The sequence below is a fragment of the Caloenas nicobarica genome, chromosome 35 (genome assembly GCF_036013445.1).
Source record: "Caloenas nicobarica isolate bCalNic1 chromosome 35, bCalNic1.hap1, whole genome shotgun sequence".
Taxonomy (NCBI): Eukaryota; Metazoa; Chordata; class Aves; order Columbiformes; family Columbidae; genus Caloenas; species Caloenas nicobarica.
Window position 1 is genome coordinate 539529 of NC_088279.1, and position 67284 is coordinate 606812.

General features: G+C 64.5%; 7 protein-coding genes across 9 annotated transcripts in view; 3 read left to right on the forward strand and 4 right to left on the reverse strand.

The window, feature by feature from the left end:
• LOC136000849 (zinc finger protein 271-like) overlaps positions 1-3672 on the reverse strand; it is a 19814-nt gene extending 16142 nt beyond the window's left edge. Inside the window, exon 1 of the mRNA XM_065654848.1 lies at positions 989-3672. Coding sequence (XP_065510920.1) covers positions 989-2973 — 1985 coding nt within the window. The 5' untranslated portion in view covers positions 2974-3672. The remainder of the gene's footprint in view (positions 1-988) is intronic.
• Positions 3673-5531: 1859 nt separating this feature from the next.
• LOC136000848 (zinc finger protein 271-like) lies at positions 5532-17019 on the forward strand. The gene is made up of 4 exons (XM_065654847.1): positions 5532-5617; positions 6809-6890; positions 7563-8945; positions 15459-17019. The coding sequence occupies exons 2-4, from the start codon at positions 6821-6823 to the stop codon at positions 16922-16924; spliced, it is 2919 nt and encodes a 972-aa protein (XP_065510919.1). The 5' UTR covers positions 5532-5617; positions 6809-6820; the 3' UTR covers positions 16925-17019.
• A 1049-nt stretch (positions 17020-18068) lies between these two features.
• Positions 18069-20062, reverse strand: IER3 (immediate early response 3). Its single transcript, XM_065654827.1, has 2 exons — positions 19865-20062; positions 18069-19375 (listed from the first exon to the last, which is right to left on the reverse strand). Exons 1-2 carry the CDS (start codon positions 20060-20062, stop codon positions 18782-18784), a joined length of 792 nt encoding a protein of 263 aa, XP_065510899.1. The 3' UTR covers positions 18069-18781.
• A 3557-nt stretch (positions 20063-23619) lies between these two features.
• On the reverse strand, positions 23620-38998 carry DDR1 (discoidin domain receptor tyrosine kinase 1). Of its 3 annotated transcripts, none has more exons than XM_065654775.1 (18): positions 38925-38998; positions 38035-38149; positions 37345-37447; positions 36475-36703; positions 35243-35390; positions 34524-34626; positions 32935-33121; positions 31908-32154; positions 30706-30834; positions 30466-30611; positions 29306-29495; positions 28207-28314; positions 27700-27875; positions 27192-27319; positions 26564-26731; positions 25781-26015; positions 25069-25218; positions 23620-23841 (listed from the first exon to the last, which is right to left on the reverse strand). In XM_065654775.1, exons 2-18 carry the CDS (start codon positions 38141-38143, stop codon positions 23710-23712), a joined length of 2688 nt encoding a protein of 895 aa, XP_065510847.1. In that variant the 5' UTR covers positions 38144-38149; positions 38925-38998; the 3' UTR covers positions 23620-23709. The 3 variants fall into 3 exon arrangements, with proteins under 3 accessions (XP_065510847.1, XP_065510846.1, XP_065510848.1); XM_065654774.1 differs by having other exon boundaries at positions 30466-30614; XM_065654776.1 differs by lacking the exons at positions 23620-23841; positions 25069-25218 and having other exon boundaries at positions 25788-25984; positions 30466-30614.
• Positions 38999-46755: 7757 nt separating this feature from the next.
• Positions 46756-52128, forward strand: LOC136000821 (coiled-coil alpha-helical rod protein 1-like). Its single transcript, XM_065654808.1, has 13 exons — positions 46756-46788; positions 47396-47437; positions 47535-47574; positions 47983-48277; positions 48827-48898; positions 48975-49100; positions 49314-49412; positions 49841-49926; positions 50012-50124; positions 50569-50620; positions 50703-50749; positions 51174-51273; positions 51903-52128. Exons 2-13 carry the CDS (start codon positions 47404-47406, stop codon positions 52054-52056), a joined length of 1218 nt encoding a protein of 405 aa, XP_065510880.1. The 5' UTR covers positions 46756-46788; positions 47396-47403; the 3' UTR covers positions 52057-52128.
• On the reverse strand, positions 52031-56493 carry CUTA (cutA divalent cation tolerance homolog). Its single transcript, XM_065654842.1, has 7 exons — positions 56468-56493; positions 55862-55895; positions 55296-55465; positions 54942-55001; positions 54198-54243; positions 53371-53420; positions 52031-52946 (listed from the first exon to the last, which is right to left on the reverse strand). Exons 2-7 carry the CDS (start codon positions 55877-55879, stop codon positions 52847-52849), a joined length of 444 nt encoding a protein of 147 aa, XP_065510914.1. The 5' UTR covers positions 55880-55895; positions 56468-56493; the 3' UTR covers positions 52031-52846.
• Positions 56494-58963: 2470 nt separating this feature from the next.
• SYNGAP1 (synaptic Ras GTPase activating protein 1) overlaps positions 58964-67284 on the forward strand; it is a 27586-nt gene continuing 19265 nt past the window's right edge. The window contains 5 exon segments of the mRNA XM_065654769.1: positions 58964-59066; positions 60206-60333; positions 60410-60515; positions 65018-65115; positions 66050-66171. Coding sequence (XP_065510841.1) covers positions 59045-59066; positions 60206-60333; positions 60410-60515; positions 65018-65115; positions 66050-66171 — 476 coding nt within the window. The 5' untranslated portion in view covers positions 58964-59044.

Here is a 67284-nt window from a genome sequence, read left to right on the forward strand (position 1 = left end):
CCTAATTAGCAAGATCGTTAATTAGCCACCGAGGCAAGAAGCCGCCACCCAATGATGGGTCTTCGAGTTCAACACCAGTTGGGTGCTGGGGGAGGGACTGGGGAGACTGGGAGGGCGGAGCCACGATGGGAACTTCCCCACCCCCTCATTAGTGAGACTGGCCCATCCCCTAATTAGCGAGATCGTTAATTAGCCACCAAGGCAGGAAGGAGCCCCAACGATGGGTCTTTGGGGTCAAGTCCAGTTGGGTCTTTGACACCAACCCCGGTTGGGTGTTGGGGGAGGGACTGGGGGGGTGGGAGGAGGGCGGAGCCCCCGAACGAGGGTGACATCTCCATGCCCTAATTAGCGAGATCGTTAATTACCAAGGCCGGACCAAGCCCCCAGCGATGGGTCTTTGATACCAGCTCCAGTTGGGTCTTTGAGTTCAACACCAGTTGGGTGCTGGGGGAGGGACTGGGGAGACTGGGAGGGCGGAGCCACGACGGGAACTTCCCCACCCCCTCATTAGTGAGACTGGCCCATCCCCTAATTAGCGAGATGGTTAATTAGCCACCAAGGCAGGAAGGAGCCCCAACGATGGGTCTTTGAGTTCAACTCCAGCTGGGTCTTTGAAGCCAAAACCAGTTGGGTCTTCGGGGTCGAGTCCAGTTGGGTCTTTGACGCCAACCCCAGTTGGGTCCTTGGGCTCAACGCCCATTGGCTGAGGGCCCGGGGAGGGCGTGGCCAGCCCCGGCAGGGCCCCCTCCCCCTGCGCAATTAGCGCCCTCGTTAACCTCAGTTGATGAGCGCCGGCGCTGGCGGCCCCGCGTTGGGCGCCAACGGGCCCTGCGGGAAGGGCCGGGCGGGGAAGGGGAGGGGCCAGGGCAGCTCCAGCCCGGGACCCCCCACCAACGACCCCAACGAGGGGCCGGGGGGACCCAGCGGCGCCAAGGGGGCGGCGCCGAATCCCGCGGCGGCCTCGGCGCCGCCCTTGGCCTTGTCCCCTCCGCCGTGGGTCCGGTGGTGCCGGTTGAGGTGGGAGCTGCGGCTGAAGCTCTTCCCGCACTCCCCGCACTTGTAGGGCTTCTCCCCGGTGTGCACGCGGTGGTGGATGGTGAGTTCCGAGCGCTGGATGAAGCTCTTCCCGCACTCCCCGCACCGGTACGGCTTCTCGCCGAGGTGGATGCGCTGGTGCTTGATGAGGTTGGACGAGACGCTGAAGCATTTCCCGCACTCCCCGCAGCGGTACGGCTTCTCCCCGGTGTGCATGCGCCGGTGCTTGGTCAGGTCGGACTTCTGGATGAAGCCTTTGCCGCAGTCGCCGCACTTGTACGGCTTCTCGCCGAGGTGCGTCCGCTGGTGCTTGATGAGGTTGGAGCGCACGCCGAAGCTCTTCCCGCAATCCCCGCACGCGTACGGCTTCTCCCCCGTGTGCATGCGCCGGTGCTTGGCCAGCGCCGAGTTCTGCCCGAAGCTCTTCCCGCAGTCGGGACACGCGTACGGTTTGTCCCCCGTCTGCGTCGCCTGGTGCTTCACGTTCTCCGCCCGGCGCCCGACGCTCTTCCCGCACTCGCCGCATTTGTTCCTCGCCCAAAAGCTCTTCCCGCAGTCGCCGCACTGACCCGGCCGCTCCGCCCGCCGGCGCTTGGCGGGCGCCGCGAAGCTCTTCCCGCAGTCGAAGCTCTTCCCGCAGTCCACGCATTGACCCGGCCGCTCGTCGTGGACGCGCCGGTGCCGCTCCAGGTGCGAACTCTGCGAGAAGCTCTTCCCGCAATCGCCGCAGCCGAACGGCTTCTCCCCGGCGTGGATGCGCCGGTGCCGGTCGAGGTGGGAGCTCCAGGAGAAGCTTTTCCCACACTCGCCGCACTCGTAGGGTTTCCCCGATGGGTCGTTGGGCGCCTTCTTGGCCAACGTGTTCTTGGCGAACATCTCGCCGCACTCGTAGGGTTTCCCGGTCGGGTCGTTGAGCGTCGTTGGGTCATCGGGCGTCTTCTTCTTGGCCAACGTTGTGTTCTTGGCCAAGACCTCGCCGCACTCGTAGGGTTTCCCCGTTGGGTCACTGGGCGTCCTCTTGGCCAACGTCGCGTTCTTGGCGAACATCTCGCCGCACTCGTAGGGTTTCCCCGTTGGCTCGTTGGGCATCTTCTTCTTGCCCAACGCGTTCTTGGCCAAGACCTCGCCGCATTCCGAGGGCTTTTTGGGGCACTCGGCGCATCGACACGAGGCCTCGCTGGCGCCGGCGTGCGTGCGCCGGTGCCGGTCGAGGTGCGAGCTCCAGCTGAAGCTCTTCCCGCACTCGGGGCACACGTACGGCTTCTCGCCGGTGTGGATGCGCCGGTGCCGCTCCAGGTGCGAGTTCCAGTTGAACCCCTTCCCGCAGTCGCCGCACTTGTACGGCTTCTCCTCCAGGTGCGACTTCTGGTGCTTCACCAAACCCGCGCTGGCCGAGAAGCTCTTCCCGCACACGCCGCACTGGCACGGGGCGGCGGCGCCGTGGACGCGCCGGTGCTGGATGAACGCGGAGCCCACGCTGAAGGTTTTGGGGCAATCGGGGCACTTATAGGGATTCTCGCCGGTGACGCGGCGCTGCCGGCGCCGCCGCTTGTTGAAGGCCGAGGCGAAGGCCAGCGCTTTGCCGCAGTCGTGGCAGCGCGGCGCGCGCGCCGGGAACTTCTTGAAGCCGCGGCGGGTCGACTTCCCCGGGCGCTTGGACGCCGGCGGCGCCGGTTTCCGGGGGGGATTCTCCGCTTTCTGGGCGTCGGGTTTCGGGCCTTCGGAGCCGTCGGGTTTCGGCGGCGCCGCGGTGGACGGGGCCGGTTCCCCCGGCGCTGGGTCGTCGTCTTCGGGGTCGCTCGACAAGGCGGCGTCTGCGCCGGGAAAACGAGGTGAGGGGCCCCAAGGGCAACGGGGGGAGTTCGGGGCGACCTCGGGGGGTTTGGGGACAATCCAACGGTTTTGGGGCCACCTCATGAGTTCTGGGGACAACCTCATGGGTTTGGGGACAACCTCACAGGTTTTGGGACAATCTCATGGGTTTTGGGGATAATCTAATGGTTTTAGGGCAACCTCATGACTTTTGGGGCAATCTCATGAGTTTTGGGGACAATCCAATGGTTTTGGGGCCACCTCATGAGTTCTGGGGACAACCTCATGGGTTTGGGGGACAACCTCATGAGTTCTGGGGACAACCTCATGGGTTTGGGGACAACCTCACAGGTTTTGGGACAATCTCATGGGTTTTGGGGATAATCTAATGGTTTTAGGGCAACCTCATGACTTTCGGGGCAATCTCATGAGTTTTGGGGACAATCCAATGGTTTTGGGGCCGCCTCACGAGTTCTGGGGACAATCTCATAGGTTTTGGGACAATCTCATGACTTCTGAGGACAATCCAACGGTTTTGGGGCCACCTCATGAGTTTTGGGGACAATCCAGTGGTTTTGGGGCCACCTCATGAGTTTTGGGGATAATCTAATGGTTTTAGGGCCACCTCATGAGTTCTGGGGACAATCCAACAGTTTTGGGGCCACCTCCTGGTTTTTTTGGGTCCACCTTGTGGGTTTTGGGGTCAATCTCCCGGTTTTCGGGGTGTTCCGGAAGGTTCCGTTGACTCACCGCCCGCCAGCCCCCTCCTCCGGTGCGACTCGGCGAACGCCGTGATCCGCGGCCAACTGATGGCGATCTCCTCGGCTGCCGCCACAAAAACGCCTTTTTTTAGTGCTTTTCGCCCCAAAAATCCCCGACGCCGAAACGCGGGCCGCCCAACGACACCGTAAAACGGACCCAGGAATGCCCAGAGCGACCCAGGAGTGCCCGAAGGACCCAGGAGTGCCCCAGGGACCCAGGAATGCCCCAGGGACCCAGGAGTGCCCGAGGGGACCCAGGAATGCCCCAGGGACCCAGGAGTGCCCAGAGGGGACCCAGGAATACCCCAGGGACCCAGGAGTGCCCGAGGGGACCCAGGAGTGCCCAAAGGACCCAGGAATGCCCAGAGGGACGCAGGAGTGCCCAGAGGGGACCCAGGAGTGCCCGAAGGACCCAGGAGTGCCCAGAGGGGACCCAGGAGTGCCCGAGGGGACCCAGGAATGCCCAGAGGGACCCAGGAGTGCCCGAGGGGACCCAGGAATGCCCCAGGGACCCAGGAGTGCCCGAGGGGACCCAGGAGTGCCCCAGGGACCCAGGAATGCCCAGAGGGACCCAGGAGTGCCCAGAGGGGACCCAGGAGTGCCCGAGGGGACCCAGGAATGCCCCAGGGACCCAGGAGTGCCCGAGGGGACCCAGGAGTGCCCGAAGGACCCAGGAATGCCCAGAGGGACCCAGGAGTGCCCGAGGGGACCCAGGAATGCCCAGAGGGACCCAGGAATGCCCAGAGGGACCCAGGAGTGCCCAGAGAGGACCCAGGAATGCCCCAGGGACCCAGGAATGCCCCAGGGACCCAGGAGTGCCCCCCCCCCGAGGCGTGATCGCCGTTACCGACCCACCCGCCAATTAAAGGTAATTAATTTAATTTTCTTCTCGCGGAGCAGCGCTCCATTAGGGGTTAATTGGGGCAATGAAGGCTCACCGAGGGAGATGACGCTCTCGTAACTCTCCTGCATCTCGACCCGCGGCGGGTTCGGTCCCGTTAGTTTTATTTTCGGGGGGGGACCCGGTTCCTGCAACACAAACGGCTCCGATTGGGGCGCGGGGGAGACCCCCCCACATTGGGGGTCCTGGGGGAGTCACGAGGGGGTGGGAAGGGGCTGCAACCCCCCCCCCAAAAAAAAGGGGGTTTTGGGGTGTTTCAGGAAATTTAAGAAAATCTTTAATTTCTAAAATTATAATATTAAAAATAATATCTAATATTTTGAAGTGTATGATATTAGAAATATTTAAAATAAGGGAAATAGAAGGGGGGGCGTGGAAATAAATGGGGGGGGGACATGGAAATATGGGGGGGCACGGAAATATATGGGGGGGCCACAGAAAATAAGGGAGGGGCGTGGAAAATAATGGGGGGCACAGAAATCCATGGGGGGGCATCGAGATATAAGGAGGGGACACGGAAATATGGGGGGGCAGAGAAATAAGGGGGGGACACGGAAAATAAAGGGGGGACACGGAAAATACGGAGGAAAAATCGCGGCCGGATTGAAAATGGGGGAAAATATTCGATTCGGGGGCGGGGCGGGGGGGCGAAAATGGGATTTTTTATTTAAAACGAGGGGGAAAAAAGCGAAAATGGGAAAATAAATGGGAAAATGAGCAAATGGGACCCGCGGGGGGGGGGGGCCCGGGCGCCGCCCCTCCCCCACCGTTACCTGCAGATGCGAAGGCGCCGGAAAACGGGGGGGGGGGGGGGGTGGGTGGATTTTGGGGGGTTTCGCGGTTTTTTGCGGTGGGGGGGGTGGGATTTGGGGAGGGGGGGGGGCTGGCTGGGGGGGAGGGGCCGTTTGTCCGTCGGCTCCGTGTGTCCGGACACACAGGAAGGGGCGGGGGGCGGGGAGGGGGGGGACAGGAAATTGGGGGGGGGGACACAAAGCGGGGGGAGGGGAAGTGGGGGAGGGGGAGGGGAGGGGGGGACGCGCGATCGTGCACGAGCCGCCGCCGGAGCCGCTTTTGTCGCCGGGTGTCCCCTCCCCCCCAGCCCCCCCAGGTAACGGGGCGACCCCCCCGCGCCCTCACCCCCCGCCCCCCCCCCGCCCCTCCGCCCCCCCCGCCGCCTTTGTCCCCGCGCGGGGGGGGGGGGGGGCGTGTCCCCTATAGAGCCCGTGGGGGGCCGGGGGGTCCCTGTGTCCCCTATAGAGCCCGTGGGGGGGTGGGGGGTCCCTGTGTCCCCTATAGAGCCCGTGGGGGGCTGGGGGGTCCCTGTGTCCCCTATAGAGCCCGTGGGGGGCTGGGGGGTCCCTGTGTCCCCTATAGAGCCCGTGGGGGGCTGGGGGGTCCCTGTGTCCCCTATAGAGCCCGTGGGGGGCCGGGGGTCCCTGTGTCCCCTATAGAGCCCGTGGGGGGCCGGGGGGTCCCTGTGTCCCCTATAGAGCCCGTGGGGGGGTGGGGGGTCCCTCTGTCCCCTATAGAGCCCGTGGGGGGCTGGGGGGTTCCTGTGTCCCCTATAGAGCCCGTGGGGGGGTGGGGGGTCCCTGTGTCCCCTATAGAGCCCGTGGGGGGCTGGGGGGTCCCTGTGTCCCCTATAGAGCCCGTGGGGGGCTGGGGGGTCCCCGTGTCCCCTATAGAGCCCATGGGGGGCTGGGGGGTCCCTGTGTCCCCTATAGAGCCCGTGGGGGGCCGGGGGTCCCTGTGTCCCCTATAGAGCCCGTGGGGGGCCGGGGGGTCCCTGTGTCCCCTATAGAGCCCGTGGGGGGTGGGGGGTCCCTGTGTCCCCTATAGAGCCCGTGGGGGGCTGGGGGGTTCCTGTGTCCCCTATAGAGCCCGTGGGGGGGTCCGGGGGGTCCCTGTGTCCCCTATAGAGCCCGTGGGGGGCCGGGGGGGTCCTAATATCCCGGGGGGTCCCCACTGTCCCCTATGGAGCTCGGGGGGTCCCTCCATCCCCTATAGATCCAATGGGGGGGCCGGGGGGGGTCCCTCTGTGTCCTATAGAGCCCATAAGAGACCAGGGGGGGTGCCTATATCTCAGGGGGTCCCTCCGTCCCCTATAGATCCAATGGGGTGTTTGGGGGTGTCGCTCTGTCCCCTATGGAGCCCATGGGGGTGGGGGAGTCCCCATTGTCCCCTATGGAGCCGGGGGGGGTCGGGGGGTCCCTCTGTCCCCTATAGATCCAATGGGGGGTTTGGGGGTGTCGCTCTGTCCCCTATAGTCCCCATAGGAGGTGATTTGGGGGGGTTGCAGGGGGTGCCCACGATGGAACCGGAGCCCACGGTGAATTTTGGGGGTGACGGGGACGACGCCGGGGACCCCCCCACGGCACAGAGTGAGTGACCGGGGGCGCGGGGGGTTGAACCCCCAGAATGGGATTGACCCCCCAACTGGGATTGACTCCCCAAACTGGGATTGACCCCCCCAAACTGGGATTGACCCCCCCAAAGTGGGATTGACCCCCCAACTGGGATTGACCCCCCCAACTGGGATTGACCCCAAACTGGGATTGACCCCCCCAAAGTGGGATTGACCCCCCAACTGGGATTGACCCCAAACTGGGATTGACCCCCCCAAACTGGGATTGACCCCCCCAACTGGGATTGACCCCAAACTGGGATTGACCCCCCCAAACTGGGATTGACTCCCCAGTACTGGGATTGACCCCCCAAACTGGGATTGACCCCCCAACTGGGATTGACCCCTCCAGTACTGGGATTGACCCCCCCAAACTGGGACTGACCCCCCAAACTGGGATTGACCCCCCAAACTGGGATTGACCCCCCCACCTGGGACTGACCCCCCAAACTGGGATTGACCCCCCAACTGGGATTGACCCCCCAAACTGGGATTGACCCCTCCAGTACTGGGATTGACCCCCCCAAACTGGGATTGACCCCAAACTGGGATTGACCCCCCCAACTGGGATTGACCCCAAACTGGGATTGACCCCCCGATACTGCAACTGACCCCCCAACTCCACCGCCGCCCCCTTCTGGCCCCCCAGGTGCATCGAGTGACCCCGAGACGTCCCCCCAACCACCGGGTGACCCCGAAATCCCGGAGCCGGATCCATCCCCACCACCGGGTGACCCCGAAATCCTGGAGCTGGACCCGTCCCCACCATCGCACACCCCCAGAATCCCGGAGCCGGATCCATCCCCAGCGTCGGGTGACCCCAAAATCCTGGAGCCGGATCCATCCCCACCATCGGGTGGCCCTGAAATCCTGGAGCTGGACCCGTCCCCACCACCACTTGACCCCGAAATCCTGGATCCGGAGCCATCTCCGGTATCGGGTGACCCCGAAATCCTGGAGCTGGACCCCTTGGACCCCCCGAAAACCCCCCCAGGCCGGGGGACCCTGCGCTGGACCGTCGTCCAGCAGCTCGAACCCCCCGCCGGCAAATCCGCCGGTTCCTTCCCCCCGTTCAAGAGCATCATCGTCCTGCAGAAGAGCTACGAGTGCGGCGAGTGCGGCAAGAGCTTCAGCTGCCGCTCGCACTTCGGCAAACACCGGCGCACGCACACGGGCGAGCGGCCGTTCCGCTGCCGCCACTGCGGCAAGAGCTTCAACGTCAGCTCCAACCTCTACCGGCACCAGCGGGCGCACGGCGCCGAGACGGCGGCGCCGGCGGCAAAGACGCTGCCGATGACGCCGCCGTTCCGGTGCGACCACTGCGGGAAGAGCTTCAACCTCAGCTCCAACCTCTACCGGCACCAGCAGGCGCACGGCGCCGAAACGGCGACGCCGACGGCAGCGCCGGTGACGAGCGCGGCGCCGTTCCATTGCGCCCACTGCGGGAAGAGCTTCTCGTGGAGCTCGCACTGGGAGCGGCACCGGCGCGTCCACACGGGCGAGCGGCCCTACCAGTGCCCCGAGTGCGGCAAGAGCTTCAGCCGCAGCTCCCACCTGTACCGGCACCAGCGCACGCACGCCGGCGGCCGCTCCTACATCTGCAGCTACTGCGGGCGCAGCTTCGGCAGCACCGTCCGCTTCGAGCGGCACCAGCGCACGCACACGGGCCGGCGGCCCTACAAGTGCACCCAGTGCCGCAAGAGCTTCGGCGACGGGCCGGCGCTGGTGAAGCACCAGCGGCTGCACCTCGGCGACGCCGCCCGCGGCCGGCGCGGCGCGCACCGCGAGAAGCCGTACCGCTGCGGCGAGTGCGGGAAGAGCTTCTCGTGGTGCTCGCACTGGGAGCGGCACCAGCGCATCCACACCGGCGAGCGGCCCTACCAGTGCGGGGACTGCGGGAAGCGCTTCGGGAGGACGTCGCACCTGTACCGGCACCAGCGCACGCACGCCGGCGGCAAACCCCACGTGTGCGGGGAGTGCGGGAAGAGCTTCAACAGCACCGTCCACTTCCAGAAGCACCAACGGGCCCACGGGGGCGCGCGGGGGGAGGGGGAGGAGGCAGGGGGGACGCGGCGGTTCGGGGGGGGCACCGCCCGGGCCCGGCGGCAACCGCGGGGGCGCGGGAAAGAGGGGGCGGGCGAGGAGGCGGCGCAGCATTGAGCAGGAGGGGTGGCACCGTTGGGTTGACCCATTGGGTCAACCCCAGGATTGACCCCATTGGGTTGGCCCATTGGGTTGAACCCGTTGGGTTGGTCCATTGGGTTGGCCCATTGGCTTGGTCCCATTGGGTTGACTCCATTGGGTTGACCCCCGTTGGGTTGGCCCATTGGCTTGACCCCGTTGGGTTGACCCCGTTGGGTTGGCCCACTGGGTTGGCCCCATTGGCTTGACCCCATTGGGTTGAACCCGTTGGGTTGGCCCATTGGCTTGACCCCATTGGGTTGACCCCGTTGGGTGACCCCGTTGGGTTGACCCGTTGGGTGGCCCCGTTGGGTTGGCCCATTGGCTTGACCCCATTGGGTTGACCCTATTGGGTTGACCCCGTTGGGTTGACCCCATTGGGTTGGCCCTATTGGGTTGACCCCGTTGGGTTGACCCCATTGGGTTGGCCCATTGGCTTGACCCCATTGGGTTGACCCTATTGGGTTGACCCCGTTGGGTTGACCCCATTGGGTTGGCCCCATTGGGTTGACCCCGTTGGGGCGGCACCGTAGTTTCGATAGAGTAGAGTAGGACGGTAGGGTAGGGCTGGGGAGGATGGAGATGGGGCCGGGGGGGGCCAAGCGGGAAGATTTTGGGGTCCCCCCACTAGAAAAATCCAAGCAAGGGACATGGGGACATGGGGACATCCCAACCTTCTCCCATCCCAAGTCTTCTCCAGGAGAAACCACCTCCTGGGGGGAGAAACCACCTCCTGGGGGGACAAAGCACCTCCTGGGGGGCTGGAGGTGCCGCCGGCTCCTCGCCCAACTTGGAGACGCCCCCAAAATACCAGCGGTGGCTTCGTCCAAACCCAACAAGACCTTCAAACTACCCGGGGCGGCTCCGTGCCGCGCGTCCCCACGCCTGGGTCTTGGGCACGAGTGGTTTATTTAACGTATTTATTGTATTTATTGGCCGCGAAGCCGCCGCCGGTTGGTTGGAGGAGCCCGAGCCCCAGGAGGTGCCGGGAGTCCCCGGGCCGGAGCTCAGCGGTGGCCGCGGGACGCAGATCTGGGGCATTTTCTGGTGGTTTTGGGGTCCCGGCCTCTTCCCTGGTTGTTTTTTTGTGAATAAAAACTAGACTAGAGCGAAAGGCGGCGGCGGCTTCTGCGCGGGGACCTGGAGCGTCATTTGGGGGGATTTGGGTCATTCTAGGGGTTTGGGTCATTTGGGGGGATTTGGGTCATTTTAGGGGTTCGGGTCATTTGGGGGGATTTGGGTCATTTTAGGGGTTCGGGTCATTTGGGGGGATTTGGGTCATTTTAGAGTTTTGGGTCATTTGGGGGGATTTGGGTCATTTTAGAGTTTTGGGTCATTTGGGGGGATTTGCGTCATTTGGGGGGGATTTGGGTCATTTTAGGGGTTTGGGTCATTTGGGGGGATTTGGGTCATTTTAGGGGTTTGGGTCATTTGGGGGGGATTTTGGTCATTTTAGGGGTTTGGGTCATTTTAGGGGTTTGGGTCATTTGGGGGGATTTGGGTCATTTTAGGGATTTGGGTCATTTTAGGGGTTTGGGTCATTTGGGGGGATTTGGGTCATTTTAGGGGTTTGGGTCATTTGGGGGGGATTTGGGTCATTTTAGGGGTTTGGGTCATTTTAGGGGTTTGGGTCATTTTAGGGGTTTGGGTCATTTTAGGGATTTGGGTCATTTTAGGGGTTTGGGTCATTTGGGGGGATTTGGATCATTTTGGGGGTCGGTTACTTTAGAGGGATTTGGGTCATTTTTGGGGGGTTCAGACATTTAGGGGGTTCAGATCATTTTGGGGGTCTGGTCATTTGGGGGGGGTTGGGCCATTTTTGGGGTTTTGGGTCATTTTTGGGGTTTTGGGTCATTTTGGGAGTTTTGGGTCATTTGGGGGGGGTCGGTTATTTTAGAGGGATTTGGCTCATTCTGGGGGTGTTTCTGCTCATTTTGGGGTCGGGATTGGGGGGGGGGGGGGGGGTGAAGGGCCCGCGGGGGCCGCCAGGGGGCGCTGGGGGCGGTGCGGGGGGGGGGAGGGGCGGGGCGTCAGCTGCGTCACATCCGGTCCCGGCCGCCCCGCCCCCCGAAGCGCCGCTCGCGCCGGAGGGTCCGGATCGGGGGACCCCCCCGCCCCCCCCCCACCCGGTAACTCGGGGTTCCCCGCCCGCCCCTCCCCCCAGCGGGGGCGCCCGGATGCTGCGGGGGGGGAGGGGACCCCAAAAAACACCCACGTGACCCGGGCACCCCCAAAAAGCGGGGGGAGCACCCCAAAAATTGGGGGGGGGGGGTGGTGAATCCCCTGGGTACCCTCAAAATTGGGAGAGCGCCCCAAGGAATGGGGGGGGGGGCATCCCCCGGGTACCCCAAAAAAAAGGCGGGGAGCACCCCAAAAATGGGGTGAGAAGCCCCTTGGGACCCCAACGATCAGCCCCTCTCCCCCCCTTCCAGGGGAACCCCCAGATTTTGGGGTCACGATGCAGGAGAATTACGAGAACGTCATTTCCCTGGGTAAGAGATTGGGGGGTTTGGGGCATTTGGGGGGTTTGGGGCATTTTGGGGGGTTTGGGGCATTTGGGGGGTTTGGGGCATTTTGGAGGGTTTGGGGCATTTGGGGGGTTTGGGGCATTTTGGGGGGTTTGGGGCATTTTGGGGGGTTTGGGGCATTTGGGGGGTTTGGGGCATTTTGGGGGGTTTGGGGCATTTTGGAGGGTTTGGGGCATTTTGGAGGGTTTGGGGCATTTTGGGGGGTTTGGGGCATTTGGGGGGTTTGGGGCATTTTGGGGGTTGGGGGCATTTGGGGGGAATTTGGGGCATTTTGGGGGGATTTGGGGCATTTTGGGGTGGATTTGGGTCACGTTGGGCATTTTCAGGTAATTTTGGGGTCCCCAGGTTGGGACCATTCGGGGGGACCCGGCGCTGCCTCAGTTTCCCCTTCCCCTTGGGAATTTGAGCCTTTTTTTTGCCGAAATCTGGAGTTTTTCGTCCCGAAATGTCGCGGGTTTTTTTGGGAATTGGGGTTTCTGGCCCCAAATTTGTCCCTTTTAGCCGAGGAAATCGCCATCAGTTGGCCCCGAATCGCCGCATTCGCCGAATCGCATCGTCGGCGCGCGCCGGGAACCGGTGAGCGGGGGACCCCGAATTCGGGGCCAGTTCCTGCGGTTTTGGGCAACGCCAAAAATAGGGTGAATTTCTTTGGTTTGGGGGGTTTTCCAAATTTGGGGGAATTTCTGCGGGTTTTGGGGTTTGGGTGAACACCCTGAAAATCTGGGGAACTCCGCCCCAAATCGGGGCGAATGTGTCAATTTGGGGGGAAACCCCCCAAATTGGGGGAATTTCTTCAGTTTTGGGGACGCGCAAAATGGGGAGAAATCCTTTGGTTTTGGGGATTCCACAAATTTGAGGGAATCTCGTGCATTTTTGGGGGACTCCCTTGAATTTGAGTGAATTGCGGAAGTTTTTGGGGAGCCCTGAAATTTTTGGGAGCCCCCAAGTTTGGGCAAATTTCTTGTTCCCCCCCCCTCCAAATTTGCTCTATTTTTTTCAGATTTTTGAGGAACTCCCCAAATTTGGGCAAATCCATCATTTTTGGGGGGGGATTCCCTCAAATTTGAGCAAATCCTGTAATTTTTCTGAGAACCCCCCCAATTCACTCAAATCCCTTCAGATTTTTGAGACTCCCCCCAAATTCACTCAGATTCTTTCAGATTTTTTAGAAACTCCCAAATTCGCTCAAATTCCTCCCAATTTTCAAGAAACTCCCAAATTCGCTCAAATCCCTTCAGGTCCTTTTTAAGGAACTCCCCAAATTTGGGTGAATCCACTATTTTGGGGGGGACTCCCTCAAATTCGCTCAAATCCCTTCCGATGTTTTATGAACCCCCCAAATCCGCTCCAATTCCCCGATTTTCGCGACCCCCCCAAATCCGCTCCAATTCCCCAATTTTCGCGACCCCCCAAATCCGCTCCAATTCCCCGATTTTCACGACCCCCCCAAATCCGCTCCAATTCCCCGATTTTCACGACCCCCCCAAATCCGCTCCAATTCCCCGATTTTCACGAACCCCCCCAAATCCGCTCCAAATCCCCGATTTTCGCGAACCCCCCAAATCCGCTACAATTCCCCCCGATTTTCACGAACCCCCCAAATCCGCTACAATTCCCCCCGATTTTCGCGACCCCCCCAAATCCGCTCCAATTCCCCGATTTTCGCGACCCCCCCAAATCCGCTCCAATTCCCCGATTTTCACGACCCCCCCAAATCCGCTCCAAATCCCCGATTTTCGCGACCCCCCCAAATCCGCTCCAACTCCCCCCGATTTTCACGACCCCCCCAAATCCGCTCCAATTCCCCGATTTTCGCGACTCCCCCCAAATCCGCTCCAATTCCCCGATTTTCACGACCCCCCCAAATCCGCTCCAATTCCCCCCGATTTTCACGACCCCCCCAAATCCGCTCCAAATCCCCGATTTTCGCGACCCTCCCAAATCCGCTCCAATTCCCCCCGATTTTCATGACCCCCCCAAATCCGCTCCAATTCCCCGATTTTCATGACCCCCCCAAATCCGCTCCAATTCCCCGATTTTCGCGACCCCCCCAAATCCGCTCCAATTCCCCGATTTTCGCGACCCCCCCAAATCCGCTCCAATTCCCCGATTTTCGCGACCCCCCCAAATCCGCTCCAATTCCTTCCGAAACCCGCGACCCCCCAAACGGGGGCGACTCCTTCGTCCCTTTGCCGTTTCCGACGGCGTTTTCCGCAGACGCCGAGATGGACCCGGGTCCCCCCGCCCCTGACCCCGCCCCGGCCCCGGGGGGCGGCGGGGGGGACCCCGATTTGCGGCGCCAGTTGGGGCTGATCCTGCAGACGGCCGGGAGGAGCCAAGTGGAGAAGATGCTGCGGGAGCTGGTGCGGGAGCAGGACCAGGGCGCCAAACGGCGGAGCCGCAAGAAAACGGCCCAAGACGGAGGTGATTTCGGGGGGGCGACCACCCCAAAAACCCCTTCGAGGTCCTTCCCGAGAGGAGACGCCCAACGGGTCGGGGACGTCGCGTGGGAAACGGGGGGGAAGGTTTGGGGACCTTGGAAGGTCATCGGCACCACGAACGTGGTCGTGTCCGACCAGATCTGGTCCCCAAAGTCGTGTCTGAGGTTCCACCAAAGGGTTTTGGGTTGGGAGGGACCTTGGAAGGTCATCTCCAACCACATCACGTCCCTCGAAGTCTTGTCTGTGGCTTCACCGACGGGTTTGGGGTCGGGAAGGACCTTGGAAGGTCGTCGACACCGAGAACACGGTCGTGTCCAACCAGATCTGGTCCCCAAAGTCATGTCTGAGGTTCCACCAAAGGGTTTTGCGTTGGGAGGGACCTTGGAAGGTCATCTCCAACCACATCACGTCCCTCGAAGTCTTGTCTGTGGCTTCACCGACGGGTTTGGGGTTGGGAAGGACCTTGGAAGGTCGTCGACACCGAGAACACGGTCGTGTCCAACCAGACCCGGTCCCTCAGAGTCGTGTCCGAGGTCCCACCCAAGGGTTTGGGGCTGGGGGACCTTGGAAGGTCATCGGCGCCATGACCGTGGCCAACCAGACCAGGCCCCTCAAAGCTCCGCCCAGCCCGCCCCGGCGGATCCGGGGATGGAGGATCCACCAGCGGGGGGGACGGACATGCGGACCAGTGCTGGTCCCAGTACGGACCAGCCGGGGACACCAGTGGCCACTGGTCTCCATCCAGACGTTGAGTCCTCGACAAGAAGCCTTTGAGGGACCCGGTCTGGTTGGACACGACCACGTTTGTGGTGCCGATGACCTTCCAAGGTCCCTCCCAACGCAAAACCCTTTGGTGGAACCTCAGACACGACTTTGCGGACCAGATCTGGTTGGACACGACCGTGTTCTCGGTGTTGACGACCTTCCAAGGTCCTTCCCGACCCCAAACCCGTCGGTGAAGCCACAGACAAGACTTTGAGGGACGTGATGTGGTTGGAGATGACCTTCCAAGGTCCCGCCCAACCCAAAACCCTTTGGTGGAACCTCAGACACGACTTTGGGGACCAGATCTGGTCGGACACGACCACGTTCGTGGTGCCGATGACCTTCCAAGGTCCCTCCCACCCCAAGCCCTTCCCCGCGTTGGCCTCTCGCCGTCTCCCGTTCGTTTTCGGGGCGACTCAGGTGCCGTTTTCTCCCCGTTTCCAGGTGCCGGGACGGAGGAGGCGACGCCGGCGGCCGCCGAACCGGGTGGCGAATCCGCCCCCGGGCCCGACGCGCCGGATCCGGCGTCACCGGCGTCGCGCGGCGGCTGCTCCGAGTGCTCCCGGCGCAACCCGGCGCTTCCCCGGCGCTGCCGCGAGTGCGTCCGGCGCCGCCGCCACCGCGACCCCCCCGGGGACAAACCGCACCGCTGCGGCGACTGCGGCAAAGGCTTCAGCCGCGGCTCCAACCTGGCCCAGCACCGGCGCATCCACACGGGCGAGCGGCCGCACCGCTGCGGCGACTGCGGCAAAGGCTTCATCCAGAAGTCCGACCTCGAGCGGCACCGGCGCGTCCACACGGGCGAGCGGCCGTACCCGTGCGCCGACTGCGGCAAGCGCTTCAGCGTCAGCTCGCACCTCGACCGGCACCGGCGCGTCCACGCCGGGCCCGGCCCGCCCGCCCAACCGCGGCCCCGCGCGGCTCTGCCGGAGGCTGCTCCGGCCCCTCACGGCTGCCCCGACTGCGGCAAGAGCTTCTCGCAGCGCTCGGCGCTGGCCAAGCACCGCAAGACGCACGCGGGCGAGCGGCCGCACCGCTGCGGCGACTGCGGCAAGAGCTTCAGCCGCGGCTCCAACCTCACCCAGCACCGGCGCATCCACACGGGCGAGCGGCCCTTCGCCTGCGGCGACTGCGGCAAAGGCTTCATCCAGAAGTCCGACCTCGAGCGGCACCAGCGCGTCCACACGGGCGAGCGGCCGTACCCGTGCGCCGACTGCGGCAAGCGCTTCAGCGTCAGCTCGCACCTCGACCGGCACCGCAAGGTGCACGCGGCGGAGGCGGCGGCGCCGCGGTGCCCCGAGCACCTCGCCGGCTTCTTGTCCGCCCACCGGCGCGGGCGGCTGTTCCGCTGCGGCCAAAGCGCCGCGGCCAAGCAGCAGCAGGCGGCGAAACGCGACGGCAAGAGCCGCGGGGCGAGGGACCCGTGCGCGGATTGCGGGAGGGAAACGGCGCCCGGCGGCGAAGCCGAGAAGCCGTTCAAGTGCGGGGAGTGCGGGAAGAGCTTCGGGCAGCGCTCGGCGCTGGTCAAACACCGGCGCATCCACAGCGGCGAGAAGCCGTACGCGTGTCCCGACTGCGGCAAAGGCTTCATCCAGAAGTCCGACCTCACCATCCACCGGCGCATGCACACCGGGGAGAAGCCGTACCGCTGCGGGGAGTGCGGGAAATGCTTCAGCGTCTCGTCCAACCTCATCACGCACCGGCGGACGCACCTCGGCGAGAAGCCGTACCGGTGCGGGGAGTGCGGGAAGAGCTTCATCCAGCGCTCGGAACTCACCATCCACCACCGCGTGCACACCGGGGAGAAGCCCTACAAGTGCGGGGAGTGCGGGAAGAGCTTCAGCCGCAGCTCCCACCTCAACCGGCACCACCGGACCCACGGCGGAGGGGACAAGGCCAAGGGCGGCGCCGAGGCCACCGCGGGATTCGGCGCCGCCCCCTTGGCGCCGCTGGGTCCCCCCGGCCCCTCATTGGGGTCGTTGGTGGGGGGTCCCGGGCTGGAGCTGCCCTGGCCCCTCCCCTTCCCCGCCCGGCCCTTCCCGCAGGGCCCGTTGGCGCCCAACGCGGGGCCGCCAGCGCCGGCGCTCATCAACTGAGGTTAACGAGGGCGCTAATTGCGCAGGGGGAGGGGGCCCTGCCGGGGCTGGCCACGCCCTCCCCGGGCCCTCGGCCAATGGGCGTTGAGCCCAAGGACCCAACTGGGGTTGGTGTCAAAGACCCAACTGGACTCGACCCCGAAGACCCAACTGGTCTTGGCTTCAAAGACCCAGCTGGAGTTGAACTCAAAGACCCATCGTTGGGGCTCCTTCCTGCCTTGGTGGCTAATTAACCATCTCGCTAATTAGGGCATGGAGATGTCACCCTCGTTCGGGGGCTCCGCCCTCCTCCCACCCCCCCAGTCCCTCCCCCAACACCCAACCGGGGTTGGTGTCAAAGACCCAACTGGACTTGACCCCGAAGACCCAACTGGTTTTGGCTTCAAAGACCCAGCTGGAGTTGAACTCAAAGACCCATCGTTGGGGCTCCTTCCTGCCTTGGTGGCTAATTAACCATCTCGCTAATTAGGGGATGGGCCAGTCTCACTAATTGGGGGGTGGGGAAGTTCCCGTCGTGGCTCCGCCCTCCCAGTCTCCCCAGTCCCTCCCCCAGCACCCAACTGGTTTTGACCTCAACACCCCATTGCTGGGGCGGCTCCTTCCCACCCGCAGCCAATCAACCTCAGCGGCTAATTAACAATTAATTAAGGGACAAGGGAGTAATTTCAAACCAAATCCCAGCATTTCCACCCTTCCCCGCTGCCCCCCTGGGATTTGGGAGCAGAAAGAAGCAAATTAAGTCAATTCCGCACTTAATTACGATGATTTCTAACGAGGTTCTAAAGTACCGAGCACAACCCAAAATTCACCAAGTTCCTCCTAAACTGAAGCAGAAAAATGTGAGTTTGGGTGGGGTTTTTTTTCCCCATTTTCTGCTGAATTCACTCTTTTTGGACATTATTTTGAGGGCGGGATGGGGGGATTTGGGATTGATGGGTAAAATTGTTCATTTTTTAAACTTTTTTTTTTTAATTTTTTGTGTCTCATTTGTGGTTTTTCGGTGCAGCCGACGCTCCCCAAGTGCCATTTTGGGGGAAAACACCCCAGATTCATGGGGTTTTTTTGGGGAAAAATGTCATTATTTAACCACGGGGAGGGAAAATTGAGCTGTTTTCAGCTTTTTTTTAAAAAAAACCACCACACTTTTTCGGTTTTGTTACTTTTGTGGCTTCGTATTTCAGGTTCAATAAATAAAATCCGGGCGCCCGCGCGCGACTGGTGACAAAAAGCGACATTTTGGCCTAAAATGTGTTTTTTTCTTGAATTCCCGACATCACAGACGCCCCAAAACCGGCGGGAGGTTGGAAACCGGGGCAGAAAATGCGAGAAATGGGATTTTTTTCGCGTGGCGAGGAGGAAAATTGTGATAAATGTAAATTGTGAAATAGTCCAAAAATCCCCTTAAATAACGGCAAAATAAATCAAACTTAAATAAGGCCTTAAATAAAGACAATAAATAATCGGTGAATCAAGTAAATAATAAATCCAATAAATAATCCAATAAATAACCAATAAATCCAATAAATAACCAATAAATCCAATAAATAACCAATAAATCCAATAAATAACCAATAAATAACCATAAATAAATCCATGAGGTAGCGGCACCCGCGGGTGCTGGCAGAGCCCCAAAATCAGGGGAATTGGCCCCAAAATGTCACAGCAGGCGATGGGGTGTCCCAGGGGTGTCTCAGGTGTCCCCAGAGGTGTTTCCAGTGTCCCCAGGGGTGTCTCAAGTGTCCCCAAGGGCGTCTCTGGTGTCCCCAGGGGTGTCCCAGGTGTCCCCATCGTGTCTCAGGTGCCTCCACAGGTACCTCAGGTGTCCCCAGGGCTGTTCCAGGTGTCCCCACGGGCAGCTCAGGTGTCACCATCGTGTCTCAAGTGTCCCCACAGTGTCTCAGGTGTCACTGTGGGTGTTTCCAGTGTCACCGCTGGTGACTCAGGTGTCCCCGGGGGGGTGTCCGGTGTCCCCATGGACGTTTCCAGTGTCCCCAGGGGTGTCTTAGGTGCCACCACAGGTATCTCAGGTGTCCCCAAGGGGGTGTCCAGTGTCCCCAAGGGGGTCTCAGGTGCCACCACAGGTATCTCAGGTGTCCCCAGGGGGGTGTCCAGTGTCCCCATGGACATTTCCAGTGTCCCCAGGGGTGTCTCTGGTGTCCCCAGGTGGGTGTCCAGTGTCCCCATGGACGTCTCAGGTGCCACCACAGGTATCTCAGGTGTCCCCAAGGGGGTGTCCGGTGTCCCCAGGGGTGTCTCAGGTGCCACCACAGGTATCTCTGGTGTCCCCATAGACATTTCCAGTGTCCCCAGGGGGGTGTCCGGTGTCCCCGGGGGGGTCCCCGCTGTCCCCTCCCCTGGCGCGCTGTACACCTGCGCACTCACCACCAGCAGCAGCAGCACCAGCAGCCGCTTGGCCGCGCTCGGCTCCTCCGCGGGGGGCGCCCGGCGAACCTGGGGGGCAGAAAACCGGGGTAAGAACGGGCCGTTTGGGGAAAAGAACCCCCCGGGGCAGATAATCCACCCTGGGGGGCAGATAATCCAGCCTGGGGGGGAAATTCTGCCCCCGGGGGGGAAATTCCGGGCAGCCGGTGGGGGTGAGTCAGGCAGGGGGAGGGGAAGTGACTCACCCTCCCCCACACAAACAGCTCCGGGAAACGGGGGGGACCCAGGCGTCCGGGAGAGGACCCAGGCGTTCGGGAAGGGACCCAGGCGTCCGGAGGGGGACCCAGGAGTTCGGGAGGGACCCGGGCGTCCGGGAAGGGACCCGGGAGTTCGGGAGGGACCCAGGCGTCCGGGAAGGGACCCGGGAGTTCGGGAGGGACCCAGGCGTCCGGGAAGGGACCCGGGCGTCCGGAGGGGGACCCAGGCGTTCGGGAAGGGACCCAGGCGTCCGGAGGGGGACCCGGGAGTTCGGGAGGGACCCAGGCGTCCGGCACTCACCAGTGGCGGGTAAAGGACGCGGCGGTGGCGGCGGCGGGGCCGGGAGGGGCCGCTGGGCCCCACGGGCGGATCGAACGTGAAGTAACGCGGGGGGGCCGGGGTGACCCCCAGCGCGGCCCGCGGGCCCCGGTCCTGGGGCCGCCACCCCGGACACGTTGTCGTTGTCGCCGCCGCCGCCGCCGCGACCGTCACGGTCATGGCGCCCAGAGAAAATGGCGGCGGGCGCGCCGGGCGGGGGTTTATATAGCGGCGGCCCGGGGTCACGCCCACTTCCGGGGGAAGGCCACGCCCACGGATGGATCTCATTGGTTGGTTGCCGCGGAGGGGCGCGGCCCCGCGGGGAGGCCACGCCCACCCGGCTGGGGTGCGCTGGGGGGGGGTATCGGGGTCTATAGGCGACTATAGAGGGCTATAGGAGAATACGGGGGGTATATGGAGCGCTAGAGGGGCCCATAAAGGTCTATAGGAGGCCATAGGAGCCACAGGGGTCCCTGATGGTCTATGGGGGGCTGGATGGGGGTGACAGGGGGATGTACAGGGGGCTACAGGGGATGTATAGGGGGCTATAGGGGATGTACAGGGGGCTATAGGGGATGTACGGGGGGGCTATAGGGGATGTACAGGGGGGGCTGTAGGTTGCCCGGAGGAAACAGAGGGGTCTATGATGCTCTACAGGGAGCCATGGGGGTCTATAGGGGGCTGTTTTGGGCACTATAGGGCATCCATGGCAGTGCATGGGGGCCTATAGGGGCCCTATAGGGACGGGAGGTTTGCTGCGCGTTCGCCTCCTGCCCCACACCCCCCATAGCCCCCTATACAGCCCCCTATACAGCACCTATAGATCCCCTACAGCCCCCATAGCTCCCCTTCCCCTACAGCCCCCTATACATCCCCTATAGCCCCCCCCGTAGCCCCCGTCCCCTATAGAGCCCCTATACACCCCCTATAGCCCCTGTATAGCCCCTATAGATCTCCTATGGCCCCTATACCTCCTGCATAGTTCCCCCTTCCCCTATAGATCCCCTATAGATCCCCTATAGATCCCCCCCTTCCCACGTGCATCACGTAACCGGGTTTTCCCGCGTTGAGCAACCGGACGCCTGGGTCCCCTGTGGGGGGGAGGGGGCGCTGGGCCACCCGGACGCCTGGGTTCCTCAGGCCTGAGTCATGGGGGGGTGCTGACGTCATTCCCAAGGCGGGGGAGGGGTAGAGAGGACCCAGGCGTCCGGGAGGGGACCCAGGCGTCCGGGTGCCCTCATGCAGACCAGAAAGACACAAACGACCCCAAAACTTCGATATATTAATGTAAAAAAACCACAAAAAACTCCAGTTCAGCCCCAGATATTTACAGTCCCCCCCACCCCGGTCCCTGTGCTTAATTAACAATTAACGACCCCCCAGCTAATGAGGAATGGGGGGGTTGGGTGGGGAGACAGGGGCACCCAGGGGTCGCCCATAGATCTGGGGGGGGGTCCCATAGATCTGGGGGGGGGTCCCAGAAGTACAGGGGGGCGCCCATAGATTGGGGGGCATCCAGTGATCTGGGGAGCACCCATGGGTCTGGGGGGGTCCCAGGGGTCGGGGGGGCACCCATAGGTCTGGGGGGCCCCAGAGGTTGGGGGGTCCCATAGAGTGGGGGGGTCCCATGGACAGGGGGGTAGCACCCAGTGATCTTGGGGGGGTCTCTGGAGGGCACCCAGAGGTCTGGGGGGAGGTCCCAGGGGTCTGGGGGGCACCCAGAGGGCACCCGCAGATCTGGGGGGTCCCATGTCAGTAGCGTTGGGTGTTTCCAGTGTTGGGCGATGAGGAGGAGGAGGAAGAGGAGAGGCCGAAGCTGCGCCCATGGAGATGGGGAGGATGAGGGTGATGAGGAGGATGAGGGTGAAGTTGATGATGAGGATGAGGATGATGATGGTGCTGAAGGCTCAGCCCATGTGCTTGCACAGCTCCCGGTGCAGCTGCCCAAAGTTGGGTCAATGGAGACGCCGATAATGACGATAACGATGCCGATAACGATGCCAATAACGATGCCAGTAACGATGCCAACGATGATGTCAATGATGAAGTGGATGACGAGGATGACGATGGCGCTGAAGGCTCAGCCCATGTGCTCGCACAGCTGCCGGTGCAGCTGCCCGAAGATGGGCCGATGGAGATGCCGATAACGACGATAATGATACCGATAACGATGCCGATAACGATGCCAGTAACGATGCCGACGATGATGTCAGTGATGAAGTTGATGATGAGGATGACGATGATGATGGTGCTGAAGGCTCAGCCCATGTGGTCGCAGAGCTGCCGGTGCAGCTGCCCGAAGATGGGCCGATGGAGATGACGATAACGATGCCGATAACGATGCTGCTGATGACAGTAACGATGCCGACGATGATGTCAGTGATGAAGTTGATGATGAGGATGACGATGACGATGGTGCCGAAGGCTCAGCCCATGTGCTCGCACAGCTGCCGGTGCAGCTGCCCGAAGCTGGGCCGATGGAGATGCCGATAATGCCGATAACGATGCTGATAACGATGCCAGTAACGATGCCAACGATGATGTCAGTGATGAAGTTGATGACGAGGATGACGATGGCGCCGAAGGCTCAGCCCATGTGCTTGCAGAGCTGCCGGTGCAGCTGCCCGAAGCTGGGCCGATGGAGATGCCGATAACGATGCCGATAACGATGCTGATAACGATGCCAGTAACGATGCCGACGATGATGTCAGTGATGAAGTTGATGACGAGGATGATGAGGGTGATGGCGCCGAAGGCTCAGCCCATGTGCTCGCACAGCTCCCGGTGCAGCTGCCCGAAGCTGGGCCGATGGAGATGCCGATAATGCCGATAACGATGCTGATAACGATGCCAGTAACGATGCCAACGATGATGTCAGTGATGAAGTTGATGACGAGGATGACGATGGCGCCGAAGGCTCAGCCCATGTGCTCGCAGAGCTGCCGGTGCAGCTGCCCGAAGCTGGGCCGATGGAGATGCCGATAACGATGCCGATAACGATGCTGATAACGATGCCAGTAACGATGCCGACGATGATGTCAGTGATGAAGTTGATGACGAGGATGATGAGGGTGATGGCGCCGAAGGCTCAGCCCATGTGCTCGCACAGCTCCCGGTGCAGCTGCCCGAAGCTGGGCCGATGGAGATGCCGATAATGCCGATAACGATGCTGATAACGATGCCAGTAACGATGCCGACGATGATGTCAGTGATGAAGTTGATGATGAAGATGACGAGGGTGATGGTGCCGAAGGCTCAGCCCGTGTGCTCGCACAGCTGCCGGTGCAGCTGCCTGAAGCTGGGCCGATGGAGATGCCGATAACGATGCCGATAACGATGCTGATGATGATGTCAGTGATGAAGTTGATGAGGATGATGGTGCCGAAGGCTCAGCCCATGTGCTCGCACAGCTGCCGGTGCAGCTGCCCAAAGTTGGGTCAATGGAGATGCCGATAACGATGCTGATAACGATGCCAGTAGCGATGCCGACGATGATGTCAGTGATGAAGTTGATGATGAGGATGACGATGGCGCCGAAGGCTCAGCCCATGTGCTCACACAGGTCCCGGTGCAGCTGCCCAAAGTTGGGTTGATGGAGATGCCGATAACGATGCCGATGATGATGTCAGTGATGAAGTTGATGATTAGGATGATGAGGGTGATGGCGCCGAAGGCTCAGCCCGTGTGCTCGCACAGCTGCCGGTGCAGCTGCCCGAAGCTGGGCCGATGGAGATGCCGATAACGATGCTGATAACGATGCCAGTAGCGATGCCGACGATGATGTCAGTGATGAAGTTGATGATGAGGATGACGATGGCGCCGAAGGCTCAGCCCATGTGCTCGCAGAGCTGCCGGTGCAGCTGCCCGAAGCTGGGCCTCTCGGCCGCCTCGCGGGCCCAGCAGCTCAACATGAGCTGGTGCAGGGCGGGGGGGCAGCCGGGGGGGCGGGGCAGGTACTCCTGGGGTCACACGGGGTCACGGGGTCACCCAGGGGTCGTGGGGGCGCGGGGGAACTGGGAGGACTGGGAGGCACTGGGAGGAACTGGGGGAGTTGGGAGCAACGCCCAGTCCCACCCAGTGCTCCCAGTGCTCCCAGTGCTCCCATTCCAATCCCCGTCCCATCCCAGTCCCTCCCAGTGCCCCCATAACCCTGTCCCAGTGCTCCCAGTGCTCCCAGTCCCTCCCCATCCCATCCCAGTCCCTCCTAGTGCCCCTGTAACCCTATTCCAGTCCCTCCCAGTGCTCCCAGTCCCTCCCCGTCCCATCCCAGTCCCTCCCAGTGCCCCCGCAACCCTGTCCCAGTGCTCCCAGTGCTCCCAGTGCTCCCAGTCCCTCCCCATCCCATCCCAGTCCCTCCTAGTGCCCCCGCAACCCTGTCCCAGTGCTCCCAGTGCTCCCAGTCCCTCAAAGTCTCTCCCAGTCCCCTCCCATCCCCATCCCAGTCCCTCCCAGTGCCCCCGCAACCCTGTCCCAGTGCTCCCAGTGCTCCCAGTGCTCCCAGTGCTCCCAGTCCCATCCCAGTCCCTCCTAGTGCCCCCGCAACCCTGTCCCAGTGCTCCCAGTCCCTCAAAGTCTCTCCCAGTCCCCTCCCATCCCCATCCCAGTCCCTCCCAGTGCCCCCGTAACCCTGTCCCAGTGCTCCCAGTGCTCCCAGTGCTCCCAGTCCCTCCCCGTCCCATCCCAGTCCCTCCCAGTGCCCCCGCAACCCTGTCCCAGTCCCTCCCAGTGCTCCCAGTGCTCCCATTCCCATCCCATCCCCATCCCAGTCCCTCCCAGTGCCCCTGCAACCCTGTCCCAGTGCTCCCAGTGCTCCCAGTCCCTCCCAGTCCCTCCCAGTGCTCCCAGTGCTCCCAGTCCCTCCCCGTCCCATCCCAGTCCCTCCCAGTGCCCCCGCAACCCTGTCCCAGTGCTCCCAGTGCTCCCAGTGCTCCCAGTGCTCCCAGTCCCATCCCAGTCCCTCCCAGTGCCCGCGTAACCCTGTCCCAGTGCTCCCAGTGCTCCCAGTGCTCCCAGTCCCTCCCAGTGCTCCCAGTGCTCCCAGTCCCTCCCAGTCCCATCCCAGTCCCTCCCAGTGCCCCCGCAACCCTGTCCCAGTGCCCCCAGTGCTCCCAGTGCTCCCAGTGCTCCCATTCCCATCCCATCCCATCCCCATCCCGGTGCCCCCGGTGCCCCCGGTGCCGCGGTACCTGCATGCCCAGCCCCTGGCAGTGGTGCCGCGCGTTGCCGATCACCTGCTCGTCGCTCAGCTCCCCGTACGGCTGCTCCCGGCACCGCGTCAGCACCTCCCACAGCGTCACGCCGAAGGCCCACGCGTCGCTGGCCGGGGTGAACGTCCCCTGCGCCGCGGGCGCCGCTCAGCGCGGAAGCGCCCCAACGCGCCCCGCCCCCTTAGGCCCCGCCCCTTCTCTTTAGCCCCGCCCCTTCCCTTCCTCCCCAAGGCCCAGAGCCCCTCTATCCCCCGCCCCCTTTATCCCCCGCCCCCTTTATCCCCCACCCCCTCTATCCCCGCCCCCTCTATCCCCGCCCCCTTTAACTCCACCCTCTTTAACCCCACCCCCTTAAGCCCCACCCACTTAAGCCCCGCCCCTTCTCTTTAGCCCCACCCCTTCCTCTTCCCCCCCAAACCCCTGAGCTTCTCTATTCCCCCACCCCCTGAATCCCACCCCCTTTCACCCCACGAACCCCCACCCCACGAACCCCCACCCCATGAACCCCCACCCCATGAACCCCTGCCCCTTAAGCCCCGCCCCTTAAGCCCCACCCCTTAAGCCCCGCCCCATTAAGCCCCCAGAGCCCCTCTATTCCCCCACCCCCTCTCTCCCCTTCCCCATTATCTCCCCCCCAACCCCGCCCCTTCAAGCCCCGCCCCTCGGCCCCGCCCCTCGGCCCCGCCCTCACCAGCAGGATGCACTCCCAGGCCATCCAGCGGATGGGCAGCAGCGCGCGGCCGCTCACCCGGTAGTAGTGACGCGCGTAGAGCTGGCGGCTCATCCCGAAGTCGGCGACCTTGACCCTGAACCCCGAGCCCACCAGGCAGTTCCGCGTCGCCAGGTCCCGGTGCACGAAGTTGCGCCCGGCCAGGAAGCGCATCCCGGCCGCGATCTGCGCGCCCAGGTGCAGCAGGGTGGGCAGGCTGCGGAGGGGGCGGGGCTTCAGAGGGGCGGGGCTCCGGGGGCGGGGCTTCGGGGGCGGGGCTTCGGGGGGGGCGGGGTTTCAAGGGTGGGGCTTCGGGGGGCGGGGCTTCAGAGGGGGTGGGGCTTCAAGGGCGGGGCTTCAGAGGGGCGGGGCTCCGGGGGGCGGGGCTTCGGGGTGGGGCTTCAGAGGGGCGGGGCTCCGGGGGCGGGGCTTCAGAGGGGCGGGGCTTCAGAGGGGCTTCGGGTGGGCGGGGCTTCAGGGGGCAGGTCTTCAGAGGGGCGGGGATTTGGGGTGGGGGCTTCGGGTGGGCGGGGCTTCAGAGGGGCGGGGCTTCGGGGGGCGGGGGATTCAGGGGGTGGGGAATGGAGGAGCTCCGGGGTTTGGGGGGAAGAGGAAGGGGCGGGGCTGAAGGGGAAGGGGATGGGCTGAAGTGGGTGGGGCTTAAGAGGGTGGGGCTCAAGGGATGTTAAAGGGGCAGGACCCCAAAAAACGACTCGAAAGGGAGGGGGCAGGAAGGGGGCGTGGCTCGGGGGGGCGTGTCCCCACCTGAGGGCGTGTCCGCGGGCCCCGCCCAGGAACTGGTGCAGGTCGCCGTGCTCCATGTACTCGGTGACGATGGCGAGCGGCCCCGCGCCCCCGACCACGCCCAGCAGCCGCACGATGTGGGGGTCGCGCAGCCGCCCCAGCGTCCGCGCCTCCTGCAGGAAGTCCCGCCTGCCCCCCCGTCACTGCCGGGCACGCCCCCTCCCGGCCACGTCCTTCCCCGCGGTGAAGCTCCGCCTTTTCCAAAGCCCCGCCCCTTCCTGAAACCACACCCCTTTCCCGCAGCCCCGCCCCTTTCAGAAGCCCCACCTCTATTTCACCGTAGCCCCTCCCCCTTTGCCTCCCACCTTGTAGCCCCACCCCGGGCACTTGGCTCCGCCCAACGGCTTAGCCCCGCCCCCATTTATTAGCCCCGCCCCCGTGGCTTAACCCCGCCCCCCGGGCCGTAGCCCCGCCCCCGTGGCTTAGCCCCGCCCCATGTCCTAGCCCCACCCCCTGGGCTGTAGCCCCACCCCCATGGCTTTGCCCCGCCCCTGGCCATAGCCCCGCCTCCGGCTGTAGCCCCGCCCCCATGGCTTAGCCCCGCCCCCATGTTTTAGCCCCGCCCCCATGTTTTAGCCCCGCCCCCTACCTGGCGTTCTTGGAGGCGTCGGGGCGCAGCACCTTGACGGCCACCAGCAGGGGGTGCCCGGGGGGCAGCTCGGGGGGCCGGGACGTGGGGGGCAGGGCCTGCGGATCCTCCACCTCGCACAGCAGCACCTGGGGGCGGGGCCTGAGGGGGCGGGGCTACGGGCCTGGGGGCGGGGCCGAGCCCCTGGGGACGGGGCCGAGCTGCAGGGGGCGGGGCTACACTTTTCAGGGCGGGGCTGGATGGACCTGGGCGGGAATTAGCAAAGGGGCGTGGCTTCTCGCGGGGGCGTGGCTTTGCCTCCAGGGGCGGGGCTTTCAGGGGGTGAGGCTTAGAGGGGGTGAGTGGGAGGGGGTGGGGCTTCTCGAGGGGGCGGGGCTTGCGATGAGGGGGCGGGGCCGGAGCTGAACGGGCCGGATGTGGGGGGGGGAGGGGCTGTCACACCAGGGGGTGGCGCTTATGCGAAGGGGCGGGGCCAGCGCTCGAGGGGCGGGGCAGGGGCGGGGCTTACCTCTCCGAACTGCCCCTCCCCCAGTTTCTCGCGGAAGCGGAGGCGGCGCCGCGGGAACGCGGGGAGGGCGGGGCCAGGGGCGGGGCCGGGGGCGGGGCCGGCCAGCGCGTAGGCGGAGCCTCCGGTGACGTCGGCCTCGGCGTACGCCCCCGCCCCCCCCTCGGGCTCCACCAATCCTGGGGGGGAGGGTGTGTCAGTGGGGGCGGGGCTTCTCGTGGCCAAAGGGGGCGGGGCCACAGCAGGGGGGCGGGCGCAGGAAGGGGCGGGGTTATGGGAAGGAGGGGGTGGGGCTAGAACAAGGGGGAGGGGCAATGTGGGAGGGGGCGGAGCTACAAGGGGCAGAAGGGGAGGGGCTGTGGGGAAAGGGGGTGGGGCTTCAGAATGGGGTGGGGCTTCTGGGAAAGTGGTGGGGCTTTGGAATTGCAGGTGTGGCTTTGAAGGGGTGGGGCTTTGGGAAGGGGGTGGGGCTTCGGGAAAGGGCAGGGGCGGGGGGCGGGGCTCCCTTACCGTCCGTGTTGATTGGCTTGGCCCCATCGGGCGGGGCCCGAGCGAGCCCTCCCATTGGCCGGGCGTAGGTGGCCAGCAGGAGGCGATAGGCCGGGTTGGCCAGGGGGGCTGTGGCAGAAGGGGCGGGGTCAGGGGAGGGCCGGGAGGTGTCCAATCGGCTGGCGCTGGGGTGGCCGCCCCACCCCACGTGGTGCCAACCAGCCAATCAGCCATCGGCCAAGCAACCATCAGCCAATCAGCCGGTAGCCAAGCAACCATTGGCCAACCAACCATCTACCCAGCTCCACGTGGTGCCAACCAGCCAACCAATCATCATCCATCTAAGCGCCATCATCCATCCAACCATCATCACCATCCAACCATCATCATCCAACCATCATCATCATCCAACCATCGTCATCCAACCATCGTCATCATCCAACCATCGTCATCCAACCATCACCGTCCAACCATCACCGTCCAACCATCACCGTCCATCCAACCATCATCGTCCAACCATCATCATCCAACCATCACCGTCCATCCAACCATCATCATCCAACCATCACCGTCCATCCAACCATCATCATCATCCAACCATCACCATCCACCCAACCATCATCATCCAACCATCACCGTCCATCCAACCATCATCATCCAACCATCACCATCCATCCAACCATCATCATCCAACCATCATCATCATCCAACCATCACCATCCACCCAACCATCATCATCCAACCATCACCGTCCATCCAACCATCATCATCATCCAACCATCATCATCCATCCAACCATCCAGCCCCATGAGGTCTCCAACCAGCCATTCCTCCATCCATGTTCTTCTCCATCCACCCATGTTTTTCTCCATCCATCCTTCCCATCCATCACCCATCTTTTTCTCCACACATGTTCTTCTCCATCCATCCATGATCTCCATCCATCCATCCATGTTCTTCTCCATCCATCCATGTTCTTCCATCTACCCATTTTCTTCTCCATCCATCTGTCCATCCATCCATCCATCCATCTGTCCGTCCATCCATCCCTCCCTCCATCCTTGATCTTCTCCATCCATCCCCCCCGTTCTCCCCGCCCCGTTCTGGTCCCCGCACCCACCGGGCCCCGCGGGTGGTGGCGGCAGCGGCGGCCGCGCGGGTGCGGGTTCCTGGTAGTCGCCGGGCGCCGGGGGGACGCGCTCGTACCGGGGGGGTCCCCGTCCCGCCCCCGTCGCGTTGTTGATGACGACGGCGTCACCCGGCGCCGAGAGCTGCACCCGCAGCTCGTCCTGCGAGGGCCGGCGCTGCGCCTGGGGATGGCTCCAACCAGTTCAACCAGTTCCTCCCAGTTCAACCAGCTCCTCCCAGTTCAACCCAGCTCCTCCCAGTTCAACCAGCTCCTCCCAGTTCAACCCAGCTCCTCCCAGTTCAACCCAGCTCCTCCCAGTTCAACCAGCTCCTCCCAGTTCAACCCAGCTCCTCCCAGTTCAACCAGCTCCTCCCAGTTCAACCCAGTTCCTCCCAGTTCAACCAGCTCCTCCCAGTTCAACCAGCTCCTCCCAGTTCAACCCAGCTCCTCCCAGTTCAACCAGCTCCTCCCAGTTCAACCCAGCTCCTCCCAGTTCAACCAGCTCCTCCCAGTTCAACCCAGTTCCTCCCAGTTCAACCAGCTCCTCCCAGTTCAACCAGCTCCTCCCAGTTCAACCCAGCTCCTCCCAGTTCAACCAGCTCCTCCCAGTTCAACCCAGTTCCTCCCAGTTCAACCAGCTCCTCCCAGTTCAACCCGGTTCCTCCCAGTTCAACCAGTTCCTCCCAGTTCAACCCAGTTCCTCCCAGTTCAACCAGCTCCTCCCAGTTCAACCCAGCTCCTCCCAGTTCAACCCGGTTCCTTCCAGTTCAACCAGCTCCTCCCAGTTCAACCCAGTTCCTCCCAGTTCAACCAGCTCCTCCCAGTTCAACCAATGCCTCCCAGTTCAACCAGCTCCTCCCAGTTTGACCAGTTCCTCCCAGTTCACCCCACCACCTCCTTCCAGTTAAATCCCAGTTCCTCCCAGTTCTGCTCAGTTCACCCCACCAGTTCCCCCCAGTTCACCCCACCAGTTCCCCCCAGTTCATCCCACCACCCTCCCAGAATGTGGGCACTTGGCCCCAATGTCCAGGTGCCCAGTTCCTCCCAGCTGCCCCCACCAGTTCTTCCCAGTTGAACCCCCCAGTTCCTCCCAGTTCCTCCCAGTTCCTCCCACCAGTTCCTCCCAGTTCCTCCCAGTTGACCCCGCTCACCTTCCCCAGTATCCTCCTCCAGTGCTGCCGCCAGAGGATGAGGAAGATGACGGCCAATAGGAGCAGGATGATGGCCACCAGGCAGCCAATCAGGATGGACGTCTGGCTGTGCTCGGCTTTGGCCACTGGCTGCCCCACCCCAGGGGCTGCTGCGGAGGCTGCTGATTGGCAGATGCCCTCGTGGCCCCGCCCCCTCAAGCCTCACCCACTTAGGCCCCGCCCACTTAGGCCCCGCCTTACCCGGGGTGGTGACGTTGGTGGGCGTGTCCCCGGGCCAGGGGACCTCGGGGACGGCCAAGGCCACGGCCGAGGGGTCAAGGGGCGGGGCCGGGGGCCACCCGCTGGCCACGCCCACCTCCTCCACCACCTCTGTGGGGAAACAGGTGAACCAGTTCACCCAGCAGGGCTTCAACTGGCCAACCAGGGGCCAACCAGCCCGGCGCCCAAGCAGTGACCCCCCCACCCAACCAATGACCCCCCCACCCAACCAATGGCCCCACCACCCAACCAATGGCCCCCCCACCCAACCAATGACCCCACCACCCAACCAATGGCCCCACCACCCAACCAATGGCCCCACCACCCAACCAATGGCCCCCCCACCCAACCAACCAATCCTTGACCCAATCAATGACCCCACCACCCAACCAATGACCCCTCCACCCAACCAACGACCTCACCACCCAATCAACCAATCCTGAACCCAACCAAAGACCCCATGACCCAACCAGTGACCTGACCAATGGCCCCACCACCCAACCAATGGCCCCATGACCCAGCCAACCACTCCTTGACCCAACCAATGACCCCCCCACCCAACCAATGACCCCTCCACCCAACCAACCAATCCTTGACCCAACCAATGACCCCACCACCCAACCAATGGCCCCACCACCCAACCAATGGCTCCCCCACCCAACCAATGGCCCCATGACCCAGCCAACCACTCCTTGACCCAACCAATGACCCCACCACCCAACCAATGACCCCTCCACCCAACCAACGACCTCACCACCCAATCAACCAATCCTGAACCCAACCAAAGACCCCATGACCCAACCAGTGACCTGACCAATGGCCCCACCACCCAACCAATGGCCCCACCACCCCATCAATGACCCCACCACCCAACCAATGACCCCCCCACCCAACCAATGACCCCCCCACCCAACCAACGACCCCCCCACCCAACCAACGACCTCGCCACCCGATCAACCAATCCTGAACCCAACCAAAGACCCCATGACTCAACCAATGACCCCGCCACCCAACCAACCAATCCTGAACTCAACCAACGACCCCACCACCCAACCAACGACCCCACCACCCAACCAACGACCCCTCCACCCAACCAACGACCCCACCACCCAACCAACGACCCCACCACCCAACCAACGACCCCACCACCCAACCCCCTCCGCACGGGCGCCACCAGGACGCACCCGAGTGGAAGGTGACCTCGCTGAAGAGCAGCCACTCGGCGGCGAAGGCGAAGTGACACTGCACGAAGCGGCCGCGGCGCCCGCCCAGGGGGACGGTGACCGAGCGGGCGCTGGGGTCCTGGGTGGCCCCGCCCAGGCGGTGGGTGACCGGGGGCGCGTCCCACGCGCCGGCCGAGCTCCTCTTGAAGCGGCACTCGACCTCCCCGAACGCGGCCACCCCCAGCGTGTGCATGTTGTTGCAGTGAACCTGCGGGGGGTGGGGGGCGCGGTCAGCGGCCCATGATGCACTGGGGCGGCGGGGGGCGGGGCTAAGACAAAGGGCGGCCAATGGGACGCTGCGGAGCCGAAGGTTTGGGCGGGGCCGTGTCACAGCCGACCAATCCCACGAGGCGTTTGGGCAGAGGCCTCGCCCGACCTCCCACGATCCTCCGGGGCACCTGTTGACCCCACTCCCGTGACCCCCCATTGACCCCCATTCCCATGATCCCTTGGGATGCCATTGACCCCACTCCCATGATCCTCTGGGCCCTCTGTTGACCTCCCTCCCATGATCCCTTGGGGCACCCCGTTCCCACGCTCCCCCACCCCCCACAATCCCACAATCCCCCGGGGTCCCCCGCTATCCCATGATGCCCCGGGGTCCTCCACAATCCCACAATCCCCCAGGGTCCCCCGCTATCCCATAATGCCCCGGGGTCCTCCACAATCCCACAATCCCCCAGGGTCCCCCGCTATCCCACAATTCCCCAGGGTCCCCCACTATCCCACAATCCCCCGGGGTCCCCTGCTATCCCATAATGCCCCGGGGTCCTCCACAATCCCACAATCCCCCAGGGTCCCCCACTATCCCATAATGCCCCAGGGTTCCTCGCTATCCCACAATCCCCCGGGGTCCTCCACAATCCCACAATCCCCCAGGGTCCCCCGCTATCCCACAATCCCCCAGGGTCCCCCGCTATCCCACAATCCCCCGGGGTCCCCCGCTATCCCACGATGCCCCGGGGTCCCCCACAATCCCCTGCTGCACCTGCATGGCCCGGAAGCTGCGCAGCTCCAGGAAGTGGAACTCCATGGGCAGCTGCGGGCGGGGCCCCGGCGGGCGGCTCCACCCCACGTAGTCGTATCCCGGCCACAGGCGGCGCTCGCGGCTCCGCCGGAAATCGTCCAGCCCCAGCGCCCCGTCCGCCAGCTGGCCCAGCCCCCCGAACTGCAGCCTGCGGGGTCAAAGGCGCCCGGACGCCTGGGTCCCTCCATCCCGCCCCACTAGGGGGCAGCTTGGGGGGTCAAAGGGCACCCGGACGCCTGGGTCCCTCCATCCCGCCCCACTAGGGGGCAGCTTGGGGAGTCAAAGGGCGCCCGGACGCCTGGGTCCCTCCATCCCGCCCCACTAGGGGGCAGCTTGGGGAGTCAAAGGGCGCCCGGACGCCTGGGTCCCTCCATCCCGCCCCCCTAGGGGGCAGCTTGGGGAGTCAAAGGGCGCCCGGACGCCTGGGTCCCTCCATCCCGCCCCACTAGGGGGCAGCCTGCGGGGTCAAAGGGTGCCCGGACGCCTGGGTCCCTCCATCCCGCCCCACTAGGGGGCAGCTTGGGGGGTCAAAGGGCACCCGGATGCCTGGGTCCCTCCATCCCGCCCCACTAGGGGGCAGCTTGGGGGGTCAAAGGGCACCCGGACGCCTGGGTCCCTCCATCCCGCCCCACTAGGGGGCAGCCTGGGGGGTCAAAGGGCACCCGGACGCCTGGGTCCCTCCATCCCGCCCCACTAGGGGGCAGCCTGGGGGGTCAAAGGGCACCCGGACGCCTGGGTCCCTCCATCCCGCCCCACTAGGGGGCAGCTTGGGGGGTCAAAGGGCGCCCGGACGCCTGGGTCCCTCCATCCCGCCCCACTAGGGGGCAGCCTGCGGGGTCAAAGGGTGCCCGGACGCCTGGGTCCCTCCATCCCGCCCCACTAGGGGGCAGCTTGGGGGGTCAAAGGGCACCCGGATGCCTGGGTCCCTCCATCCCGCCCCACTAGGGGGCAGCTTGGGGGGTCAAAGGGCACCCGGACGCCTGGGTCCCTCCATCCCGCCCCACTAGGGGGCAGCCTGCGGGGTCAAAGGGCGCCCGGACGCCTGGGTCCCTCCATCCCACCCCCCTAGGGGGCAGCTTGGGGGGTCAAAGGGCACCCGGACGCCTGGGTCCCCAAACCGCACCCACCTGGGACCCCCCCACATGGGACCTAGAGCCCAATTTGGGGACGATCGGGGCTGGTTGGGGAACATTTGGGTCAACCTGGGGACAAGCGGGGCCAGATGGGACAATCTGGGGACAACTGGGGCTGTTTGGGGCCAGCAGGGGACAATTTGGGGACAATTGCAGCCTGTTTAGGGACGTGGGGGACACCTGGGGACAGTTTGGGGACAGGCTGGGGACACGTGGGGCTGGTTTGGGGACAGTTTGAGGAGCACTGGGGATGTCTGGGGACACCTGGGGACAGTTTGGGGACAGGCTGGGGACACATGGGGCTGGTTTGGAGACACTTGGGGACACGTGGGGCTGGTTTGGGGACAGTTTGAGGAGCACTGGGGATGTCTGGGGACACCTGGGGACAGTTTGGGGACACTTGGGGACGTCACTCACCCCCCGACGCTGAAGCCGTCGTAGGTGGAGTCGTTGAGGACAACGGGCGCGGGGTCAAAGGTCATCACTTGTCCCCGAGGGGCCGTGTAGGACACGAGTCCGGCTGGGGACACCAGGGACACCGAGGGGACACGTCACCCAGGGGCCACCGCCCGAGGTGGGGACATCGGGGGGGTGGGGAGGAGGTGACACCGGGGGGTGACACGGGGGTGACGGGACGTGCCACTTTGTCCCCAGAGACGTCACCGTGGGGTTGGGTGAGGGACGTGGGGACGGGGACACCACCCCCATTGGGGACAAGGAGTCGAAGATGTGGTGACACTGGGGGGGTGACAGGGTGGGGGTGACATGGTGGGGACAGGAGGTGACACGAGGTGCCACTTTGTCCCCAGAGGTGTCACCATGGGGTTGGGTGAGGGACATGGGGACGGGGACACCACCCCCATTGGGGACAAGGAGTCGAAGCTGTGGTGACACCGGGGGGGTGACAGGGTGGGGTGGAGGTGGCACAGGGTGACACGGGGTGACGGGAGGTGACACGAGGTGCCACTTTGTCCCCAGAGACGTCACCGTGGGGTTGGGTGAGGGACGTGGGGACGGGGACACCGCGGGGGCTGGAGACGAAGTGACACCGCGTGAGTCACGGGGCGGGGTGGGGGTGGCACAGGGTGACACGGGGTGACGGGAGGTGACAGGGGGTGGCAGGGGGTGGCACGGACCATCCCAGGGGCAGCCGTAGAGCTCGAGGCGCAGACAGACGCTCATGGGGCGGGGGGCGCGGGGATAGACGCGCAGCGCTCGGGCCACCAGCGGAGGGGACAGGTCCTTCAGCACCACCCCCTGCGGGTCCTCGTTGCCACCGATCACCTGGGGGACGCCGGGGACGCCGGGGACAGCGGCGACCGCGCAACGGGCACAAGTTGGCCCCAGAGTCCCCCCGGTCAGCTCAGCACCTCGAAATCCCCGAGGTGCCCACAATGTCCCCAAGATGTCCCCAAGGTCCACGATCGCCTTAGTACCCAAATGTCCCCAAGGTCCCCAAGATGTCCCCAAGATGCCCAAGATGCCCCAATGTCCCCAAGATGTCCCCAAGGTCCCCAGTCACCTCAGTGCCCCGATATCCCCAAGTTCCCCAAGATGTCCCCAAGATCCCTGGTCCCCTCAGTGCCCCAATGTCCCCAAGATGTCCCCAAGGTCCACAATCACTTTAGTACCCAAATGTCCCCAAGGTCCATGGTCACCTCAGTGCCAAATATCCCCAATGTCCCCAAGATGTCCCCAAGACCCCCAGTCCCCTCAGTGCCCCAATGTCCCCAAGGTCCCCAAGATGTCCCCAAGACCCACAGTCACCTCGGTGCTTAAATGTCCCCAAGGTCCCCAAGATGTCCCCAAGATGCCCAAGATGCCCCAATGTCCCCAAGATGTCCCCAAGATCCCTGGTCCCCTCAGTGCCCCAATGTCCCCAAGATGTCCCCAAGGTCCACAATCACTTTAGTACCCAAATGTCCCCAAGGTCCCCAAGGTCCACGGTCACCTCAGTGCCCAAATGTCCCCAAGATGTCCCCAAGATCCCCAGTCCCCTCAGTGCCCCAATGTCCCCAAGGTCCCCAAGGTCCCCGGTCCCCTCAGTGCCCCAATGTCCCCAAGGTCCCCAAGATGCCCCAATGTCCCCAAGATGTCCCCAAGGTCCCCGGTCCGCTCAGTGCCCCAATGTCCCCAAGGTCCCCAAGACGCCCCAATGTCCCCAAGATGTCCCCAAGGTCCCCGGTCCCCTCAGTGCCCTAATGTCCCCAAGGTCCCCAAGACGCCCCAATGTCCCCAAGATGTCCCCAAGGTCCCCGGTCCCCTCAGTGCCCCCATGTCCCCAAGGTCCCCGCTCACCTCGGTGCCCCCGCGTCCCCCACCCCCCGGTGTCCCCACCCCCCGGCGTCCCCGCTGTCCCCGCTGTCACCTGGCGTCCCCAGCGGTCGCGCCAGCGCAGCCAGCGGTGCCGGTCGCGGCTGTAGCGCAGCCCGTAGGAGCCGGCGAATTCCCGCCCGTGTCCCCCCGCGTCGCGTCCCTGCGTCCCCACCAGCGTCACCAGGTGCAGCCGCCCCAGGTCGACCTCCAGGAACTCGTCACCCGCCGGGAACACGGGACCCGCCGGGCACCAGGCGCCGTCCCCGTCACTGCGGCCCAGCCTGGGGACACGGGACGTCTTGGGGACACGGGGACAATGGGGGACACGGGGACAACGGGGGACACGGGGGAATGGGGGGCACCGTGGGACATGGGGGTGCTCAGAGGACCTGGGGACACTTGGGGACCCGCCGGGCACCAGGCGCCGTCCCTGTCACTGCGGCCCAGCCTGGGGACATCCCGGGGATGTCTTGGGGACATCTTGGGGACACGGGACGTCTTGCGGACACGGGGACAACGGGGGACATGGGGACAACTGGCAACATGGGGGTGCTCAGAGGACCTGGGGACACTTGGGGACCCGCCGGGCACCAGGCACCGTCCCCGTCACTGCGGCCCAGCCTGGGGACATCCCGGGGATGTCTTGGGGCCATCTTGGGGACACGGGGACGTCTTGGGGACACCGGGGACAACTGGGGACACCGGGGACGTGGGGGGAACTGGGGGCACCGTGGGACATGGGGACACTTGAGGGACATGGGGAGGTCACGGGGACACCCAGGGGACATCAGGACATCCCAGGGACACCTGGGGACACCCGAGGGACACCAGGAGGGGATGCCAGGTGGGGAGGCAGGGGGCACTGCTCTGTACTGGTCTGTACTGGTCTGTACTGGTCTGTACTGGTCTGTACTGGTCTCACCGGGCGTGCCGCGCGGCCGTGGAGTCGGACCAGGCGCTGGAGGCCGAGATGTGGCTGTCGGGGATGGAACCGTCGCCCATGCCCAGGGCGAAGCGACAGCGGCCTGGGGACATCGGGGACATCGGGGACATTGGGGACATTGGGGGGACATGGGGACATCGGGGACATTGTGGACATTGGGGGGACATGGGGACATTGGGGGGACATTGGGGGGACATGGGGACATTGGGGACATGCGGACATTGCGGGGACATGGGGACATTGGGGACATGGGGGGACATGGGGGGGACATGGGGACATTGGGGACATTGGGGACATGGGGGGACATGGGGGGACATGGGGGGACATGGGGGGACATGGGGGGACATGGGGGGACATGGGGACATTGGGGACATTGTGGACATTGGGGGGACATGGGGACATTGGGGGGACATTGGGCGACATGGGGACATTGGGGACATTGTGGACATTGGGGGGACATGGGGACATTGGGGGGACATTGGAGGGACATGGGGACATCGGGGACATTGTGGACATTGGGGGGACATGGGGACATTGGGGACATGGGGACATTGGGGGGGCATGGGGGGACATGGGGACATTGGGGACATGGGGGGACATGGGGGGACATGGGGGGACATGGGGACATTGGGGGGACATGGGGGGACATGGGGGCACATGGGGTCTCACCCAGGTCCAGGTGCCCGTCCGTCGCCCGCCCGGACGCCTGGGTCCCCCCGGACGCCTGGGTCCCCACGGCCAGCAGCAGGAGGGGGAGGGGCAGCGGCAGGACCCCCATGGTCACCTGGGGACAGCGGGGGACACTGGGGCTCACTGGGAGCACTGGGAGGAACAGAATGGGGACTGGGGGGGGAACTGGGGGGAACTGGGGAGCACTGGGAGCCCCAGAGCAGCAGCTGCTCCCATGATGCACTGCTGGAATGTGCCCCTCCCCCCCAGCTGCTGGGCCTGGGGGAGGGGCACGGACGCCTGGGTCCCCCCCGGACGCCTGGGTCCCCCCCCGGACGCCTGGGTCCCCCCAGGGCTGGGCCCACCCCCTCCCAGCACCCAGGGGGGACCCAGAGGGGACCCAGGCGTCCGGGGGGGACCCAGGCGTCCGGGGCCATCGCAGTGTCACCTGAGAGTGGGACACGGTGACCCAGACACGCGATAACACGCAATAACACGTGACAACACTTAACAACACGCGATAACACACGACAACACGTTATAACGCGCGATAACACACGACGACATGTTATAACACGCGATAACACACGACGACACGTCACGACCCATGATAACACGTCGTGAGACGCGATAACATGCGGCCACACGCAATAAAACCACAACAACACGGGATAACACGCGGCGACCCGCGACATCCCGCAATAACACGCGACGACGCGCGCTAACTCCCAATAACGCCCGATAACACGTCAAAACACGCGAGAACACGCGAGAACGACACAGCGACACGTGAAAACATGCGCTAACACGCCAAGTGGCCCCGAAACCTCCTCGATGCCCCAAATCTCCCCAACCCCCCCCAGACTCCCCCCCCCATCTCCTGCACCCACCGGCCGAATCCTCCGCACCGCAGCTCCCGAACTCCTGGGTCCTCCCGAACGCCTGGGTCCTCCCGAACTCCTGGGTCCCTCCAAACTCCTGGGTCCTCCCGAACACCTGGGTCTTCCCGAACACCTGGGTCCTCCCGAACTCCTGGGTCCTCCCGAACGCCTGGGTCCTCCCGAACGCCTGGGTCCCTCCGAACTCCTGGGTCCCTCCGAACTCCTGGGTCCCCCCGCACACCTGGGTCTTCCCGAACTCCTGGGTCCCTCCGAACTCCTGGGTCCTCCCGAACACCTGGGTCCCCCCGCACACCTGGGTCTTCCCGAACTCCTGGGTCCTCCCGAACGCCTGGGTCCCCCCGGATGCCTGGGTCCTCTCTCCCCACCCCCTTCCTCCTCCTCTCTCTCCTCCCCCTCCTTATTTTAGGGGGGGTGGGGGGCCCGGACGCCTGGGTCCCCCCTGAGGCGGGGTGGGGGCGGCAGGGGGGCTCGGGAGCCCGAACGCCTGGGTCCCCTTGCGGGGGGAGGCTTGAGACCGTCTTTGTGGGGGGAGCCTTGAACCCCCTTTTGGGGGTCGCCCTCACAACCCCCTCCTGGGGCCCCCTTGACCTTCCCTTTTTGGGGGTCCCCCCAAAACTCTCCTTTGGGGCCCCCCCTCAAAATCCCCTTTTGGGGACCCTTGAAACTCTTTTTTTGGGGTCCCCTCAAAACTCCCTTTTTGGGGGTCCCCTAGAAAGGCCCTTTTGGGGTCCCGCCCCAAAGGGACCCAGGCGTCCGGGCCCCTCCCCCCACATGTTTGGGCCGTGACCGAATGTCTCAGGGTCTAAAAATATGGGGGGGAGGGGCCCCCCCCGGACGCCTGGGTCTCTCCCGGACGCCTGGGTCCCCACGTGGTCCCGCCAACTGCGGCCCCAACAGCTGGTGGGGGGGGGAGGGGCCGCAGCTGTTGGGGGGAGAACAGCTGGAAGGGGGACCCAGGCGTCCGGGGGGGACCCAGGCGTCCGGGAGGAACCCAGGCATCCGGGAGGGACATAACCGGACATTATTTTCCAGTTATTTGTGGGGCTTTTCTTTCATTATTAGCCATTATTTCCCATTATTAGCCGTTAATTCCCTGTTATTAGGCGTCATTTCCAAATTATTAGCCGTTATTTCCCCATTATTAGTCATGATTTCCCATTATTAGCCATTAATTCCCTGTTATTAGCCATTATTTCCAAATCATTAGCCACTGTTTTCCCATTATTAGCCATTATTTTCCCATTATTAGCCACTGTTTTCCCATTATTAGCCACTATTTCCCATTATCAGCCATTAATTCCCTGTTATTAGCCATCATTTCCAAACCATTAGCCACTGCTTTCCCATTATTAGCCGCTATTTCCCCATTATTAGCCACTATTTCCCATTATCAGCCATTAATTCCCTATTATTAGCCATCATTTCCAAATTATTAGCCACTGCTTCCCTATTATTAGCCACTATTTTCCCATTATCAGCCAGAGTTTTCCCATTATCGGCCACTCTTTTCCCACTCTCAGCCGTTATTTCCCCACTCTTTTGCCGATTTTCGGCGTTCTTTCCCTGTAATTAGAAGCTATTTCCCGTTATTCGCCGCCGTTCCCTTTGTTGCTCTAACAAAGGTATGTTTGCGCCTGTCGGACCGCTGCGCGGGCCACGCGCCCTTATTTAACCGTAATTGGCTCTTGCAATTACATCGCGCGTCCCCAGAAATGGTAATTATTTGCCTTCCTGCGGTTAATCGCTCCTTACCGGCTCTTGCGTTCGTGCCGCTCGTCCTTGGAGCCGGGTGGGATCAGCACACGCCGAAAAACACAAAGTGCGGCAACAAACCCGCGGCCGCTGTGACCGAAATCGCTCGGCGCGGCTTTGCCAAGTCGAGAAGCCCCGCGAGTCTCGGGTTAAACAACCGATCCGGCCCCCGCCGGTCGCCGGGGTTTGTTCTAAGCCGAGCGTAAAGCCGAGAATCACGCTAAATAGCCCAAATTTCTCAAAGCAGCTCGTTCTGTAAATATTGATGGGTGAGATCTAAGCAAAAATAGCCCGTTCTGCACAGCTCCCAACTTCCCTTCCCTTTTACTCCTGGTGCGCAGGGGACTAAACGGACGATGTGAACACGTTGAGCGCCATGGGAATGCGTTATATGCTCACAAAGCTAAAGCGCAGTTTGGTGGGGGTTTCCCCCTTTTTGCTTTTAAAAATCCGAATTTCGGGGTGAGGCGCGTGCGTTGGAGCTGGAAACCGAATTCAGAGGCTCCTCCTTAAAAAGCCCTGAGTGGCGCAAAGCTGCGCCGAGTCCTGTTAACCGGGCTGAACCTTCGGTGATTCTCTGGGTCCTCCCGAACTCCTGGGTCTTCCCGAACTCCTGGGTCCTCCCGAACTCCTGGGTCCAGAAACAGAGTTCGGCCGATTGTCGCCGTCGCTGCAGCTTTGGGGGATTTCCCTGAACCGTCGGCAAAACCTGTGCGAGAACTTGGGATCGGAGCAAAGACGAGCGTGTCCCGGGACCCGCTGCCCGAGATGCGCAGGTTCCGCAGCAGTTTACAGGCGGTGGAGCCGAGCGCTGCGCTGGGGAGAAACCCGATTTGCAGGGACGTAGGTCGCAAATTACAGGGGGAAAAAAAAAAAAAAAAAATCCAAATTGGATTTCGCAAGCGGAACACACGTGACGAAAGGACCGCGGTCTGTCAATTAAATTCATTCCCTGCGTTTCTTGGTCAGAGCAACGGTCGGCGCGTCGCTCTGTTCGTGTCCTCGTCGCATTGTCCCACGAGAGCCGCAGGTTTTGTGTCGTAGCTGCAAATAGACAAATATTCTGAATGTTGGAGTCCAACCCAATGCGATCAGCCCGCGAGGCCGCCAGGAATCTGTTCGTCAACGCCTCCAAGCCCGCTCTGACTGCCGTATTTGTGCCGTTTTCCCTTCCCGGATCGGGGTCCCGTCTCAGTTCTGTCAACGTGGTGTCACCGAAACTTCAGCCGCCGATTCCGATGCAAATACAGAGTCTGAAATTCCCTTGGCGGCTCCTCACTTGCAACGAGCAGATTGGCGCCGTCCCCGCAGCTCCTCGTGCACGGAGCGGAATCCTCCGAAACCGTTATTCGAGCCCAAAATTTACCCACGGGATTTGCGAGGGCAAAACGCTGGTTTCCTTTGAGACTGAGATTAATGGGGCAAATCCGTGCTGCAAGGCGGGGTTCCGGGCTTTTGGGGATGCTCACCAAGAGCATATTGCCTAGCAAAGCTCAGCTTCTCCTGTCTGTGGTTTCATATCGTGTCTTGGAAGCACATGGTAGAAACTCCGCATTGGTCCGTTACAGCTGTGTAACGAACAAAATTACACCGCACGTATTGAATACCGACTTTCTTAACGAACGTTCTCAGCCCGGAGCTTGAATTTCGTACAGCGGACACGCGGGAATGTGGTTTTGCACACGTGGAGGTGCACAGTTGGTAACAGACACACATTGCGCAACAAGGAGAACAGTTCTCGTGTCTTACCTGGATGTCGTCCCGTGTGGTTCAGCAACTTCAGCAGCTTACGGACGGGGGAACTCAGCGGTAGTTCGGAAACGCGCCAGCTCGCTTCTTTTTCTTTAAGAAAAAGCTCAACCTAAGCTTGTGTTTGCACAAACGCAGTGAAGTGCCGCTGTAGTCCGGGAGGGAGAACCGCGCACCTGGAAGCCCAGAGCGCGGACTCGTTGTTTCCATGATATATTTGGGGTTTTTTTCCTTACCTGCGTATCAGGGGTTCAGAGGAGTCCGAACGGAAAACGAGATTTTTAACCACATTTCGGGAGACAAGCAGAAGCCAGCGTGTACGTTCAGCTACAGGAACGGGCACAAAATGAGATCAGATGCAGAGATCAGATCGTGGATCCAGAACTACCAGACGTATTTCTGGCAAATAGGCGAATTCCGCTGTGAAAATTTGCTCCAAATTTGGCATTCCGGAGGTTTTTGAAAAACGGCCTTTTTTTCTTTCCCAGGACCTCAAAACCTGGCACGGCGGATTTACCAAGAAGCCTCTTCCAGCTCGTTGCCGCAGAGCAAGTCCATTAAAATTTGGGGGGTTTTGGTTTAATTTCGCCCCCGTCTGAGATGCTGAGACCTCCAGCCCAGCGCGGAAACCAATCCGCCCAAACCCACATCAAATCAATAATAAACCAATCAGCCCAAACCCACATCAAATCAATAATAAACCAATCAGCCCAAACCCACATCAGACCAATAATAAACCAGCTCAAACCCACATCAGACCAATATTAAACCAATCAGCCCAAACTCACATCAAACCAATAATGAATCAATCAGCCCAAACCCACGTCAGACCAATAATAAACCAATCAGCCCAAACTCACATCAGACCAATAATAAATCAATCAGCCCAAACTCATGTCAGACCAATAATAAATCAATCAGCCCAAACCCACGTCAGACCAATAATAAATCAATCAGCCCAAACTAACGTCTGACCAATAATAAACCAGCCCAAACCCACATCAAACCAATAATAAACCAGCCCAAACCCACGTCAGACCAATAATAAACCAATCAGCCCAAACTCCCATCAAACCACTTGCTTCCGCCCCAAACCAGCACCGGCTGACCCAGAGGAGCCCCCGGAGCCCAAAACTGGAAAGATCGACCCCGACCAGGGGGTAAAACGATGAGCTCCTGCCCCACACGTGCTGGAACCCAAGAAACGAGACAAAGACAATACAGGAAACAATTAATTTGCAAGAAGAATGGGCCCGGGCAGGATCTCTCGGCAAAGCATGTTTCAATGAGGACTTTGCAGGCGGGGCGTCGTACCCAAAGGCAGGCGCACCCAGCAGGGCAAACCGCCCCGCTCGTAGCCCCCCGAGCGCCGGCCGCAGTTGCCCTCCCCGTCCCCGGGCTGGTACCGCAGGCTGCACAGAGCACCCGACGCACACGATACGCCTCCCCTTGTCCAGGGGGCTCCTGGCACTTTGGCCGCACTTGCCCCTGAATTAACTCGTAAATAAAGCTGTCAGGATGTGTTCCGGGGAGAGCCTGTGTTTTGCATTGAGAATTCATAGTCCCACGTCCCTGGCTCCTTCCCCCTAAATTAACTTGTAAATACAGGTATCGGTATATATTCCAGGACGAGACTGTGTTTTGCATTAAGGATTCATAGTGTGATGTCTGATGAAAGAGAACTTGAAACGATGTTGTACTCGAATGTGGCTTAAATGTGGAGTTCTGGGGTTTGACGCTGTATTGCAATGAGTGTTGTTCTGCAGGACTTTGGAAAAAATTGCAATTAACGTTCTGCAGGACTTTGGAAAAATTGCAATTAACGTTCTGCAGGACTTTGGAAAAAATTGCAATTAACGTTCTGCAGGACTTTGGACAAAATGGGGTGGCGTACGGTGCTGCGAGTTCATTTGCTCTTATTGTATATACTCTGGGAAGAGCCTGTGTTTTGCATTAAGGATTCATAGTCCGATGTCTCTTGGTCCTTCCCCCTAAATTAACTTGTAAATCCAGGTATCGGGATGCATACAGGTATCAGTATACACTCCGGGAAGAGCCTGCGTTTTGCATTAAGGCTTCATAGTCCAATGTGTCTCGGTCCTTCCCCCTAAATTAACTTGTAAATCCAGGTATCGGGATGCATACAGGTATCAGGATGCATACAGGTATCAGGATGCATACAGGTATCGGGATGCATACAGGTATTGGGATGCATACAGGTATCAGTATACACTCAGGGAAGAGCCTGCGTTTTGCATTAAGGCTTCATAGTCCGATGTCTCTTGGTCCTTCCCCCTAAATTAACTTGTAAATCCAGGTATTGGGATGCATACAGGTATCGGGATGCATACAGGTATCAGGATGCATACAGGTATCAGGATGCATACAGGTATCGGGATGCATACAGGTATCAGGATGCATACAGGTATCGGGATGCATACAGGTATTGGGATGCATACAGGTATCGGGATGCATACAGGTATCAGTATACACTCCGGGAAGAGCCTGTGTTTTGCATTAAGGATTCATAGTCCGATGTCTCTTGGTCCTTCCCCGTAAATTAACTTGTAAATCCAGGTATCGGGATGCATACAGGTATCGGGATGCATACAGGTATCGGGATGCACACAGGTATCGGGATGCATACAGGTATCGGGATGCACACAGGTATCAGGATGCACACAGGTATCAGGATGCATACAGGTATCAGGATGCATACAGGTATCGGGATGCATACAGGTATCAGGATGCATACAGGTATCGGGATGCATACAGGTATCGGGATGCATACAGGTATCAGGATGCATACAGGTATCGGGATGCACACAGGTATCAGGATGCATACAGGTATCGGGATGCATACAGGTATCAGGATGCACACAGGTATCGGGATGCATACAGGTATCAGGATGCATACAGGTATCAGGATGCATACAGGTATCGGGATGCATACAGGTATCGGGATGCATACAGGTATCAGGATGCATACAGGTATCGGGATGCATACAGGTATCGGGATGCATACAGGTATCAGGATGCATACAGGTATCGGGATGCATACAGGTATCGGGATGCATACAGGTATCGGGATGCATACAGGTATCGGGATGCATACAGGTATCAGGATGCATACAGGTATCAGTATACACTCCGGGAAGAGCCTGTGTTTTGCATTAAGGATTCATAGTCCGATGTCTCTTGGTCCTTCCCCCTAAATTAACTTGTAAATCCAGGTATCGGGATGCATACAGGTATCGGGATGCATACAGGTATCAGTATACACTCCGGGAAGAGCCTGTGTTTTGCATTAAGGCTTCACAGTCCGATGTGTCTCGGTCCTTCTCCCGTGCCGGGGTCGGGCGCCAGGTCCTCAGTTCTGTAAAAACAACGGTTCTTCGTTAAACGTTCCTTACAGAGAAAAACAGCAGAAAGAACCAGCCCCAACGAGGCCGGTTCAGAGCCGCGGGCCGCAAGGACGGGGACGACACCCGTGCAAACCGAACCGGAGGCGACAACCCCCCGTCTCTGCTTGGCAGCGGGAAAACAGCTTTTTTCCCCCTTTTTTTTCCCCTTTTCACCGCGGTTGAGACGCCGCCAAGGCCGCGCGGGCGGCCGAGTCGCCGGCGCCGAGGGGGAGCCGCCGGGCCGGGCCGCGATGGTGTTCGTCTCGGGTTTATCTCGCGCCTCGCACGGGCCTAAAATTCCTGTTCAGGGGCACAGAGCTGCGATATTTCGCTTTTTTGTTCTCCCGTTTCGTCCCAGCCACAACGCGCTCCCCGTGCAGCCCCAACCGGCTGGGCAGCAGCGCCGCTCCTCGTCACGTTCCTTCGCTCCGTTTACCTTTTGCAATTTACAGATGTCGAAACCCAGCGTACTAAACAGAAATCCATCGTTTCGTTCTCCTAGATCCAAATCAGTTCGTATTCTAGAAACTTTTACATGCAGCCCCATCCAATGCCGAGTTCACATCGTAGCATTTAACTTGATGTTTGGGGGTTTTTTGGGGGAGTTTTTTTGTTTGGTTGGTTTTTTTGGGTTTTATTTCCCAATACCAATCAGAGTTCAACAATTTAAATTCTTTTCTGGTCTCAAAATCATTAGATAACAATAAGAGCAAATGAACTCCGCCAGCGGCCCCGCGTCCAGACGCGGCCTCTCATTGGCCAGCGAGGAGGAAGTGAAGCCCTTTCATTGGCTGGCGCTCTCCGGTTGCTAGGGTGACGGGGCGGGCTCTTCGCTGGGCTCTGCGCGCTGATTGGCTGCGGGGCGGGCTCTTCGCCGGGCTCTGCGCGCTGATTGGCTGCGGGGGGCGGAGCGGGAAGCGGCGGCGCGTTCTTGGCACCGCGCGGCTGTGAGGGGAACTGGGAGAACTGGGGGAAACTGGGAGGAACTGGGGGGAACTGGGAGAGACTGAGGGAACTGGGGGGAACTGGGAGAACTGGGAGAGACTGGGGGAACTGGGAGGGACTGGGAGAACTGGGAGAGACTGGGGGAGACTGGGGGAACTGGGAGGGACTGGGGGAACTGGGGGAACTGGGAGGAACTGGGAGAACTGGGGGAGACTGGGGGAACTGGGGGGAACTGGGGGAGACTTGGAGAACTGGGGGGAACTGGGGGAACTGGGGGGAACTGGGAGAACTGGGGGAACTGGGGGAACTGGGTGAACTGGGAGAACTGGGGGAGACTGGGGGATACTGGGAGGGACTGGGGGGAAATGGGGGATACTGGGAGTGGAGGGGGGAACTGAGAGTCACTGGGAATGTGAGGGGATGGTTACTGGGAGTTACTGGGAGCCACTGGGAGTGCATGGGGGGGAACTGGGAGTCGTTGGGAATAGGAAGGGGGGGTTACTGGGAGCCACTGGTGGGTACTGGGAGTGGGGATGTGGAGCTACAGGGAGTTACGTGGGCTGGGGGGTGTTACTGGGACTTACTGGGAATTGTGTCCCCCCCTCCCAGTGACACCAATGGCCGAGCGTCACCAGGACCCCCCAGGAACTGGTGAGCCCCGGACGCCTGGGTCCCCTCCCGAACTCCTGGGTCCCCTCCCGAACTCCTGGGTCCCTCTCGAACTCCTGGGTCCTTCCTGTCCCCCCAGGTCTCGTCCCCCCATCCCACTTCATGCTCCGCCCCTCCAGGTAACAGCTCCCAGTGCACCCAGTAAACTCCCAGTAACTCCCAGTGTTCCCAGTGACCCCCGGCAACCCCCCCCAGTGCTCCCAGTAACCCCCAGCAAACCCCCAGTGCTCCCAGTAATCCCCTGCCAACCTTCCAAGTGTTCCCAGTAATCCCCCCAGTGCTCCCAGTAATCCCCAGTAATCCCCCCAGTGCTCCCAGTAATCCCCCACTAACCCCCCCAGTGCTCCCAGTAACCCACATTGTTCCCAGTAACCCTCCAAGAATTCCCAGTAACTCTCCCAGTGCTCCCAGTAACCCCCCACTAATCCTCCCAGTGCTCCCAGTAACCCCCCACTAATCCTCCCAGTGCTCCCAGTAACCTTCCCAGTGCTCCCAGTAACCCCAGACACTCATTTCCCCTTTAACAGGACCCTGGAGGCGGAGCTTGCAGCTGAGAGGGGGCGGAGCCAGGCACTGGAGGCGGAGCTTGCAGCTGAGAGGGGGCGGAGCCAGGCACTGGAGGCGGAGCTTGCAGCTGAAAGGGGGCGGAGCCAAGCCCTGGGTGCAGAGCTGGAGGCCCTGAGGGGGCGGAGCCAAGCCCTGGAGGCGGAGCTTGTGGCTGAGAAGGGGCGGAGCCAAGCCCTGGGGGCGGAGCTGGAGGCCCTGAGGGGGCGTGGCCACACTCAAGGGGCGGAGCCTGTGGCGGGGCAGCCTCTGGGGCAGGTGAGTCCAGCGCCTGGGGACGGTGTCACCTCGCCCTGGGGACACGGTGGCCCCATCCTGGGGCTGTCCCCGGGGTGTCCCTGTCCCCACACTGTCCCCAGGGTGTCCCCAGGATGTCCCCTGTCCCCACACTGTCCCCAGGGTGTCCCCAGGGTGTCCCTGTCCCCACACTGTCCCCGGGGTGTCCCTGTCCCCACACTGTCCCCAGGGTGTCCCCAGGATGTCCCCTGTCCCCACACTGTCCCCAGGGTGTCCCCAGGGTGTCCCCTGTCCCCACAGTGTCCCCAGGGTGTCCCCAGGGTGTCCCTGTCCCCACACTGTCCCCGGGGTGTCCCTGTCCCCACACTGTCCCCATGGTGTCCCCAGGGTGTCCCCTGTCCCCACAGTGTCCCCAGGGTGTACCTGTCCCCACACTGTCCCCATGGTGTCCCCAGGGTGTCCCCTGTCCCCACAGTGTCCCCAGGGTGTCCCTGTCCCCACACCGTCCCCAGGGTGTCCCCAGGATGTCCCTGTCCCCAGTGTCCCCACACTGTCCCCATGTCCCCCCAGGTGCTGCTCCAGGCCCAGCTCAGCGCCCTGAGCCACATCCTGACCCTGCAGGAGCAGGAACTTGACCTTGAGGTGGGGCCGGGGGGCCGGGGGGGCACGGGGGGTCCAGGAGGTGCCCCCAGACCCCCCATCTCCCCCTCGTCCCCAGGTGTCCCCCCCCGGCCCGTGTCCCCCCCGGTTGGGGACTCTCTTGGGGCGCTGGCGGCAGAAGGTCTTTGTCCTCCTGGTGCAGCTGCAGGTCCAGGAGGAGGCGCTGCGGAGCCTGCGGGGGCAGGTGGGCCCGGACGCCTGGGTCCCTCCCGGACGCCTGGGTCCCTCCCGGATGCCTGGGTCCCCTCTGGAGGGCGGGGCTGGGTCCCATTGCAGGGGTCCTGGATGCCTGGGTCCCTCCCGGACGCCTGGGTCCCCTCTGGAGGGCTGGGCTGGGTCCCACTGCGGGGGCTCCCGGACGCCTGGGTCCCTCCTGGACGCCTGGGTCCCTCGGCAGGTGGGGGCCCTGGGGACAGCAGTGGCCGCGGGGACGCGCCGGGTGACACGGCTGGAGCTGCAGCTGCATGAAGAGGAGAAACTGCGGAGGGACAGACAGGTGACGTGGGGACAGACAGGGGACGTGGGGACCTGGGGACATCAGGGGGATATGGAGGGGACAGGGGGACATGGGGGAACAGGGGGACATGGGATATGGGGACAGGGGGACATCGGGGGACATAGGGGGGACATGGGGACATTAGAGGGATGTGGGGAACCATGGGACATGGGGACAGGGGCACGTGGGGACCTGATGGGGACATGGGGGGACACGTTGGGGACACACTGGGGACATGTGTGGGGACATGGGGATGTTTTGGGGACATTAAGGGAGGGCACTCGGGGAGGGGTTGGGGACACGTTGGGGACACCAGCGAGCACTGGGCTGTGTCCCAGTCCCTGACTGGGGGAGGTGATGCCGAGTTGGGGACACAGCAGCGGGGGGGCTTGGGGACAGTTTGGGGACACGGTGCCACTTGTCCCCAGCGCCTGGAGTGGGAGGTGACGCGGCAGCGGGGCCGCGCGGAGGCGGCACTGGGAGCACTGGGAGCACTGGTGCAGGCGGCCGGCAGGTACTGGGGGGACGGGGATGGGGACACTGGGGTGTCACCAGCGTCCCTGTCCCCGCGTGTCACCCCAATGTCCCTGTGTCCCCAGGCTGGCCGGGGCGGTGACAGCGCTGGAAGCCCAGGTGACAAAAGCCACCAGGAGCTTGGGGACAATGAGCAGCCGCCTGAGCCGGGCAGGACAGAGGCTGAGGGACCTGAGGGGTGACATGGGACATGGGGACATCGGGGGACATGGTGGGGACATGGGGACATCGGGGGGCTTGGGGGGACACAGGGACATCAGGGGACATGGGGGGATATGGGGACATTAGAGGGACATGGGAGACCATGGGACATGGGGACATCGGGGGGATATGGTGGGACATGGGGATATGGGGACACAGCGACATTGTGGGGGACGTGGAGATATTGGGGACAGTGGGACATGGGGACATTAGAAGGACATGGAGAACCATGGGACATGGGGACATGGGGGGATATGGGGACATGGGGGGGCATTGGGGCCATCAGGGGGATATGGGGACATTAGAGGGACATGGGGATATTTGGGCCGTGGGGACACTGGGGGCCACGGGCACAGGGTGGGGCACAGAGGGGCCCTGTTGTCACCGTGTCCCCTGTTGTCACCGTGTCCCCTGTCCCCAGGGCTGGTGGCTCCGGAGCAGCCGCGGTGGCCCCGGGACCTGGCAGGTGACAAGTGAGTGACGGGGGGGACCAGGGGACATGGGGACACCGGCGGTGACTCCGTCCCCAGGGTGACCCCACGTCTCTGTCCCCAGCCCAGTGACACAGGTGACGCAGCCGGGGGCCGGTGGCCGGCGCGGCGGTGAGTTGGGGACACCGGGGACTGGGGTGTCACCCGGGGTGGCCACCAGGTCCCTGGTGTCACTTGTCCCCACGGCGGTGGCCCCGGGGGTGACACACGAGCAGGTGACGGGGGATGTGGTGGCTTTGGGGACACCGCGCTGGGGGGGGGCGGTGTCACCGTGTCCCGCCTTGTGTCACCCCCAGGTCACCCCCCGTGGGGCCGGGCCCCTCCCCCAGCAGAGGTGGGAGTGTCCCCAATGTCCCCTCCCGTGTCCCCAATGGCCCCCCACGTCCCCCCAATGGCCCCTCCCATGTCCCCATGTCCCCCCAATGTCCCCTCCTGTGTCCCCAGTGACCCTCATGTGCTGCCAATGTCCCCTCTTGTGTCCCCAATGTCCCCCGCAATGTCCCCAATGTCCCCCCAATGTCCCCATGTCCCCCAGTGGCCCTGGCCGCGCTGGTGACGCAGCTGCAGGCTCTGGGCGCCGCCATCCTCGGTGACACCAGTGACACCAGCGACCCCCCGGGGACCCAGGCATCCGGGTGAGTCACCCCCGCCCCCGGCACTAGGACCAGTTGGACCCAGTTTGGGACTGGTGGGACCCGCGTGTCACCTGCCGGGTGTCACCGGGCGGGGGACACTGGGGGACATGGGGGTACTGGGAGTACTGGGCGGATACTGGGGGACACAGGGGCATACTGGGGGGTACTGGGAGTACTGGGGGACACTGGGAGACACTGGAGGGGATACTGGGGGGTACTGGGAGTACTGGGGGGGACATGGGGGACAGAGGGGCATACTGGGGGTACTGAGAGTACTGGGGGGATACTGGGGGGGACATGGGGCGTACTGGAGGGGATACTGGGGGGGACATGGGGGGTACTGGAGGGGATACTGGGGGACACGGGGGGATACTGGGGGGGACATGGGGGTACTGGGAGTACTGGGGGACACTGGAGGGGACATGGGGGCACTGGGTGACATGGGGGACACTGGGGACCCCCATTCCCCCACGTGTCACCCCACAAGTGTCGCCATCCCAGTACGGCCCAGCCCGGCACTGGTGGGACCCCCCGGCACTGGTGGGACCCCCCGGCTGCCATCCCAGTTTGCCCCAGTCACTTACTGGTCCTCCCTGTCCCACTGACCCAAAACCTCCTGTTTTTTCCAGCCCCCTCGACCCCCTGGAATCGCCGGGCAGGGAAACTGGGACCAGAACTGGGGGGACTGGACGGGGAACTGGGGGGACTGGGCCCCCCGCATCATTTTGGGGAGGGGCCCCAAAAAACCCCCCCCGGCTTCGGGTGCAAAAAGTTTATTTTTGACATTTTTGTGATATTCAAAGTGAGGGGAACTGACTCCCCCAATAAATGGCTCAAGGGCAACGCGGCTTGTGGGGGGCGGGGGAGACCCCCCCAAAATGTTGGGGGCCCGCCCTCCCCTCCCCAAAATTCGGGGGGGTCCCCCCGGCGTGTGACCCCCCAGTCCTGGGGCTCCCCCGTGTCTGCGTGTCCTGAGCGGGGGGGGCCCCAAACCTGCGTCCCCCACATTTGTACCCCCCCAATCTGGGGGGTGGTCACGGGCTTGGGGGGTCGGGGGGCACAGGGGGGTCAGGGGGGCGTTTGAGGGAAATCGGGGGGTCGGGGGGGGTCTTGGGGGTCACGGCGGGGTGGGGAGGGACAGGGGTTGGGGGGTCATGGGCTTGGGGGGGTCACAGGGGGTTGGGGAGTTGGGGGGGTCCTGGGGGGGTCAGGGGGTCCCAGGTCAGGGGGGTCAGGGGGGATCTCGGGGGTCAGGGGGGGTCGCGGGGGGATCAGGGGGGTCCCAGGGGTCAGGGGGTCCCAGGTCAGGGGGGTCCTGGGGGGGCCAGGGGGGGTCGCGGGGGGATCAGGGGGGTCTCGGGGGTCAGGGGGTCCCGGGGGGTCAGGGGGTCCTGGGGGGGTCAGGGGGTCCCAGGTCAGGGGCGTCCTGGGGGGGTCAGGGGGGGTCGCGGGGGGATCAGGGGGGTCCCAGGGGTCAGGGGGTCCCAGGTCAGGGGGGTCCTGGGGGGGTCAGGGGGGGTCGCGGGGGGATCAGGGGGGTCTCGGGGGTCAGGGGGTCCCGGGGGGTCCCGGGTCAGGGGTCGGTGCTGTCGCGCACCCACTGCAGGTACGGGGGGTTCCCCTGGGTCACCGGCACGGCCACGACCTCGGGCACCTCGTAGGGGTGAGCGGAGCTGCGGGGGGGGCACCCGTCACCCCCCCGTCACCCCCCCGTCACCCATCGCCCCCCCGGGTCACCCCCAGGTCACCCATCGCCCCCCCGGCTCGCGCTGTCACCCTGTGCCACCCCCTCCCTGTTCACCCCGCCATGTCACATCACCACCCCCTGGGTGACCCCATCGCCCCCCCCCGGGTCACATTGTCACCCCCGGTACCCTGTGACCCCCCCGTGTTCCCCCCATGTCACCCTGTCCCCCCCTTATGTCACATCATCGCCCCACGTCGCCTCCATGTCACCCCCCCCGGGTCACTGTGTCCCCCGCCAGGTCACTCTGTGTCCCACCCTGTGTCACCCTGTTACCCTCCCGGGTCACTCCCATGTCCCCGTGTCCCCCCCGTGTCCCCCCCGTGTCCCCCCCGTGTCCCCCCCACTCTCACCGCACAAACGCGGCCAGCGCCGGGATCCGGGAGCTGCGGGTCTTGATCATCTGGGGGGACATTGGGGACATTGGGGACACCACAGGGACACCCTGGGGACATTGGGGACACCCTTGAGACACTGTGGGGACACCCTGGGGATGCTGTGAGGACACTGGGGACACCCTGGGGACATCCTGGTGACACTGGGAATGCCATGGGGACAGTGTGGGGACACTGGGGACACCGTGGGGCATTGGGGACACCATGGGGCACTGGGGACACCGTGGGGCATTGGGGACACTGTGGGGACACTGGGGACACCAAGGGGCATTGGGGACACCGAGGGGCATTGGGGACACTGTGGGGACACTGGGGACACCAAGGGGCATTGGGGACACCGAGGGGCATTGGGGACACTGTGGGGACACTGGGGACACCATGGGGCATTGGGGACACCGAGGGGCATTGGGGACACCGTGGGGACATTGGGGACACCGTGGGGCATTGGGGACACCATGGGGCATTGGGGACACCGTGGGGCATTGGGGACACTGTGGGGACACTGGGGACACCATGGGGCATTGGGGACACCGTGGGGCATTGGGGACACTGTGGGGACACTGGGGACACCATGGGGCATTGGGGACACCGAGGGGCATTGGGGACACTGTGGGGACACTGGGGACACCATGGGGCATTGGGGACACCGTGGGGCACTGGGGACACCGTGGGGCATTGGGGCCACCGAGGGGCATTGGGGACACCGAGGGGCACTGGGGCCACCGTGGGGCATTGGGGCCACCGTGGGGCATTGGGGACACCGGGGCCACGGGGCCGTGACTCACCAGCAGGACCTCACCGTCCTCCTCCAGCTTCCCCTGCCAGCTGTAACTGGGGGGGGGTCAGGGGGGACCCCCCGTGTCCCCCCACGGCCCCCGGGTCCCCCCGTCCTCGGATCCCCCCGTGTCCCCCTGTCCCCACATCCCCATGTCCCCCTGTCCCCATATATCCCCATGTCCCCCCCCTGTCCCCATGTCCCCCGCCATGTCCCCATATCCCTGTATCCCCCCACGTCCCTGTGTCCCCCCGTGTCCCCATGTCCCCCCATCCCCATGTCCCCCCTGCCCCCATATCCCTGTGTCCCCCCCATCCCCATGTCCCCCCATGTCCCCATGTCCCCATATCCCTGTGTCCCCCCGTGTCCCCATGTCCCCCCATCCCCATGTCCCCCCATATCCCCATGTCCCCATATCCCTGTGTCCCCCCGTGTCCCCATGTCCCCCCATCCCCATGTCCCCCCATATCCCCATGTCCCCATATCCCTGTGTCCCCCCATATCCCTGTGTCCCCCCGTGTCCCTGTGTCCCCCCCATCCCCATGTCCCCCCATGTCCCCGTGTCCCCATATCCCTGTTTCTCCCCGTGTCCCCATGTCCCTGTGTCCCCATATCCCTGTGTCCCCCCGTGTCCCTGTGTCCCCCCCATCCCCATGTCCCCCCATGTCCCCGTGTCCCCATATCCCTGTGTCCCCCCGTGTCCCTGTGTCCCCCCCATCCCCATGTCCCCCCATGTCCCCGTGTCCCCGCTCACATGGAGGTGACGTGGGGCAGGATGTTGACACACGCGGCCAAACGTTTCTCCACCATCGCCCTGGGGACAGTGGGGACAGTGGGGACAGTGTCACCCCCCCATGGGTCCCCATCTCTGTGTCCCCCCCACCCAGGGTCCCTCTGTCCCCACCCAGTGTCCCCCCCAGTGCCCCCCCCGCTCCCTCAGTGTGTCCCCAAGTGTCCCCCCCACTCCCTGATGTGTCACCCCCAATGTCCCCCAGTGTCCCCCAATGTCCCCAAGTGTCCCCCACTCCCTGAGGTGTCACCCCAATGTCCCCAAGTGTCCCCCCCCACTCCCTGATGTGCCACCCCGATGTCCCCCCGATGTCCCCACCGCGCCAGCTCTTTGGCCACCGTCTCGTTGGGGCAGGTGACAAAAGCGGCCGAGAGGTCACCGGGGTCGTTGGGGACACCGGGGGGGACACCGGAGGGGACACCGGGGGGGGTGGCCATGCTCAGCAGCCGCCGCCCCAGCGCCGACGTCACCGTCACCAGCGCCAGCACCTGCGGGGACAGGGACACCCCCGTCGCAATACCCCCCACCATATCGCGATATCCCTGCCCATATCGCGATATCCCCCCACCATATCACAATATCCCACCCAAATCGCAATACCCCCCACCATATCACGATATCCCCCCACCATATCACAATATCCCACCCAAATCGCAATACCCCCCACCATATCACGATATCCCCCCGCCATATCACAATATCCCACCCATATCGCAATATCCCCCACCACATCACGATATCCCCCCGCTCTATCACAATACCCCACCCAAATCCCACCCCCCCATGTCGCGATAGTCGCTGCACCACGCTCCCCAACGCCCCGTGTCGCGCCGCCCCCCGCCCTGTCGCGATATGACCCCCCCCCGCCCCCAGGGGGCACTCACCGCCCCGGCCGCGTGCATGTGGAGGCAGCGCCCCCTGCGGGACGGGCGGCCTCAGCACCCCCCCGCGGACCCCCACAGGGCCCCCCCAGCACCCTAGAGCCCCCCCAGCTCTATGCAGCCCCCACCCCCCCGGGCCCCCCCAGCTCTATGCAGCCCCTCGACCCCCCAACCCCCCCCCATTGGCCCCCGCCCCCTATAGCGCCCCCTCCCCATAGAGCCCCCCAACCTCCAGGGCCCCCCCATTGGCCCCCACCCCCCACAGCGCCCCCCAAACTCTATGGAGCCCCCGAGCCCCCCAGGGCCCCCCAAACTCTATGGAGCCCCCGACCCCCCCAGGGTCCCCCCAACTCTATAGAACCCCCGACCCCCCCAAACTCTATGGAGCCCCCACCCCCTCCATCCCCCCAAACTCTATAGACCCCCCGACCCCCCCAAACTCTATAGACCCCCCGCCCGGGTCCCCCCAAACTCTACGGAGCCCCCGACCCCCCCCAACTCTATAGACCCCCCGACCCCCCCAGGGCCCCCCCAACTCTACGGAGCTCCCACCCCCCCGGGTCCCCCCAACTCTACGCCCCCCCGCCCCCCGCCCCCCGCGCTCCGCACCCGCCGCGCCGCCGCCGCCACGTGACCCGCGCGGCCCCGCCCCCTCCCGCGCCCCTCCCCCCAGCGCGGAGCGGAAGCGGCGGGAGACGGGGGGGGAGGGGCCGGGGGGCGGGGCCGCCACCACCGCGGTGACGTCACAGCTCACGCCCCGCGCACGGTCACAAACCCGTGTGAACTGGGAGCGCTGGGATGGGGGCACTGGGGACACTGGGGACACTGGGATGGGGGCACTGGGGGCACTGGGATGGGGGCACTGGGGACACTGGGGGCACTGGGATGGGGGCACTGGGATGGGGACACTGGGGACACTGGGGACACTGGGAGCGCTGGGATGGGGACACTGGGATGGGGACACTGGGGACACTGGGGACACTGGGATGGGGGCACTGGGGACACTGGGGACACTGGGATGGGGACACTGGGAGCGCTGGGGGCACTGGGATGGGGACACTGGGATGGGGGCACTGGGGGCACTGGGATGGGGACACTGGGGACACTGGGATGGGGGCACTGGGGGCACTGGGATGGGGACACTGGGGACACTGGGATGGGGGCACTGGGATGGGGACACTGGGATGGGGGCACTGGGATGGGGGCACTGGGGACACTGGGATGGGGGCACTGGGATGGGGGCACTGGGGACACTGGGATGGGGGCACTGGGGGCGCTGGGGACACTGGGATGGGGACACTGGGGACACTGGGATGGGGACACTGGGGGCACTGGGATGGGGGCACTGGGATGGGGGCACTGGGGACACTGGGATGGGGGCACTGGGATGGGGGCACTGGGATGGGGGCACTGGGGACACTGGGATGGGGGCACTGGGATGGGGACACTGGGATGGGGGCACTGGGATGGGGACACTGGGGACACTGGGATGGGGACACTGGGATGGGGACACTGGGATGGGGGCACTGGGGACACTGGGATGGGGGCACTGGGGACACTGGGATGGGGACACTGGGATGGGGGCACTGGGGGCGCTGGGATGGGGGCACTGGGATGGGGACACTGGGATGGGGGCACTGGGGACACTGGGATGGGGGCACTGGGGACACTGGGATGGGGACACTGGGATGGGGGCACTGGGGGCGCTGGGGACACTGGGATGGGGACACTGGGGACACTGGGATGGGGACACTGGGGGCACTGGGATGGGGGCACTGGGATGGGGGCACTGGGGACACTGGGATGGGGGCACTGGGATGGGGGCACTGGGATGGGGACACTGGGATGGGGGCACTGGGATGGGGACACTGGGGACACTGGGATGGGGGCACTGGGGACACTGGGATGGGGACACTGGGATGGGGGCACTGGGGACACTGGGGACACTGGGGACACTGGGGACACTGGGATGGGGACACTGGGGGCGCTGGGATGGGGACACTGGGGGCGCTGGGGACACTGGGATGGGGACACTGGGGACACTGGGATGGGGACACTGGGGACACTGGGGGCACTGGGATGGGGACACTGGGAGCGCTGGGGGCACTGGGATGGAGGCACTGGGGACACTGGGGACACTGGGATGGGGGCACTGGGGACACTGGGATGGGGGCACTGCGATGGGGACACTGGGGACACTGGGATGGGGGCACTGGGGACACTGGGGACACTGGGATGGGGGCACTGGGGACACTGGGATGGGGGCACTGGGATGGGGGCACTGGGGACACTGGGATGGGGACACTGGGGGCGCTGGAGGGAGGTGACAACGGGACCATCGCACCAGCGGGGTCGCTGGTGCCGCCGCCGTCACCGGTGCCGCGGGGGCTCTTAAAGGCGCCGCCCCCGCACGCCTGGGTCCCCCCGCACTCCTGGGTCCCTCCGCACTCCTGGGTCCCTCCCGCACTCCTGGGTCCCCCCGCACTCCTGGGTCCCTCCCGCACTCCTGGGTCCCCCCGCACTCCTGAGTCCCTCCCGCACTCCTGGGTCCCCCCGCACTCCTGGGTCCCGCCGCACGCCTGGGTCCCCCCGCACGCCTGGGTCCCCCCGCACTCCTGGGTCCCCCCGCACGCCTGGCTCCCGCCGCACGCCTGGGTCCCCCCGCACGCCTGGGTCCCCCCGCACGCCTGGCTCCTTCCCGCACTCCTGGGTCCCCCCGCACGCCTGGGTCCCCCCGCACGCCTGGGTCCCTCCGCACTCCTGGGTCCCCCCGCACTCCTGGGTCCCGCCGCACGCCTGGGTCCCCCCGCACTCCTGGGTCCCTCCCGCACTCCTGGGTCCCCCCGCACTCCTGGGTCCCTCCCGCACTCCTGGGTCCCCCCGCACGCCTGGGTCCCCCCGCACGCCTGGGTCCCGCCGCACGCCTGGGTCCCTCCCGCACTCCTGGGTCCCCCCGCACTCCTGGGTCCCTCCCGCACTCCTGGGTCCCCCCGCACTCCTTAGCCCCGCCCCCTCCGCCTGCGTCCCCTCCCCCGCCCCCTTGGGCCGCCTGGCCCCGCCCCCCTCCCCTCCCCCCCCCACCTCCCGCCTCCCGGACGCCTGGGTCCCTCCCCCGGACGCCTGGGTCCCTCCCCCGGACGCCTGGGTCCCCCGCGCCGCCCGGGGGCAGCGAGCGGCGGAGGAACCATGTCCTATGTCCCCTTCCGAGGTAGCGGCCCCGGGGCGGCGGGCGGGGTGGGAAGGGAAGGGCCCGATCCGGTACCGGAATGGGGGGGCGCGACCGGGGGTGCCGGGACCCGGGACCGCGGGGCCGGGGGCGGCAGCACCGCGGGGCCGGGGCCGGGGCGGCCGGGGCCGGGCACGATGCTGGCGGTGCCGGTGCCGGGTGATGCCGGTCCCGGGGATGAAGCTGCTACCGGAGGGTGTCGGTGTTTGGGGGGGGACGGTGGTTCCGGGGGATGCTCGTGTGGAACCCGCTGCCGGGGCCGCTGCCGGGGGGGTCGATGCTGCCGGGGGGGGCGCCGGTGCCGGTTGATGCCGGTCCCGGGGGTGCCGGTCCCGGTTCATCCGGGGGGACCGGGGGGGTCCCCGGGGACCGGCCTGACCCACTTCGGAAACGGGGCCGGGGGCGGGACCCGGAGGGGACCCAGGCGTTCGGGAGGGGGGGAACCCAGGCGTTCGGGAAGGGACCCAGGCGTTCGGGAGAGGACCCAGGCGTTCGGAACGGGACCCAGGCGTCCGGGCCTCGTGCGTCCTCCATCCTCAGCGTGGGAGGCCGACAGGGACCCAGGCGTTCGGGAGGGGACCCAGGCGTCCGGGAGGGGACCCAGGCGTCCAGGCCTTGCCCCTTCCCCCCCCCGCCCTCCCGCTATGGGAACCCTGAGGGACCCAGGAGTTCGGGTCGGGGGTGGGGAGGGGGGTGGGGAGGACCCAGGTGTCCGGGCCTCACGCGTCTCCCCTACACCCCAAGCGGGGGACCCAGGCATTCGGGTGGACCCAGGCGTCTGGGAGGGGACCCAGGCGTCCGGGGCCTTGTGCATCCTCCATCCTCACCGTGGGAGGCCTGGGGGGGACCCAGGCGTTCGGGAGGGGACCCAGGCGTTCGGGAGGGGACCGGGCATTTAGGAGGGGACCCCAGCATCCAGGAGGGGACCCAGGCGTCCGGGAGAGGACCCAGGCGTCCGGCTGCCCACCCCCCCACCCCCCCACCCCGTGGGCTGCGGTTGCCACGGCAACGCCGGGGATGCGGGAGCCCAGCACCCATGGGTGGGGGGGGGGGGAGCGGGGAGACGGGGGTGGGGGCGGCCCAGCTGTGACCCCCCCCTTTCCCCTCCCCCTCCCCCCCAGATGTGCGAGCAGCGCCCCCCCCGCTGGCCCGCGGGCCTTACGCCCCCTCCCCCTACGAGCGCCCACCCTGGAACCCCCGATTCTGCATCATCTCCGGGAACCAGCTGCTGATGCTGGACGAGGAGGAGGTGAGTGGGGGGGAGGGGGGGGGTGATGGGGGGGGGTCACCCCTTTGGTTTGACCCCCCCCCCCCCCCATCCCCAGATCCACCCGCTGCTGATCCGCGACCGCCGGAGCGAGCCGTGCCGGAGCAAACTGCTGCGGCGAACCGTCAGCGTCCCGGTGGAGGGGCGGCCGCACCCCGAGCACGGTACCGGGGGGACCCCCCGAGCCCCCCCCCCGAACGCCTGGGTCCCCTTTTGCTTGGGGGAGGGGGGGGGGGGGGAGCGGGAGAAACGAGGCTCCCAATCCACCCCACCCCCCACCCATCCCATAATATCACGGTGGGGCGGGGGGGGGGGGGGCGCCGAACTCCTGGGTCCCCCTTTTTTGGGGTGGGGGGGGGAGGAGGGGGTAGAGGAAGTGGGAGAGAAGATGCTCAAGGATCCCCCCCCCGCTATCCCATAATACTCCCCGCGGTTGCTCGGCAACCGTTGCTGGGGAAACCCCGCGGCGCAGGGAGGCGGCCCCGCCCCTCCCCCCCAACCCCCCCCTTTCTTCCCCAGAAAGGGACCCAGGCGTCCGGGGGGGACCCAGGCGTCCGGGGGGGACCCAGGTGTTCGGGAGGGACCCAGTGGTTCGGGAGGACCCAGGAGTTCGGGAGGGACCCAGGCGTCCGGCCGCCTTGACCTGACCCATTTCTCCCCCCCCCCCGCCTCCCGGAGGGGACCCAGGCGTCCGGGTCACGCGTTGGGGAGGACCCAGGAGTTCGGGGCCTTGACCCCCACCCCATCTAGAGGGGACCCAGGCGTCCGGGCGGGGGGGGGGGGTGGGGACACGGGGGGACACGATGTCGCCCCTCCCCCCCCGCCCCTCCCCCGCTTCCTTCCCCGGGGTTTAAAAAAAGCGTTTTTGTCACCGGGAAACGGCGTCACCGCGGCAACGGGGACACGGGGGGGACACGCGCGCCACCCCCGCGGCCACCGGCCCCGCCGGCGCCAGGGACGCCGTCACCATCGCCGCCGTCACCATCACCGCCGTCACCATGGCCGCTGTCACTGTCACCATCACCGCGGTCACCGTCACCGCTGTCACTGTCACTGTCACCACTTTTACCACAGCCGCTTGTCACCACTGTCACCATCACTGCGGTCACCGTCACCACTGTCACCATCACTGTGGTCACTGTCACCGCTGTCACCATCACCGCTGTCACTGTCCCCACTGTCACTGTCACCACTGTCACTGTCACCACTGTCACTGTCACCATCACCGCTGTCACTGTCCCCACTGTCACTGTCACCATCACTGTGGTCACTGTCACTGTCACCACTTTTACCACTGTCACTGTCACCACAGCCACTTGTCCCCACTGTCACCGTCCCCACTGTCACCGTCCCCGCTGTCACCATCCCCGCTGTCACCATCCCCGCTGTCACCGTCCCCACTGTCACTGTCACCGTCCCCACTGTCACCATCCCCGCTGTCACCATCCCCGCTGTCACCGTCCCCACTGTCACCGTCCCCGCTGTCACCGTCCCCGCTGTCACTGTCACCGTCCCCACTGTCACCATCCCCGCTGTCACCGTCCCCGCTGTCACCCACATTGTCGGCACCACCAGTGTCACCCCCTGCAACCACCACCAGTGTCACCGTCCCAGTGCCCCCAGTGCCCCCGTCCCCACTGTCCCCATCCCCTGTGTCCCTGTCCCCACTGTCACCCCCACCTCCATAACCGGTGGCCCCGGCCCCATGGCCACTGTCCCTGTCCCCGCTGTCCCTGTCCCCACTGTCACCGTCCCCATCACCCCCACACCCGGTGTCCCCATATCCGCCCCCCGTGTGTCCCTTTGGTGACACGTGTGTGTGTCCCCCCCTCGTCTCCCCGGGCAACGCCGGCCCCGCCCCCCCGCCCAGGCCCCGCCCCCCCGCCCGGGCTCCGCCCCCCCGCCCAGGCCACGCCCTCTCCTCCCGGGGGCGGAGCGAGTGCGCATGCGCGGGGCGGCGGCGGCGGCGGGAGCGGAGCGGGGGGTGAGTGTGAAACACGGCGCGTGTGCAACGGGCGCGTGTGCAACGGGGCCGCGAGCGTGCGCGGGGCCGTGTGCAGAGCCCGGCGGAGCGTGCGGTGCAAGGGGGGCGCGCAAGGGGCGGATGAGCGTGCAAGGGGTGAGTGAGCGTGCAAGGGGGAGCGTGCAAGGGGTGAGTGAGCGTGCAAGGGGGAGCGTGCAAAGGGCGAATGAGCGTGCAAAGGGCGCGTGTGCAGACGGCGAGTGAGTGTGCAAGTGGGGGTGGGCGAGCGGTGGATGAGTGTGCAAATGGGTGTGTGCAAACGGTGAGCGAGTGTGCAAAGGGGAGGGTGAGTGTGCAACGGGGCGAGCGTGCAAAGCCCCGCGCGAGCGCATAAGGGTGGGGGGCAGCGTGCAAAAGTGGGGACGAGCGTGCAAGGGCAGGAACGAGCGTGCAAGGGCGGGAAGGAGTGTGCACGCTTGCACGGGGGTGCAGGGCCGGGTGAGCGCGTGTGCACGGTTCGGGGGGGCAGGCAGGGGGGCGTGCAACGAGCGTGCACAGCCCTGGAGCAGTTGTGCACGGCCGGGGGTGAGTGTGCAAGGCTGGGGGGGGCGGTTGTGCACAGTTTGGGGGTGACAGGGAGTGTGCAAGGCTGGGGGAGGGTGTGCAAGGCTCCAGGTGAGCGTGCGGTGAGTGTGCACAGCCCGTGCACACCTGCAAGACCCTGGGTGAGCGTGTACGGCCCCTGGTGCAAATGTGAGCGTGCATGACCTGGAGTGAGTGTGCACAGCCCCTGGTGCAAATGTGAGTGTGCATGACCCAGACGCAGTGTGCACGACCCGGAGTGAGTGTGCACAGCCCCGTGCGAGCGTGCATGGCCCGGGGTGAGCGTGCCCAGCTCCTGGTGCAAGTGTGAGCGCGCACAGCCTGGGGTGAGCGTGCACGGCCTCTCGTGCAAATGAGAGCGTGCATGGCCTGGGTTTAGCGTGCAAGGCTCAGGGTGAGCGTGCAAGGCCCTTGGTGCGAGTGTGAGCGTGCACGGCCTGCGGTGAGTGTGCACGGCCCCGTGCAAGGCTCAGGGTGAGCGTGCAAGGCCCCTCGTGCGAGCGCGAGCGTGCACGACCCGCGGTGAGCGTGCAAGGCCCTGGGTGAGCGTGCAAGGCCGGGTGTGAGCGTGCAAAGCTGCGGGTGAGCGTGCAAGGCCCGGGGTGAGCGTGCAAAGCTGCGGGTGAGCGTGCAAGGCCCGGGGTGACGTGCGCGGCCCCGTGCCCGCCCGGCCGCCCCCCCGCGCTGCCCCCGTTGCACACGCGCGTGCGACGGCCGCGATGCCGCCCCCCCCGGGCGCTGGTCGGGGCCCCCCCGGGCGGCTCTAGGGCACCATGTGGGGCCCCCCCCAGCCGGGCCCCCCCCCCTGGGCGCTGCGGGGGACCCTGGGACCCCCCCCCGGCCCCCGGCTCAGCCTGGAGGGCAGCAGGACCCTGGCCGGTAGGAACGGGGGGACCCCGGCGGGGGGGGGCGGGGGGGCAGAGGTTGGGGGTCCCCAAGGGCAGGGGGAGATTTGGGGGGGGGTCGGGGTTCAGGGCTGGGGGGGACACCCCAACATTTGGGATGGGGGGGGGGGGGGGCAGGGTTTGGGGTCCCCAAGGGCAGGGGGAGATTGGGGGGAGGGGGTGGGATGTGGGGGGGGGGGTCTGCGGGGACCCCAAAACTGGGGCCAGGGTTTGGGGGGCAGAGTTTGGGATCTCCCCCCCCAAAGCCTTCCCGGACGCCTGGGTCCCCTCCCCGGACGCCTGGGTCCCCCAAACCCTCCCCGGACGCCTGGGTTCCCCTGGTTCCAGACCCACAGCGGGTGGATGGGGTGCAAGGAGGTCCCCCCATTGTCCCCTCACCCCAGGTCCCCCCAAAGGCCTTGAGCCCCCCAAACCCTTCCCGGACGCCTGGGTCCCCTTGCAGGACACCTGGGTCCCCCCAATCCTTCCCGCACACCTGGGTTCTCTCCCCGGACGCCTGGGTCCCCCCAAACCCTCTCCGGGCGCCTGGGTCCCCTTCCCGGACGCCTGGGTCCCTTTCCCCGATGTCTGGGTCCCCCCAAACCCTTCTCGGATGCCTGGGTCCCCTCCCTGGCCACTTGGGTCCCCCCAACCCTTCCCGGATGCCTGGGTCCCCTCCCCGGACGCCTGGGTCCCCCCAACCCTCCCCGGACGCCTGGGTCCCCTCCCCAGATGCCTGGGTCCCCCTAACCCTTCTCGGACGCCTGGGTCCCCTCCCTGGCCACCTGGGTCCCCCCAACCCTTCCCGGACGCCTGGGTCCCCTCCCCGGACGCCTGGGTCCCCCCAACCCTTCCCGCACACCTGGGTCCCCTCCCCGGACGCCTGGGTCCCCCCAACCCTTCCCGGACGCCTGGGTCCCCTCCCCGGACGCCTGGGTCCCCCCAACCCTTCCCGCACACCTGGGTCCCCTCCCTGGACGCCTGGGTCCCCCCAACCCTTCCCGCACACCTGGGTCCCCTCCCCGGACGCCTGGGTCCCCCCAACCCTTCCCGGATGCCTGGGTCCCCTCCCCGGACGCCTGGGTCCCCCCAACCCTTCCTGGACGCCTGGGTCCCCTCCCCGGACGCCTGGGTCCCCCCAACCCTTCCCGGACGCCTGGGTCCCCTCCCCGGACGCCTGGGTCCCCCCGCCGTCCCTCACCCCGTGTCCCCCCAGATTACCACGGCGGCCGCTCGCGCAGGAAGAGCGTCCCCGGGGGGAAGCAATTCAGCATCAACATGGACGCCCCGCCCGCCCCGCCCTTCCGGCCCTCGGTGAGCCCCCCCCGCGCGCTGCCGCGGTCACCGCGCCCGGCGCCGCCTGTCACCCCGTCACCCGCCCCGCGCGCGCCTGTCGTCATGGTCACCCCGCTCCCGCACACGTATGTTGCCGTGGTTACCTCCGTCCCCCCCCCCCCGCCGTGGTTACCCCGCTCGCACGTTGCCGTGGTTACCGTGGACCACCCCCCCCGCCATTGCCGTGGTTACCCCGGTCCTGCGCCTGTACGTTGCCATGGTTACCTCTGTCCCTCCCCCCGTGGTTACCCCACTCACGTGTTGCCGTGGTTACCCCCATCCTGCACATGTGTGTTGCCGTGGTTACGTTCACCCCCCCGCCGTGGTTACCCTGCTCCCACGTTGCCATGGTTACCACGGGCCCGCCCGTTGCCGTGGTTACCCTGCTCCTGCCCCCCCGCGTTGCCATGGTTACCCTGTGGTTCCACCTGCTCCTCCACATCTCCGTTGCCGTGGTAACCCCGGTCCGATGCTCCCCGTCGCCATGGGAACCCTGATGCTTTGCGCCCCCCCCGCCCCATCACCACGGTAATCTCTGTCCTTTGCCCTATCACCATGGCAACCCAGGTCCCTGTTACCATGGTGACCCTGGTGCTTTGCCCCCATCACCATGGTAACTCCAGTCCCTTGCCCTCCCCATTACCATAGTAACCTTGGTCCTTTGCCCTCTGTTGCCATGGTAACCCCGGTCCCCCCCCCCCCCCCCCCCACGTTACCATGGTAACCCCGGTCCTTCGCCCCCCCCCCCCCCCCATCACCATGGTAACCCAGGTCCCCATCTCCATGGCAACCCCACTCTCGTGCTTCCCATCTCCATGGCAACCCCCCCCTCCATCCTCACCCCCACCCAGCCCTGGGCCCCCCCCGCGCCCCCCGCGCGCCCCCGGCCCCCCCTCAGCCCCCTGTACCCCAGCAAGGCTTCCTGAGCCGCCGCCTCAAGAGCTCCATCAAACGCACCAAGAGCCAACCCAAGCTGGACCGGACCAGCAGCTTCCGGCAGATCCTGCCCCGGTTCCGCAGCGCCGACCACGACAGGTGGGGACACCCCGGGGACAGGACGGGGACAGGATGGGGACACCCCGGGGACAGCCCAGGGACAGGATGGAGGCAGAATGGGGACAGGATGGGGACACCCTGGGGACAGCCCAGGGACACCCTGGGGACAGCCCAGAGACAGGATGGGGCCAGCCTGGGGACACCCTGGGGACAGGATGGGGACACCCTGGGGACACCCTGGGACACCCCAGGGACAGGATGGGGACAGAATGGGGACAGCCCAGGGACACCCCGGGGACAGGATGGGGACACCCAGGGGACAACCCAGGGACACCCCGGGGACAGGATGGGGACACCCAGGGGACAGCCCAGAGACAGGATGGGGACACCCTGGGGACACCCTGGGGACAGGATGGAGACAGAATGGGGACAGAACGGGGACAGGATGGGGACAACCTGGGGACAGCCCAGAGACACCCTGGGGACAGGATGGGGACAGAACAGGGACAGCCCAGGGACACCCCGGGGACAGGATGGGGACACCCAGGGGACAGCCCAGGGACACCCTGGGGACAGCCCAGAGACTGGATGGGGCCACTCTGGGGACACCCCGGGGACAGGATGGGGACAGAACAGGGACAGCCCAGGGACACCCCGGGGACAGGATGGGGACACCCAGGGGACACCCTGGGGACACCCTGGGACACCCCAGGGACAGGATGGGGACAGAATGGGGACAGCCCAGGGACACCCCGGGGACAGGATGGGGACACCCAGGGGACAACCCCGGGACACCCAGGGACACCTTGGGGACAGCTCAGGGACAATCCTGCTCCCTCATGTCCCCAGGATGGGCACAAGGACGTCCCCAGGGTCCCCATTGTCCCCAGTGTCCCCATGTGTGACAGGTCCCAAGTACACCAGTGTCCCCGTGTCCCTGCTGTCCCCGCCCCCACCTTGGGGACACATTGGGGACTAGGTGGCACCGATGTCACTTGTCACCGGTGGGTGGGACGCGCTGGCGCCCGTCCCGGTGTCACCATCACCGCCCATGGGGGACGGTCCCCTGTCCCCGCCCCGGGATGTCCCTTGTCCCCAGGGGATGGAGTTTCCTGTCCCCTTGTCCCGGGCGGGGGGGTCCCTTGGGATGTC

What these genes read in the sequence shown, in the direction of transcription:
- IER3 (XM_065654827.1), bottom strand. Translation starts at nt 20,062, where the DNA reads ATGACCGTGACGGTCGCGGCGGCGGCGGCGGCGACAACGACAACGTGT. An exon ending in GCGTCCTTTACCCGCCACTG is followed by an intron (nt 19,376 to 19,864) that starts GTGAGTGCCGGA and finishes TCTGCCCCCCAG; the next exon opens with GTTCGCCGGGCGCCCCCCGC.
- LOC136000821 (XM_065654808.1), top strand. Translation starts at nt 47,404, where the DNA reads ATGGCCGAGCGTCACCAGGACCCCCCAGGAACTG. An exon ending in GAGGCTGAGGGACCTGAGGG is followed by an intron (nt 50,125 to 50,568) that starts GTGACATGGGAC and finishes CCCTGTCCCCAG; the next exon opens with GGCTGGTGGCTCCGGAGCAG. An exon ending in GGCCGGTGGCCGGCGCGGCG is followed by an intron (nt 50,750 to 51,173) that starts GTGAGTTGGGGA and finishes CATGTCCCCCAG; the next exon opens with TGGCCCTGGCCGCGCTGGTG.
- CUTA (XM_065654842.1), bottom strand. An exon ending in GTGGCCAAAGAGCTGGCGCG is followed by an intron (nt 55,002 to 55,295) that starts GTGGGGACATCG and finishes CACTGTCCCCAG; the next exon opens with GGCGATGGTGGAGAAACGTT. An exon ending in GCGCTGGCCGCGTTTGTGCG is followed by an intron (nt 52,947 to 53,370) that starts GTGAGAGTGGGG and finishes CCCCCCCCGCAG; the next exon opens with CTCCGCTCACCCCTACGAGG.
- DDR1 (XM_065654774.1), bottom strand. Translation starts at nt 38,143, where the DNA reads ATGGGGGTCCTGCCGCTGCCCCTCCCCCTCCTGCTGCTGGCCGTGGGG. An exon ending in CGAGGTCACCTTCCACTCGG is followed by an intron (nt 30,835 to 31,907) that starts GTGCGTCCTGGT and finishes GTTTCCCCACAG; the next exon opens with AGGTGGTGGAGGAGGTGGGC. An exon ending in GACGCCTCCAAGAACGCCAG is followed by an intron (nt 26,732 to 27,191) that starts GTAGGGGGCGGG and finishes ACGGGGGGGCAG; the next exon opens with GCGGGACTTCCTGCAGGAGG.
- LOC136000848 (XM_065654847.1), top strand. Translation starts at nt 6,821, where the DNA reads ATGGAACCGGAGCCCACGGTGAATTTTGGGGGTGACGGGGACGACGCC. An exon ending in GGACCCCCCCACGGCACAGA is followed by an intron (nt 6,891 to 7,562) that starts GTGAGTGACCGG and finishes CTGGCCCCCCAG; the next exon opens with GTGCATCGAGTGACCCCGAG. An exon ending in GAAGCACCAACGGGCCCACG is followed by an intron (nt 8,946 to 15,458) that starts GGGGCGCGCGGG and finishes ACCGCGACCCCC; the next exon opens with CCGGGGACAAACCGCACCGC.